The following is a 72,089-nucleotide window of genomic DNA, read 5'->3' as shown; positions in this document are numbered from 1 at the left end:
TTTTATCTTCTTCAGCATCTCCACTGTCCTCAGGGAAGACCCTTTCTTCATCTCTCACTCTCTCTTTACCATCTCTCCTTTTGCTTCTCCCAAGTAATCAGGTTTGGTAAACTCAAAAAAGTTAAAAAAATAAAATAAATTGGTTTGGTTTGTATGAGAGAGATTTCATGTGTAAACCGTGTCTGTGCTGTGTGTGACTAAATGTGTGTAAGAGAGATGATGATAGCTGTTCTAGTTGTCAATATTTGACTATAAAATAAAACAATCTCTAAGACAGCTTTTATACTTTCTTTCTCACAGAACACAGCACAGTGACAGTGAAGGAGGGAAACTGGAAAGAAAAAGACATGGGGACTGGGGAAGGGGGTGGTTTAAAGAACCAAATTACCTTCTTATCCTTTGGGCGGACTGCAGTATTTGTTTGGCTGATCAGACCTAATTCTAGACTAGTTTAGTCCTCAGAGAACACGTCCGACGTTTGGCTGCAAATAGGCTACAGGGGTTGGGTGGGCACTGGCCACTGGGGCCACTGGGCACTCTACTTTGACCATGTGGCCTGCCTGCCTAGGTCCACCATCCACCCATGGTGGTGGCGGTGGTGTGGTGGTGGGCCTGGTGGTCCGGTGGCTGTGGGGGTGGTGGGACACTGGGGCTGCAGCTATCATTCATTCACGAGAGAGAGAGAGAGAGCATGGTAGTTAGGCCAATCCCAACGACCATCATTCTGGCTTCTGGGCGCGTCTCTGCCAAATGCATCGACCTCAGAAAGCAATTCTTTGACAAGTGCAAAGAATTAGGGGCTGAACCGCTGAATTTGGCTAGATTCATGGCAACAGGTAGTAGATGTGCCGAGAATTAAGCTAACCCGGGCCGCAGAAAACGGTTGGTTCTGGTGGGTCAGTCAGTGTGTGAAGTCTGAACCCACAGCTTTTAGAGTTTAGACTAGGGCAAGGATGAAGAAGGACCAAGGAGAGAGGGTACGAGTAGAAGTAGGCCGGGACAGGCTATTCCTCCGACTAGGGCAGGCAAATTTCTGTGGAATGATGAGATTGCGGGATAGTGTGCCCCATCCACGAGACATCCATCGCCTAATCATCATCAAAACAACAAATGATCAGATCCCATCCTCCGCATTGACCGCCCGTGGCCTCGGCCTCCTCCTCATCACCGTATCTCCATGTGGGACAATTTTATACAAAGTTTTTAAAATCGAACCGCACAACAAACCGGTCAGAGGTCCGGTTTTCAAGTCGAATGGTCTGATCATTCGAACCGAATGGACAGTATGTTCTGACAATAAATAAATAATAATAATAATAATAAATGGTCAAAACCGTTAGATGGTTCAAATGGTTTGACCGCTCAGGTTAGTGATTTGTTGACTAAATCAACAATTTTTTATAAAATAACGGTTTTGAGGTAAAACGGAACCGATCACCCAGTTTTCCAGTAGAATCTGATTTTGAAAACCATGCCTTTATATATTGATTAATTAACCCCTCATTCTCTAATTCAAAAAGTCCTCCAAAACCATCTTCTCTTTTATTATTGTTTGGGTTATGGTTTTCAAACTGTCATTGACCTGGATGGTCAGACCGTTCGACCTAAGAACCGTCCAACCAACTGGTTCTGTTTTACCCCAAACCCGATCCCTGGCCAAAAACCGTTGAATCGGTCAACAACTCGTTGACCTGGGTGGTAGAACCGTCAATTCGTTCAATAGTTTTTTATCATTTTTTATTTTTAATTATTTTTTTATTAAAATGGGCTATTTGATCGAACCGGATGGTCGAACCATCGACCAAGAAACCAGTGGCCAGAACGGTTCCATTTTTGAGTCGTTTCTTAAAACCATGACTTTAGGTAAGAGACTTAAAACATACCTTAATTTTTTATAAATTGACTTAAACATATCTTAGATTTAAAAAAAAAATTAAATATATTTTATGACTATTTTATCCTTAATTTTTCTTAAAATTTTAAAATATGCCTTAAATTCTTTCAAACTCGTAGATGGTGGGTATATTGAATTGCCTCCCTCTCTTTCCCCTCTCACTACATGGCCACATCTCAACAACATTTCCAAGAAGATTGTAATATAGAAAATGGATTGATGCCTTGGATGCATAATAAATACCATGAGATAACCAATCTGATTTATCTATATTACTATAAAAAGTACGAATTGGGTTTAAATTAAAATATTCTGTTTTTGAAATAGGGTCCTATTGTATTTGAGGGTAGAGTAATTTGAATATTATTAGTTATTGCATTCAATTCCTTCTCATTAAATTCCATTTAAGCTATTAATTCTCATTCACCCTTATTTAACTATACACTTAAGACCTTTTTGTTTCTTTTAATTACTAAATTTCACTAATTAAATCCATACATAAATAACTCTAATAACATAAAAAATAAACAATTTTGGGTCAAATAGGCCAACCCATGTTGAATTGTTTCCATAATTAAATAATAAAAAATTAAAACTTAAATATACAAAAAATATAAAAACTAAAGAAAAAATTGGAAACATCTTTAATATCATATATTCATCATATTAGACAAGAATAAGTATGATAAATAAGAAATACTTTCATTAATGATGGAAATTGAATACAAAATTTAAAACCACTTGGAAATAAAATTATTTTCTTATTCTCTCTCATTAAGTCTCATATCTAAGGTATATTCTCTCATTAAATCCTATATTTAAGATATATTTTTCTCATCATTAAATTCTATTAATTAAATCCAAAACATTGATTTTAAAAGTATAAAAATAAATATTTCAAAAAATAATTTGAAAAAAAAAACTATTTTCTTCCCTCCGATGGTAGGTAAGCAATTTAACCATTTGGGTAAAATGGGTTAAACAATAATGTCATAATTAAATAATATATAAAATTACAAAAAAAAAAAAGGAATTGAGCATATCTCTAATATTATATATTCATTATTCTAAATAAAATTAAGTATGAAATGTAAGAAATATTTTTATTAACGATGAAAATGGAATTAAAAATCTAAAATAAACCTTAAAATATTGGGTACATATTTGATGTTATATATTTATAAAAGAAATAAAATATTGGGTCCATTTATAATATTATACATTCATTATATTGAACAAAAATAAGTATTATATATATTTTTATCAATGATGAAAAAGCAATAATAAATGGTTTGAGTGGTGGGTTAGTGGTTTGGATCAAATGGATTAAGAAATGATGTTATAGTAAAATAATAATTTTTTAATAAATAAAAAAGGCACAATGAATCAAAAATATAAAAGTTATAAAAAATTGGACACATATCTAATATTATATATTAATTATATCAAATAAAAATAAAATATGACAAACAAACATTATTTATATAATGTAGATGAAATATATAATTTAAAATTGATCCGAAAGCAATGCTATTTTCCTATATCGATGGTGGGTTAATGATCAAACTTTTCGAATAAACTCATGGTGCTGTCATAATTGAATAATAAATATTTAAAAAAGATAGAACACAAAAAGTGAAAACTATATAATTTTGTCAAAAATATTTGGAGACATTTCTAATATTATATATTCATCATATTAAATAAAAATTGTTAAAATAAAAACTATTTTTATTTATAATGAAAATAGAATACAAAATTTAATAATAATATCAGTATCCTCATCTAAAATTTGTTTATACTCATGATGAACAATTTCTTTTTCCCAAAAGACAAACAATTCCATCCTAATAAGCAACAAATCTCAATTATAATAATTCAAAACAATTAGGTGATTGGAAGCCCTCAAAGATTATTAACACTAATGAAAACCAATCCACCGTCAAAAAACAAATAATAAACAATTTGAAACAATTTGAAACAAAATCCAAAAGCAAAAAAGAACAGAAAGAAGAGTAAGAAATAATGTAAAACTGATCAAGCTCCTTATCGTCTTTTACGAGCTGCTGGTCACCATGACTAAGTACTAGTCCTTTTCTCTTCTGTTCCCACATTCCTTCTTCTTCTTCTTCTCACAAGGGCAAAATAGGATTTTTAAAATTTTAAATGATCTTTTTCATTGATGGAGAATATGCTTTAGTCTTTTTGAAAAACTTAGGATTATGTTTTAGTCAATTTATAAAAACTCAAGGTATGTTTAAGTCTTTTACCCTTATCGTTTTGGTAAAATCTTTTCCATTACCAAATTAACCCTATTATTTTCCATTTTTCTTACTCTAACCAACCCTCTGCCTGAACCCTTCTTCCTCCACTCTTTCTCTCTCTCTCTCTCTCTCTCTATCTATCTATCCATCTATCTATCTATCTATATATAACAGATTATGATTTGTTTGAGATTGGTACTAATTGAACCGAATCAATTAAGACCTGAACCAATTAATCTATGGTGCCAGAAAGACAATATATCAAAAAGACTTCGACCAATCAAAAAACCTTGTAAGTTTTGATGAAAGTTCACCGGATTGGCTTTTATAATGCCATTTGATTGATTAGTTTTTCTCTGTCTTTATTGCATTATATGGAAATTTATATGTAATTATGCACAAAGATGTACATAGTAATACACTAATGCTTATTTTTCTCATGATATATTCTCGTGTCAATGGACCATATTTGGGTTGGATGTCATTCCAATTAAAATCAATTTGAGCAGGTTAGATAGAGGAATAAGACATATTGAATTGGACCAGTCTAGACTTAATGGTCCAAAGTATTTATTTGATTGGATTGGACCTGGTCCATCCCTAATGAATTTATATTGGACTAGATTGGATTGAACCAATATCCAGTTCATTAATAGAAAATAAGAGTACGGGTGTCAATGGACCAGGAATGAAGTGAACCCAATCTAAATTAAAACCAATTTGAACAGGTCCAGACATTAAATTAGACCAATCCACAATGGTGCAAAGTAATTATCGAATTGGATTGCACCTAATCCATCTTAATGGAGTCATATTGGGCTGGGTCGGATTGGACCAATATCCACTCCATTGACAGCCCTAGCTTCAATGTTAAATGCCAAAAAGTCGGGTTTTGTATGAGACGACATCAACACAAACATAACCTGGGAATCCCGATTAAGTTTGACCCGACCCTAGATAACCTAACTAATAGAGTTGGATCAATGTGGGTTTACCACTTAACTCAACCCACTGACATGACACCACTGACATGACACCCCTATTCATAAACCCTTGTAGAACATCAGGATGAAGAAAATATGCCTTAACACTAAAAGGATTAGACCGAGCTTGTTTCTCTGAGGGTTAGAGTTAGGGATGGTAATTTCTACCCTACCCGATGGGGCGGGTACAGGTTTTAGGATTCTACAACCCATAAGTTGCAGGTAGAGTACGGTATTATGCTAAATTCAACCCTCTCCAACCCGTATATTATTCGAAAGCATATAAATTTTATGTACCAAGTATCAAATTTAATAATTTTTTAAATTTTACCGTTAATGTGTTTCTCCATGTCTTAGTCAAATATTTGGAAACTTTTTTGTTTAATTGTGTTATTTTACTTATTTATTACTTATATATGAAAAGAAATAATAGAAAAATAGATACAGGATTTAAATCCAATCAACTCTACCCCTGAACACGGGAGGGTTTTGCATTTTGAGTAAGGTTTGAATTCTCAAAATTCAACCTGACCCATTAAGAGGTTTAAGGAGGTAAATAGTCTAGAATTTACAAAACCCTCCCAAACTTACCCTGTTGCCATTCCTAATTAGAGTGTTGAATCAAATGTTCCATGCTATAGCCATACCATACTGGTAATGGCTGGCATAAAAGATTTCAATCTATCATCTTATTTGAAGTCCATCTAGAGAGACTACAGCTAGGCTGTGGACCTTTGTGTTTAATCTTTACAAAAAGGAAGATATAGGCTAAATTACTGATAGCTACCCTATACTTAGAGGGTTCCCAACTTTGTTGCCCTTGACTTGGCGATGGGTTGACTGTAAAAGTAAAATTACTAAATTGTCTATTTGAGATTTTATGGGCTAATGATAACAAATATCAAAATGATGAAAAATAAGCATTTTTAAGTAAAATGAGAGAGTTATGATTTTGAAACAATTAAGTTAAAGGAAATAAGATAAGGGTAGTTTGAGGTTTTAGAAACTTCTAAGGGAATATTAGATAAGTTAACTTAATCTAAAAGTTCAGGGGTTCCACACACCCTCAAGTGTCACTTGTCTGTTTAGTCTTTACAAAAAGGAAGATTTAAGGCAAAATTTTGTAGCCACCCTGTGGTTAGGGGAACGGGATCTGCTCCTCACACATAGGCATCTCATAGACACATTCATCATGCATTGGGAATATTTTCTGTAAATAATAATTTTATAAATATGGAAGATATTTCCAATGCATGGTAGAATGTACGTGTGAGATCGGTATGAGGCGCCTTGTGCGAGGAGCAATCCGGTCTTCAGTCGGTGCATGGTTATAGCCTTAGCCCCTTCCCCAATTGTTGCCCCTTGACCGGGTGACAGGTTGACACTAAAAGTAAAATTACTAAATTGTTCATTTGATATTTTATGTACTAGTAGTAACAAATATCAAAATTTTGAAGTATAAGATGTTCCACGGATTAATGAACCGCTCTCTCACGATGTTCTCAAGATGAAGTTCGTTGAAAAATAGTTGAGAGATGCATGTGAGAGTTAGGGTTTTAGAAAAATTAAGTTAATAGGAGAAAATATATGGTCTCATAAAATAATATAACGGTGTATATTTTGAGGGTTTTGGAAACGTTTAAAACAATACCCAATAACTTAACTTACAAAATACTAAATGTGGGGGCAAAGTTTTGGGATCTAAAATTTCCAATGTGGTGTTTAGTCATAAAACAAAGTTCGGGGGTTAAGTGTCACTATTCAATTAGAATGATGTACATTATGACATTTAATGTAAATGAATAAAATACATATTTGATTTATGTTATTATGATGTGTTTTTGTGTAATACTCTTAAACTAGACACATATGAGACTTTTGTTAGTTTAAAATCTTCACAACCATTGGATAGATCTGGGGAGATTTATCTTGCCAAGGCTGACACTGATGTGCCGCCAAGTTAGTTGGGGTGGTTTGTTTCAGCTGTCAGGGTGAGACCTTAGGTACATGCAGTGTGGGTTTTCTTGAAACCCTGAACCGGACCAGAATTCCAGTATTGCCCTGGACCTTGGAGATAGATGGGCAAAACTGGATTGTTACACCTGACCCCTAGACTCGATTATGATACTGCACTATATGTTGGATTGGGCTGTCTTTGATATGCCAATCAATGAGATCCTTAGAGGGGTCAAAACCTGGATATGTTGGGACAGTCCAAGAATTCATCTAAGTGGGTGATCATAGTGACAGGATCAGCCCCCTTTGTTGGACAAAGTGAATGATCAGGGAGGCACTATCTCTGATGGAAACCAAAACTGCCCACAGCCAATTTCAACCGTTGAAATTTGTTTTGCAAAATATATTTATATAGAGACAAATTGCTCTCTTTACAGCAATGCCTCTATGATATTCGAAAATTACAACAATGCCATATATAATTATTTATGATTATGCCATCCTACAAAATAAAATGCCATCCCTCTTCTCTCTCTCTCTCTCTCCATTCTTTATCTCAACTTTTATTTATTCATTTATTTATTTTTTATTATTATCTAAGCATTTATTTATTTAATAAATTATTTTAAATCAATAAAATAAAAGAGATTTGACACTAAGAGAAAGATTTTAATAGACATTTATTTATTTATTTTATTAAATTATTTATTTAATTTACTCATTTTATTATTATTACCTTAGAATTCATTTAGTTAATAAATTATTCATAAATCAGTAAAATAAAGGAAATTTGACATTGAGAGACAGATTTTAATAGACATTTATTTATTTATTTTACTAAATTATTTATTTTTTATTATTATCTAAGCATTTATTTATTTAATAAAAGTAAATAAACTATTTATAAGTCAATAAAATAAAATATATTTGACAATGAGAGAAGATTTTAATAGACATTTATTTATTTTATTATTAAGTAGGGTTGTCAACAGGTTAGGTCCAACCTGATGGACCCAAACCGATTTGGCCGATTTTAATTCCAAGAATTGGAACCAACGGGTCGATTCTGGGTCCTAATATAGGGTTCCAATTACCATCGATTTAGAATATATATTATTGTTTTATTTTATTAAATTAAATATATTATTATCCATAATTTTTATTCATTTAATTTAACATGCACCCAATATTTAGAGTTGTCAATGGGCCGAGTTTGGTTCTAGATAACTTGGACCTATCATGTCCCAATAATAAATGAATAGTTACTTATTTATTTTATTACAATAAATAATTGATTTATTTATTTTACAAAATTAAGTAAATTATTATCCATATATTTATATTTATTTAATTTACTAAATTGTTAAATTATTTAATAATTTATTTTACTAACAAATTATTTCACTTTTTCCTCGAGACTAATAATTTAGGGCTATCAATAGGTTAGCTTTAAATTGTTAAATTATTTAATAATTTATTTTACATTATGCAAGGGCAGAGCTAGGAATTTTTTTATGGGGTGGGGGGTGCTAAAATTTAAGTGGATTGGGGGGAGGGGGTAATTTAGGGCTATCAATAGGTTAGGTTTGGGTTAGGCAGGAGCAGAGCTAGGAATTATGAGGGGTGCCAAAATCTAAGTGGATTGGGGGGTAGGAGAATCAAGGCTCAAAGTATCAACACAGGGTGTATCGGCCTTATCGATACTTTTTTTAGGTTTTATTTATTTTTTTCAAAATCGATTCAGAGGGGTCGGTTTAAGGCCTAGCTATCCTTTGATCCAATGTCGAACCCGATACAACCCCTGGAGGAGTGTATCGGAAAGCCATCGGCATGATACATATCGATCAATACAGGTCAATATGTATCGATACTTTGAACCTTGGGGGGAATAAATATAGATGGCCATTGGGGGGGGGAGGGGGGGCAACCATTGGGGTGAGGAGTGGGGGAGTGGGAAAATATACATGAAGAGTGGAGATTTCTTGGGCCAGAGGGCCATGGCTCCTTGGGATCTCCTTGTCTTTGCCCTAAGGTTGGGATTAAACCTATATATATCAACAGAACATATTCAAGCCCAAGCTTGAGCATAACTAGAACATCGGGCATAGATCTTGAGTTCAAGCTTAACCCCCCATATAAAGACCAAAGCTCAGCCAAGAAATTGAGAAAAAAAAAAGACTTGTATTCTTTATTTAACAACAAAATTAATTTATTTATATTAAATTGACTTCAAAATTGAAAACTTTATTTATTATTTTATTTTATTAAATTAATTCTATTATTATCTATAAATTTCTACTTATTTAAGTAATTTTTTTCCTAAAAATTATTAATTAAAAATTTTACCTTTTTCAAATTAATTTTTTCCTATACAATAATTTAGCTTTTACAAACAACGCAGGGGCGGAAAAACAAAAAAGCAGCCTCGTTCTCTTCATAGGACCTGTAAAACAATGTAGGATTCATGACTTGCCACATGTCTTCTACCTACTCAAAGATAGGAACCTATCAATTTAATGAGGTTTACTTTCTATTCCATGGCTTTTTTTTTTTTACCCAATTCCACTATTTGTTAAATTGTTTAGATACTCAATTTATAGCCTTTATAGCAATATTCTAACCCTATTAAGTATTACTATTAGAACCACAAAACTTTCAAAGTAACTGCTGTTTACTTACTGGTGCATAGGTAGTCATCTAGTTAGGCACATGCCTTAGCTATTTAATTCTACTCCCTTACTTTAGCTCCAATAGCTCTTAGCTTGAATTCTATATCAGTATTTAATTATTACTAGTGTAGTAGGTGATTTTCTAAGCATATGCCCTAGCTGTTAGTAAGTTTTCAAGGATAGAGCAATTAATCTGTGATTCTGTTTTTACTAGTCTTGCCATTTATTCATGTAAGTGCCTCCCAATAAAGAGATAGAAAATTGTTTGAAAGCTGAACCAACATTGAATTGGATGGCTGATGCTATTTTCCTCATTAAATTATTCTGTTAAATAGTCTTGTCTCTTTTCACCAAATTAAAATATATCAGCCCAACCCAAACTGATTCTTTTATTTGATTTGTTTCTTAGATGTTGCTCCTTTGGTGTTTAAAAAGCCAAACAAAGGCACCTTTTTGATTAATAATAGTAACAACAACAATTTCATTTATCCATTCATCTCACTTGCTACCTTTTCCCTCTCTCTAATAATCTCTACCTCTACTTATTCTTTCTTTTTCTCTTAAGCATTAACTTAATTATTTTGAGAGTGAACAATATAACAAGACTCTAAACCAATATTGCAAACAGATGATAAAACTGGCGAATTTGATTCTTTTACCTTAGTGCATGGATCCCAAAATTGCATAAAGTCCACAATGTCTAAAGTTTTTGATGTTAGGATTTGATCTATTTGATATTAGATCTTAAGACAAAAGATTTCATTCGGTGGTTTTAGAAAAGTAGATAAGTAGCAATTGTTAGTTCCTAGTCTCTCTCCATGTAAAGAAAAAAAAGTTGTACCTTTAAATTAAATACCTTTTTTTTATTAACATTGGACCATTGCTCAATAAGCAAATACAAGGATGAGAAGCAAGCCAGCCCTATTCAGATTGGAATACTAGCTCTAATTGACCTAACTGCTACCCTTTATACAGTAGTGTATATGAATGTAGTTTGGGGTGCCTCAAATTAATGCACAGGTGAGCTACATTTATGATCTCAACTGTGTTGTCCTTATCAAGAAAAGAGTAGTCATACATTTCTCTTAGGTTATACAACCTTGATATTCAAACCAGCAAAATGACTGGTCATCGTTTTTTATCTAAACCATAGATAGTAAAATGGAATTAATTATATAATTAACTTTTGTAAAGCCCACTAAGTCCTGAGAGGAAGGGAAGAAAAAGGCAAACTAAAGGATGGTATAGCTTCTCCTTTTAATAGAACTCATCAATGGACTGAAAGGACACTATAATTAATTAGAACCTAATGTCAGTTACTTTTTTTTTTTTAACAAAAGTTTTTTGAATCCTATGACAATCAGAAAATTAATGATCCATGCATCCTTTTGAGTGAGAGAAGGTAAAGTAGTTAATGATGAATATGGCATACAACAGAAGAGAATGGATATATATATATTAACAGGCAGTCAATTTTGCAGAGGAATCAGCCAGCCAAACAAGTAAGATGTAGAGTTGTATGTAGAGCAGAGAAGAATATTGACGTGAGTCGTGGCTGCTTAGCCATCTCAAAGTTCTATATTTCACCGCCAAGTTAACATTACATACTTTCTTGGTATGGAAGGAAGTTGAGAGTTGAAGAGTTCAGAAGATCCCTGGCGCATAGAAACGTGAAACCAATTTTCTTTTTCTTTTCTTGTGTGCTCGGGAGCAAGCCTTCAAGGCAAGTGGCTCCCGAGTCCCGAGGACCTTTGTTAATTAAGCTGTCTGCATTTTGACAGCTTAAATTTTTAGGGACATGCTCCGAGTCAAGGTTTTTAAAATCGGATAAGACGGAACCACTTTGAGTTTAGTTTCTGGGTCGAATAGTTCAATTTTCAAATGGATGGTCTGTTCTGACAAAAATTTAAAAAAAAAAAAAACCAAAATGGCCAAAAACCGTTCCTGGGTTGAACGATTTGACTATTCAAGTCAGCAATGTATTGATCAAATCAACGGTTTTTAGCTAAATAATAGTTGTGGTAAAACAGAGGTGACCGGTTCCTGGTTTTTCTAATTCAACAGTCTGGTCCGGTTTGGTTTTGAAATCATTGCTCCAAGTAATGGCCCTTTGAAAACTTTGTCCATATCCAAACTTTTTAAAGGTTAGGGGCATGGGCCTGTATAAACTTAAAAAATTAAGATAAAAATAACTAAAATTTATAACCCAGACAGCTATGTCTCCAATGAACCTAGATTATCTCCACTTTATTGTAGCTGTTTTAGGGTTGTACATGTGACCAATAAAAACGGTATTGGAGTGATTGTGGGGCATATACACTTGATTGTTGACATGGGGTTATATTATTATTAGTTACACAACCCCTAACATAGTCACAATACAATACAATCATACATCGGGAACATCTCTCCACGTGTATGTTATAGTTCAATTGATGTCGAGATGTTCCCAATGTGCGACTGTAATGTATTATGGATAGAGTGTGGGTAGCAAATTTAGATCATGGTTTTTAAAACTGGATCGGACTGGACCGGAAAAACCAGGAACCGGTCAGATGATTGGTTTTGGTTTTCCCCATAATTGAAAATTTGTCCAAAACTGTTGATTTTGGTCAGTAAACCGCTGACCCGAGCGGTTAACCATTCAAACTGTTTGAATGATTTTGACCATTTTTATTTTATTTTTTAATTTTTTCAGAACAGGCCAATCATTCGGTTCGAATGATCGAACCATTTGACCCAGTAGCCGGACCCCTGACTGGTTCAGTCTCCGGGTCGTTTTTAAAAACGATGATCCAGATTCATCAAATGCAGTTAATTCGGACTAATTACCAACCATCACCATTACTATTCTCATCTTATTATTATTATTATTATTATTATTATTATTATTATTATTATGGGCAGGGCTGGGGTGGGGGACCAGGGTGGGCAGTTTGGTGAATGTGGGCATCGGTGCAAGTTGCTTTGGTTCAGCTGGAACCCCGCTGAACCAACAATTACTAAAACATTTTACTGTAACATGGGCTTGGAGTGAAATTGGCAATTCCACCACCTAACCAAACCAAAGGATGGTTTGAGAGTGTGGATCAGACTTTTACCCCCATCGATACATGTGACCCTGGAATTTTGGTTTGGGCTTATTGTAGCCCCCCTGTACTGGCGTACGTGCACAATTATAAAATCTTGACTAAAGTCAAGATGAATAACTCCTGTTTCCTTGGTTTCTAATGGACCACATAATTTCTCAACTACACACCAACAGGCTTCATAACTTATTTTTTATTCTCCAGAAAGAATTCTGCCAAAATAAAACACCCCATTTAATTTAATCCCTAAAATAATTCTGTACTTGTGTGTTTTGTTTTTATATCATATTTTATCTGTCAGATTCTGATCAATCTAGTCAAATTCAGACACTCGTATATCTTATTGAATTTGATTCAAATCTAAGCTTTAAAATACTAGAATGAGCTCAAAATCCAATAAATGTTACCAGACTTACTTGAGATATACCGGCACTGATTCCATATCCCACCTGTTGAAGGCCCCAAGTTGGCTGTAGTCCTATTATTAGCTATTACTCCCTTGGATTGAAGAACCCATAATGAAAAAGCTAAATAGCTAACAGATTAGGATTGTTTAAAAAGAAAAGAAAACAAACCACGACCAGTGGGCTGCATGAAAGAGATGAGTCCAACACGGGGCGAGTGATAGTCCGGCAGGATATTCCCTGCAGCACCACAACTTTAATTTTTTCTATATTTGTCCGTCCAATTCCATTAATCCAACGCATTCTTCTGGTCCTGCAACTGAACTCTGAAAGAAGTGAGACCAACCAATGAACCAATGGGTCGCTATGAAGTTCCAGATTGTAATTGTATGGCAATAGTCATCCGGTCTATCACATTCTATGAGATTCTCGATATCAAACGTATCCAATTAAAATTTAACAGTACACCCCCATCGCTTCTTTTAGAATTAAAATTTTGTCATTTTCATGAAGCAACAGGATAAGTTTAGGCTGTAGATTCTGGGTCTATTCTACTGATCCTTGAAACACTAACCAATGGCTGGCCATTAATGCACAGGCCCTAAAGCTATGGGCCCCGGGCCCTTTGTGTCACGGCGTAGAGAAGACAATTGATGTCAGTCCTGCCGTAGGTTATGGGCTTGGTCCCGTCCGTCCATGAGATAACTACCCTGGTGAGTGGTGACTGGTGAGGTTAATTAGAGACCGTTAATCGTTAATTAATGCAGAGATCAAACCTTCACCCAACCCAATGTGCTACACCCCTAGTCTAATTTAACCTAATTGATAATCTCATCACCATGTTATCTTTTTGTAAACCCCATAAATATGTTGATTTTTCTTTTGCAATTATAGGAATTGGCCAAGGAGGTTTCCAACTTACCAAGAAATCTCTCTAACTTGAATACTAGACCAGGTGTCAAATAGGCTCTAATACATATCAAGGAACCCTTGAACCTAAAATCTTAAACTATATATTATATGAGGCTCTAATACACCATGCCCCATCAGAATAATCTCTTCATAATTGAAAACACACACTGGATTTTATTATTTTATGAGTGAAAACACTAGATTTTGGGTCTTCAAAATGGTCAGTTTGTTTGTGGTTCCAGGACCATAAGGTTTGCGGTCCCAAAGCAACCAACTGCGCCCACCAAAGGCCTAAATGATGTTTCATCTTTCACAAATGAAACACACAACATTGTCAATCAAATCTCTGAATCAGACAGCCTGTAAACACACAACATTTTCAGCAGCATAGATTTTTCCAAGAAAACTATAATGAAAATGAATAGAATCAAATTATTTTAGTTCTTGGATCCTACAAATTGGCTGAACGGTTCCTGTCAAAGATTTAGCCCCAATAAGACAACTTTGTTGGGTTAATACCCAAAATTAAAAGACAAACTTAGTTGGGCCCTTATGAACTGGACCAAAGAATAAGGAACACGTGAAGACTTCTCATGAGAAAGGCATTGACTCAGATATTCGTTCAACATCAGAATTAATCCACATTTTGTACACCAGAATCCGTTTTTCCGCTTTCTTTTCTTTTTCTTCTTGTCCATGTTAATCAAAGAAACATACAAGAAGAATATAATCAATCAAAACCATTAAATGCCGCTGAGGTAGAAAATGAGAAAGACCACTAAAAATGATCAGAACATTACTTTAATAAAACGAACTAAAAATAACTCCTTAGATTTGAATGTATGAAACCGACTAATTTCATATTATGATTAAATACTATTGAATGGATTCAATCATATCAGATTGGATTGGATTGAGTGATTCCATATTTAATCCAATTATAAATGGTCAAGTCCATCAACTAGTCTTCAACAAAAATATATAATCGACAAGTGAAATGAATCATTTAACGGATCTTAGAAATATGCAGGAATAGGGCTGCGGATATCTCTCTCTCCACAGACCACCCCACATTGGCGGGAGTGTCATCGTGCATTGGCCTGCTATTAATGGATCTTTTTTATTCTATTTTCTTAATCTTTATTTTTATTAAATGTTTCGTATACCATTGGTCTTTAATATCATCCTCCATCCAGCTCGAATATGGCAATATTGGCTCTTGGTTACCAATCTCATCTCACGCTGGAGTATGATGTGCATTTGAAAACCCAGCAATTTTGTAATAATAGTAATAGAGGTAAAATGGAATTTATCAATAATTGCTTTCCAAACCGATAAATAATAACAGAGCATTGAGCACCTAAGCAATGCCCGAAGTGCTTAGCTGGTTGGCTGATCCAATCTCACAACTCCACAATCCCGGTGAGGTGCAAGCATTGCAACAACAAATAGTCAAATAGTACTAAAATTTCCTTCCACTCAGTTTGAAAAGAGTACGAATACAAATATATACAATGCAAGTTGTGCAAGCGCAAATTTTAGAAATATGACACAAGATTTTGCATTGTACATATTTATATTTGTACTCTTCCCAAATTGGGCCTTGCAAATATGTAAAGTGCAAAATCTTATATTTTATATTATTTTGTATGTATTTTTGCCAACGTTTTCAGCTCAGCCGGTCAAACTGTTTGAACCAACACCCGGCCAGGATTACGGGTCCGGTTCAGTCCTGATCCACTAGATGGTCAAAAACCGTTGACTTAGTCAAGAACCATTTAACCGGTCAGTTCGACTGTTGACCTGTTCAACCCAATGACTGGGTCACAGGTTGCATAATCAATGCTTACAAACTTTCGAAAGCCATAACTTTGCACTCCGATATACTATCGGAGTGACAAACATATAATATATCTAAAACATATTTATACATAATTTATTGCTAAAATATATATTTATATACACATATATATATATATATGTATATAAATATAATATATACATATGCGATGATGTGGCACAGTCTGACCGTTTAACCCAACCAGTTGAATCGGTAATCCGCAACCCAGAGACAAAAATGGTCCGGCCTCTGGGTCAGTTTTTAAAACATTGATTTTCTTTGTACATTTTATATTTATGTTACAGAGCCGTAAGTTCAAATTAGTTATAGTTAATGCTTAAAAAGTGATTGGATTTCTTTCAGACATATTTCAACTATTTCTTCCGCCAAATTTAATTTGTTTACGTCATAGAAAACAAGGTTGCACTATAAAATGAGAGCTAAAAATTTTCCGTCCCTAGTAGATTAAAAAGCTTCATAATTTCATAAGGTCGAAAGAGAAGATTATTTATTCATTTGAGAATGGATGATTAAAAACGTACGTATATTTGAGTCATTTGACTGAGTTGAGTAATCCTGGTAGGGGTGCAAGTCGGGTTGGCCCGAGTTAAAAGTTTACACTGTTATGGGATCGGGCTTTGGGTTGGGCCCATTGAAATTTTGAAAAAATCCCAACCCTAACCTAGAAAAGTTGCACTCTTAAATCCTGGTAATGTAATCCCGTGTAACAAATGACTTTGATTTGTTTTGGTAACTGAGTTTAGAAGCATGGTTTAAATTGTCCCTAAATTTTTTAATATTTTCATGACATATTTCAATTTCCATGGATAGCAACATGAAATTTTACTCAAATAAACATATTCCCCAGTTAACACCATTAGCACTATGTGAAGTACAAGAGAGTTCCCACAACATATTTCCATTTTCAAAAATTTTATTAGAATCAACATATTCCACTGGCGAACACTACCAATACTATGAAAAGTACAAGAGATGGTATTATAACATAAGTCGGTGACAATATTATGTAGAGTAGCAATGTTATTGCCCACTTAACATAATAATTTATTTGAGCCAGCTCGATTTTCATTTCAAACATTAAGTGGAATATTAGTTTTTGTTTGTCTAATCGACTATTTAGTTGATCTATTAAAACCATTTGCATTTTTTTACTTTAACTCATTCTATCATGTAAATTTAAGGGGGGTTCTTTTTTTGGATTTTGAGAGGGGAGAAGTTCCTGGGTATCCCATCCCCTAGGTGGGTAAATAACTTTCCCACCTAGGAGAAAAGTTACTAACACTTGAATGGGACAAAAATGCCCCTTTTAATAATGGATTTTTATGACAAATGGTCAATTCCTTATTTATCTGAGAAATAAAAGAACATGAGTAAATACATTTACCCGGATAAATAACTTACCGAAAAGCGAACAGGGCCTAAATTGGACAACTTTAGAATGTATTCTCTACAACCTTCGTTATTTAGCTTTGTTTAATGATTTGGAATGAGATAATAATTTAAAAATGTATGCCTATGCTTCTTTTATCATCTAATAAAATATCATTCTATAATTTTGCATATTTTACAATGTTCAGCCATGTCTATAATTTTTGCAATATTTCCAATATCTCCGGCATGTTTTCTATATTTGGATGACCAGCATTTCCACTAACACCAATATCCTCCAGGATTATGATTTTACTAAACATAAAACAGTCCAGACATCCTACCAAAAAAAAAAAACAGTCCAAACATAATGGTTCAAAGTATTTATTGTATTGGATTGGACCTGATCCATCAATGATGGGTTTATTTTGTATCGAGTCAGATTGAACCAATATCCGGTCCATTGATAGAAGATAAGAATACAAGTTTCATTAGACCAGGTTTTGATTGGAATAAATCTAAATTAAAAACAAATTGAATAGATTGGATGGTCCAGATAAGTCCAAAATGGTATAAAGCATTCATCAGATTGGATTGGACCTAGTCCATTTATAATGGACTCAAATTGTACCAGATTGGATGGAAAAGTGAGACCCTGGCCAAACAATGGCCCCTTGTAAAAACCCTGGATCATATGCTTATATTTTGTCCTTTGAGTCGTGATAAATTTTACTTGTAAGACTATAAGCTGATGGAAATTTTGGGGCCTGAAAGCAGATCCTAAGAGGGTTATAAAGTCTATTGGAGTCTGGAGACCTCATAAAACATTTGAAAAGGGTTCACTTCACATGGATTAACTATCAAGAAATCACGGGTCGGCTTGGATTGGTTTAATAGATTTTTTTCAACCAATACAACCTGATCAGATTACTTAGAGAGCAAACCGAAACCGACCAGACATTAAACAAAACCGACCCAAACATGAAGGGTCAGTTTGGGTCGGTTTGACATTGTTTGTAAACATCCCTATTTTTGGTATAAAATTTCTTATTCAAAAGTGGAAAACAATCCTAAAGACAAAAGTAATTCCCATTTAATGTTAAAAATAAGTAACTAAAAATAAGAAACTAGGATAGGGATTACCTAGTTAGAGAGACTAGGTAATAAAAAACTAACTCGATTCGGTTCGGTTCAATTTCAGTTTTCACTAATGAAAATCGAAACCGAACCGAATTATCGATTTATCCCTCTTCACAACCCGAAACTAATCAATGGTGAAGAAAAACCAACTAAATCAGATTGGATCGATCCGGTTTAGTCGGTTTGGTACTGTTTGTGAACAACCCTACTAATGCACCTTTAAATCGAATGCTACCAATTGATGTGGTGTAAATTTTTAAAATATAAACTGCTATATTAAGTACTGTTAATTAACATTGCTAACATTTAAAGAATGTATTACACATGGGATGCATGGAATGTTGGGTTTGACTTTTGCTATTTAATCATTTCTAATTAATCATATTTAATTATTCACTATTGAATGGATAGTTAAATAATAAACTGATCGATTATATTTGTTTTACTCCAACAAGCACATGAAACATTATCGTGCACATTTAACATCTGGGAAACGAACATAATAAACACAAGGGTAACCAAGCATTAAATATACGTTCTTAAAAAGGGGTGTTGCAAACCCTAATATATTGTCACATTATGTGCCATTATCAGAGTCAGAGGGAACATAATTATAGCAAAAACAGAAATCCAACAAAAAAATAACAATAACAGAAAAACATTACATGAAAATGTTGCAGATTCAAAACTAAAGAATACATTTTCACAAACTCAATCCTCGAACCAATATTATAAACAATTTAGCTGCTGCTTTCAAAGCAAACAAGAACTTCAGGTTGAAGCAAACAGGAACCTTACTCAAACCATGCAATCCCATAGGACACAAAATGTCCTTGAATAAGCTTAGCTATCACTGGCTTAGACATGATCCTGCACTCAAAACACCCCTTCAATGCCAATAAAACTAATTTCCATCCAGGTCTATACGTCCAGTCAAAACAGAAACATAAAATGTTGCAACACTATTAAAAAGGTTTCCTCACCCTATTGCATTGCTAAATTTACCATTACGTCAAATTTATGACAATAAAATGCTTAAATTAAGATTAAAGTCAAATATGACATGCAAAAAAAACATTAAAAAATATAAAAAAAAAAAAGAAACAGATCACATATTAAAGTATTAGACTAGTTTAGGATAGAGCCAGAGGTGTAGGAATGAACTTGCTTTCTGCCTTAATTGCATAGACAACACATGGCTAAAACAGATCAAAGCAACATCCATAATTAAGACTTCTTACCTTTTGCCCTATCCAAATGCTAGCTGACTTCCATAATGTAGAACAAAGTTTGAAGAACCATCTAAACCAACCCTTGGGGCCATAAATTGAGAATCAACACATTAGCAATGCACTTATATTGTACTTTACCCACATCCATATAAATAAACAAGTGATAAAGCAAGGGGAAAATATGCTTTGATGGTCTCACTGGCTCCTAGCACACTGACTGTCCAAATTCTCTATTATACTAAACCTTCAGCTTAACAAAGATACTTGCCAAGACCCAGAGCAATCAAAGAGTAGGCCCAAATTCCTAACCTATCTTGAGCTTCTAGAATACCCTATAAAGACCTTAATTCAGATGGAAGGAACCTGAACATATCTACTTTCAACCAAAATGCATCCAGTAACAAGTGAATGAAACACCATTCGACATGTTCATGTGCATTCAAATCAATGCCAAATACTATGCTGAATCAATTTACATGCCAATGTCCAACCTCCTCTCCGAGCAATCCACTAAGAAAATTCCCTGCCCCTTCACAGGTTCACTATATTATAATCACAAGGATGACTTCTGATATAAAAAAAAATCACGACCCTAAGTCCTGATCTCACAATTCTGATCTATAGGCTCAGTTTGGGAAGAGTACAAATGCAAATATGTACAGTGCAAATACACAAAATAGTTCAAAATACAAGGTTTTGCACTGTACATATTTGTTTTTGTACTCCTTCCAATCTGAACCATAAGGAAAGGGCAGCCGAGTGCACGAGGACCTGCCAAATATGGGGTTTAGGAGGGATAGATGTATACAGCCTTATTCCTGAACATATACAGAGATACTGTTTCCATGATTTGAACCACGGTCACCCAGGTCGCAATGGAGCAACCCAACCCTTGCACGAAGGCCTACCCTCACAATTCTGGTCTATAATGGTTGAACATCCAAAAGTACCAGTACTTGCACATAAGCCTAAAATAAAACATCTTCAAGTCTCCACTGCCTTAACAATAAAATTTTATCTCATGAACATTTAAAAAGGTGGCATTTTTCTGTGCCTCATAAGTCAATGTTTCAACAATAAACAAACATGAAAAATCCTACAATTTTACCTGAAGTGTAATGTGAGAATTTAACAATTTTTTGAGGAGCAATAAACTTCACAAGCAAATCCACAACATAATGTCAGTTTTAGATATGAAATATTGATGGCTAAAAACAGCCTCAAAGAAATTTTAAATGACATCAAGTTAGTGTTAAATGTAGTAACTGTACAAGACTAATCCTTCAGCCACTGGAAGCTCAAGTTTTTCCATACTTTTCCACATAAGCCTGCAAACAAAAGAGAGAATGTCAATGCAGAACACAGGTTGAATATACACAGGGTGAAAGCATTCTCCAACATCATCTCCAATCTAGATGCTCACCTCAACAAGCTTTGTGATTTTAGGACGGGATGATGACAGATATTGGTTAATTGATTCTGTGGTGTTTGGAATTTGATGTGGCTGTAATGTGCTAAGGACCTTATCAACGGCTTTCTTAACAATAGTTTTGTGTGCATCCTTGCTCAGATGACCTCCTCGCCAGGATGGCTTTACCAATTCCTTCACAAAATCCACAAGATCAGTACGGAAAAGCTTAAGTGCTTTTGACTCCTTGTGTGGTGGTCTAGCCTCATCTACTTGGTGTTTGGAATTACGATGGAGATCCACTTCATTTTTCTGTTCCCCATCTGTTCGGAGTTCCTTTTTAAGTTTACTTCCATCTGATTGATGTGTAAAACCACCATCATGAGACATTTTATCAAGATTTGCAACATCTACAGAATGACCAGAGCCAAAGGGCTTCTCTTCTTTGGGCATGGTACTTCTATTATGCTCGTCAGCAACAGCTCCTACATTTTCTTTTGCGGCTATGTGTAAACCTGTTCCATAATTGTATGAATCCTTTTCCAATACACCATGAGTATTATATTCTGGAATATTGGTCCTAATCAAACTGGGATCTCCATTGGTGAGCTGATTTTCCGAACTCTGGGTAGCACTGCCTCGACCAAAATAAGCTGCCTGAAAGGACCTATTTGCTCCACTAGGTGGTTCAATGCTATCAAGGAGGGGATCATATTGGCTTCCAGGGGACGATATACTTGTTTGAGAAAAGTGAAAAGAAGGTCGAAAAGGAACGGATGGCTCCCAATCGTTTGAACTAAACTGTGATTTATATCCTGAAATAGGTGGATCCATGGGAGCACTATGGAGAGGATTTTCTGCTTCCAATTTCGAGTTGAATGGTGAAGAAGAGCTTCGAGGTAAGGAAGCAGATCTAGAAGGATGATATCCTTTATCACTGTCCAAATGCTTCTGTCCAGCAAGAGGGTCAATGCCAAATGTTGAAGAAACATGAGACGATGAGGCTCCCGACCAAGAAAAGGTATGGGATGACAGTGAGATACCTGTAGACAAAGGTGAAGGGATATCAGAATTTGAATACAAAGAACGGAAAATTGATCAAGTATGATCATGCAGCATATACTGACTCTGTTGTTTTAGACCGGCTGTTTCCTCCATATTTCTGTCATAAGTAAAGGGATAACTACTGCTTCTGTAAATGCTTCCACTCGAGAAATATCTATACTCGGGAACTAAGCTACTCCTGGCTAAGGGAGATCCCCTTGCAAGCTCTTCAGTAACCGATGTTTTACCATCTCTGAGGCCACTAAGTGATTTCTGGTTAAATTCTTCTAGGACAGAGGATGTCTGCTGAGTCTCACAATGATTAGGGGCCCAACTCCTACCAGAAGTACCAAATTTAGGAACATCACCTTGAATGAGAATTGAGGTATGCCTGTTATGGTCATCCAGTAAGTAATTCTGTCTTAAATTCCCTCTGCCTTTGTCCTGAAAAGATGGAACGAACTTGGGATCATCTCTAACTAAAGGAAACCGTTGGAGGTCACGTCTAACTACTGATGTTGACCCACTCTCATTGTGTGTAAGTCCTGATGATAAATCCCCTCTAGGAAGTGAAGACAACCTATGCTCATCATGAAATTGATGCCCTTGGCCTTCTCCATGCTTCCAATGTAGAACTGTTTCTGAAGGGAAGGTTGATTTCAGAGGATTACTTCCAACTGATGAAGCTGATGGATCAGCAAAAGTGGACAATCTTGATTTACCAAAGCTTTGTCCCAAAGCTGCTACAGCAGAAGTTGCTTATTAGAGACCTGAGACAGAGCTAAACCAATGTAGACAAGCATACTAACAAAAGATCCTAAAATACCTGCATCCACCTGGAGTTCACTTTTCCAATTTGATGTTTGCGGGTCTACCTTGGCCCCCTCGCTGGTATTTCCGACACCATCTTTCATATGGAGAAACCTACATGCACTTCCCTTGATGCACCAGCCTCTAGCAAAAAAATCGCATACAATGGCTGGTCGTTTATTTTGCTCCTCTACTTCAACACCGGGTGATAAACTCCTAGGCCTTGTTTGTGCAATGGGCAAGCTGGAAAACTTGGCAATCGTTAGTAGGCATAGTTGTGAAAAGTAAACAGAGATAAAATCCCCAGAGGCGGGAGGTCAACTGAATCAGGAATCACCATCATCCTCCAAGCCTTGTCCCAATCAAATCATTGATTTAAGATTATTGTATTTGTTCAATTAAATATAGAAGAATAAAATAACAATAAAAAACTCTGAAAAAATAGATGATTGATTATACAACAAGGATCATAAATATCCATTATCTAATGTTCAGATAATAAAAACTCCACTCTGCAGACCATGAAACAAGTTTGCTTTTCAATCTTTTATCAATATCAAATTACAAATAATTGATTCATAAATCATAACCCTTAATTTGAAATTTTACATCACTAAATAAAGGAAAACAACCAGACCAGATACAACCAAAACCACACTGGGACTATACAAGAACTGTTACCATTAACATGAAAACAAAAAATCCTACTAAAAATTCCATTATAATCAATGCTCCTGAAATCCTTATGAACTGACAACCAGCAGCATTGTTTCCCTCTGATATGTCCCAGAGTTTCTTGATCCGTGTGCTTGTTTGGGCTTGCCTCGAGGGATATGGCACAAAGGCGGCTCGTAGAATCAGGAATGTGATATGTTTTACATCACATTAACTACTTAAGTAATGCAATTGAGGATAAAAAGAGATTGTGGGTTTTACACGCTTGAAAATGTTTTATATGTTTGATTTTATTTTTAAATTTTCATTTGAATACGCTTTATATGTTATGTTTATGTGTTTTAATTTTAGATAATAGGTTTTTTAAAACATTTATTTTAAATTTTAAGTTTATATTTTTATTAATATTATGTTTAATATTTTTTGCATTTTTTTTATTTTTTTTGGCATTTTTCAAATTTTCTGACAATTTTTATTTATTAGCATTTTTTTTTGTATTTTTGCGCCTTGCTTCAAGAAGGCACTCACCTTGGGCGCAAATTGGCCCCTGCGCCTCTTTTGTGTCTTGCACTTTTAAAACACTGCCCTCCCCCTAGAAGAAACAAAAAACAGTCAAGGGAAGAAGGCCCCACACCACCCTGTCTGTTTTGCTCAAGCCTCCCAACTGCCAGCCATGCAAGAAAATTCACATAAGAAAGCACCCAGCCATCCAAAATTATCCAACAATGTCCCTATGCTTGAAATGAGAGAGGACAATGCAGAAATAGATGATTAGAAGACCCCAACTCTGCAGAACATAAAACACACCATTCTTGGGCCAAAGGAAAGCCACTGGAAAGTAACTTGTCATGGGTCAGGCATTTATCCAATGCTGATGTCCGTACAAATAACTTGATTTTGTCCAATCACCAATGTCTGAAATCAGATTGTCCCCACCTCCAATTATTCACATTAATTCTTCAAGCTGGAATCCAAATGACCTTGCCACTCGAAATGGAGTAGCAACCTTGACTAGGGCTATTCTGTGCAATCATAAATAAAGATATGTATCTTTACGTCAAAATCTGCTGCCCACACAAAGTATCCATCTAGAATTTGGCTCTGCTCCCATCTCCAACCTGGTAACTTACACCTTGGTAAGAGTCAAGAAACACCTCAATGCCTTTCCAAATCGAGGAACCATAAGAAGTAATGTTACCCCAACTTTCCACCCCATCGATCTCACCCCAAATTTGGCTTTGATCACTCTTTTCAATGATCTGACAAACTCCTCATTAAATCTCCAACATCACTTCCTAGGCAGTGCTTTATTAAACTTTATTAAATTTCTAATACACACTAACCCAAACCTCCAGTCTTCTTGGGTCTGTAGACCTCCCATTCCACTAGAGGGAACTTGAAAACCTATTTCCAACCCCACCAGAGAAAATCCAGCATTTTCCTCTCCTACTATCTGATCACACCAAGAGGGATATGAGAATAGAGAAATAAAGTAGGTCGGTAGAGCTACAAGAGCCATTTTAATGAGAACCACTCCCTTTTCATAAATACCTTGCTTTCCACAAGGCCAATTTCCTGTGAATACTTTCAAATCATTGGATCTGACATGCTGCTGAAGTTTATACATCTAGCACGAAGAGGAAGCCCCAGGTAAATAGCAGGCAAATGGCCCACACCACAGCCTAGAATTTCTACAAAGACCTCCTCCATATTCTACCCTTGCCCAATCACAATTTGTAGCTTTACCTTCAATCCGAAAACAGCCATAAACTACCATAAAATGCATCCAAAAGCTTCTAGAGTCTCCTTGGAAACTTCACAAAAGCAATATCCTCAACATCATTACCCACTCTAAAGCACCTCAAGTCACCCCCAAGCACAGCTATTTCATCCATCTTAGTCAAAGCTTCAGCAACACAAACAAATGAAAAGGGGGATAAGGGGTCTCCGTACCAAAGAGCCATTGAAACTACTTAAATAAATCGCAACCTCTTGGGAAAAAAAGGATGAGGAATTCTGCTTGGGTTGTCTCTGCTTGCTAGTCACCACTTTCCGTCCAAGAACCAAGTTCATCAAGGGTTTGGAACTGTGAAGATGGCAGAGAAAGGAAGGTTCATGAGAGTGACTAAGTGGAGGCGAGAAACAGTATATTTAATTTTTAGAGGAATTGTTGCATTAAAGATTGCCTTTATGTACCTTTACTTAGAAGAAATCTGATTTCAGTTTTTAAGTTGTATAAGGATGGTTATTCTATTTTGATTAGTAATAAGATTACAATTAAATTGAATAACAAATTCCTTACTCACGGAGAACTTAAGAATGGTATTTATGTTCTCCATCCTTCTCTAGAAACAAATGTGACCAAAACTATATCGAAACACATCCCCAAAAAAAGAACACGTGATACAATTAATCCCACGTGTCTGTGGCATTACCGACCTGATCATATTAATATAGAACATATCACAAGATTCGTAAAGGGTGGTCCAGATTTTCTCACTGTGAAAGATCTACCAACTTGTGAGCCTTGTCTCCAAGGCAATATGGCAATAAAGCCACTTACAGGCAAGCCTGAAAGAACTATAAGCACACTTGACCTTATACATACTGATGTATGTGATCCCATGAATGTTAATACACGGAGCCAACACTGTTATTTCTTAACTTTTACCAGTGATTATTTTCGGTATGGTTACATGTATCCAATGAGACATAAGTTTGAATCCTTTGAAAAGTTCAAGGAGACTACAATTACCCATATCCTTTTTGGGGCATGCACTGGAGACTGCAATTTACGTATTGAGCCGAGTTCCAACCAAGTCGGTTATGAATCGACAAAAAACCAAGTGTAAGACAATTGAAAACATGGGATTGTCCAACAAACGTCAAAAAGACAATTGCGGAAAAAATTGAACCCAAAACTAGTTGTTGCCTATTCGTATGCTACCCCAAGAACTCTCTAAGGTATCTCTTCTATGACTCACGAGAACAAAAAGTGTTTGTTAGTCGAAATGCCTACTTGGAGGAAGACTACATCCTGAACAATCATCATCAGGAACTTGTTCTTGATGAAGAGAACTTAGTAGTAGTGAGAGATAGCCCACATATTTCAGATAATAATATCCAGCTTAGAAGATCTACCTGGGTTTCTAGACCTCCAGTACGTTACGGCTATGATCAATAAAATTACTTGATGGAAGCTACGAGCAGTGAGGAAGATCCCGTGACTTATACGAAAGTTATGTTGGACATAGACTCGTTGAAGTGGATAGATACCATGAAAGTCAAGATGGACTCAATGAAATCCAACGAAGTATGGACTCTTGTAGACCCACCCCTTGAGGTGAAAGCAACCGGCTGCAAATGGATCTACAAGAGGAAGAAGGGCCACGATGGAAAAGTTGAGACCTATAAAGCTCGGTTTGTAGCGAAAGGGTACACTCAGAAAGGAGTTGATTATGAGGAGACCTTCTCGTCTAGCCAGCTAGAACATCCGATTTGACTCAACAGTCAAACAATTTCATTTTAAACAAATGAACCCTGTGTTTATAGAAAGACAGTGGGAGATAAGATTACATTTATGATTTTGTATGTAGACAACATTCTACTCATTGGGAATGATGTAGGAATGTTGACTACAGTGAAGGTATGGCTTTCGCAACAATTCACCATAAAAGATCTTAGAGAAGTCTCTTATATCTTGGGACTTCGACTCTATAGAGATAAATCGAAGAAGATAATTGGATTATCCCAGTCTACTTACATTGACAAGATCGCCAACAGATACAATATGCAGAACTCCAGGAAGGGATTCGTTCCTTTTAGGCATGGAGTCACTCTCTCCAAAGGAATGTCACCAAAGACTCCTGAGGAGATTGAGGACATGAGAGAGGTTCCCTATGCCTCAGTTGTAGGGAGCATCATGTATGCTATGTTGTGTACTCAACTAGACATTACACAGGTCGTTAGTGTTGTAAGTAGATACCAATCATACCTAGGACAAGAACATTAGACTGTTGTGAAAAACATATTAAATTACCTACAAAGGACTAAAGACTATTGTCTTATCTTTGATGGTAGTTCACTACAGATGGTCGGTAATAATGATGCCGACTTCCAACCTGACCCAGATGATAAAGTCTATATCTAGATACTTTGGGACCCTGTGTAGTAAGAGAAATAGTCCACGACCAAGGCCAATCCCATTGTCGTGAGGCTGCCTAAAAAGTGGTATGAATGAAGAAATTTGTCCTGGATATTGGAATCCTACCATATCATCCATTCCATTGTTGTGTGACAACACTAGATCTATGGGGGATTGTTAATAAAGGGGACATCAAGATTCAGAAGGTAGCATCATCAAAGAATGTTGCAGACCCATTGACTAAGCCACTGACACAAAAAGTTTTTGAGAAACGTCAACAGTATGGGACTGAGGCTTGTACCCGATTGGACCTAAGTGCAAGTGGGAGTTGTTAAATTGCCAAGGCTGACACTGATGTCCTACCAAAGAAGTTGGGATAGCTTGTCTCAGTTGCTAGGGTTAGACCCGAAGCACATGTACTTTGTGTTTGCATGAATAATTGAATACGAACCATTTTCCAATTATGCCCTGGACTTTGGAGATTGATCTGCAAAACTAAAAAGTTACACATAACCCCTAGGCTTGATTATGGTACTACACTAGGTGTTGTATTGGGTTGTCTTTGGTAATGCCAATTGGTGAGATCAGTCAAGAGTCAAAACCTGGGTATATTGGGGCAGTCTGAGAATTCATCTGAGTGGATGATTATAGTGATAGGATCGGCCCCTTTGTCGGACAAAGTGAATGATAGGGCTTACACTCTCTGATGTAAACCTAAACTAGCGTTAGTGGATTTCAACTATGTTTGAAATTTAGCTTCGTAAAATATATTTATATGATATATATTATGTTTTATGAAAAATGTTTGCAAAAGGTTTTAATTCCCAGAATCCATCTGAGCAGAGAGTGTGACATTGTACCTTGCAGCCAGGGGAGAGGTCCTTCCCTGTCGGGTAGTGTTTGATAATTATGGGCCGAGAGGTTAAGCATAAGAGACCATTACATGGCTGATTACCTGATGGGCTTTATCTTACTTAAGTCCACTATCCTTAAATCTTCATAGGATGGCTGAATTCAATGATCATTTAGGTGTAAATGCTGAGCCTATAGTGATGTGCTCAAAGGTTCACTGCGTTTAGTAGTAAATTCGGCTAAGTCTTTTCATAGAGGCTAGCTTGAACCCATGTGGACTTATGTGAGGTCATTGTGGGATCCCATGCCATACAAATCAGGCCTAAGTTGGCCATACAACACCTTGGGTCATGAGCCTCTGAAAGAAATGGGCCCATAATTAATAAGATTAAGTAATTTGTCACATAACAACTTAGGGTCAAATATGGGTTTGGAAATGGGTATGGAGCACCCATCCTCTTAAGAGGATAAGGCTTATCTCTTATAGAGTCCAGATCCAAATTAGATTTGGATAATCTCTTAATTTGATTAGAAGAGTGCTCCATAAGGAGATAAAAGAAGAAGAGGGTGAACCAAACTAGAAGACCACTCTCTTGTTCTCTCTTCTTCTCTTTTGTCTTCCAAGAAACCCTATCACAACCTAGGCTTAGAGGTCAGTTTTCCTCTGATTTTTGCAAGAAAAATTCAAAGGAATTTCAGGCTTACCTTCCCCAGTTCAATACAAGCAGTTGGGTTGCAGCTTTGCTGAAAACTGTTACTGAATCAGCTTCACTTATACACTGTGCCATCTTCATTGGAGACTGGTTTTAGGACTGATTTGGGTGTGAACTTCCACCTTGGGATCTGCATTTGTGGCATCCTTATCAGGTATAAATCTCCCTCTTTGTTTGGTTTCAAATCTGGTCCAGTTCAATGCAAGACCAATCCTGAAAAATGCGGTTTTTCAAAACATAGGGAATTCAATTCGTAGTAGGATTAGGAAATTTTTGAAATTCCGCCTTGCCATTGAGCATGGTTCGGCCATCCATATGATGGACCCTAACCCTTCCAACACTCATTTTGTTTCGCTCCCGTTCTTCATTTCCTTCTTGAATCCAAGAGGTAATCAATAATATTGAGCTACTGGACAATAAAGAGAATGATGGAATCTTTGGAGAAAGAGAGAAGCAAGAGAGAGGGAGACTAAGAAAGGAATTGGAGGATATCTTAATCAAAGAATAGATAAGTTGGAGACAGAAATCTAGGAAAACTTCGATAAAGGAAGGGGGGATAAAAATACAAAATTCTTCCAAGTTTTAGCTAATGACAGAAGAAGAAAAATCACATCTCTAAATTAGAGCTTCAAGGTGAGATTGTTTGATCAACAGAATGAAATTGCTAGAGCCCTTGTTAATCATTTCAAGTCGCTCTTTAGAAAACCTCTAGTTGGAAGGCTTTGTGTAGAAGGGTTGGAGTGGCCAAGAGTGGTGGGAGAGCAAAAGAATTGGCTAGATAGAAGGTTTGATTTGGAAGAAATAAAGGAAGCGGTTTTTTCAATGGATAGGCCTAAAGCACCAGGCCCAGATGAATTTACTATGGCCTTCTACCATGACTGCTGGGACATTTTGAAGGACATCCAAAAGGTGTTTGATAAGTTTTTTAATAAAGGGGTAACAAATCCAAGTTTAAATTCTACATTCATTGCTTTGATTCTGAAAAAAGCTAGGACAATCCAACTGGAGTTCAGGCCCATTTAGACTGGTCTAACCTAGGGTTGGAGCCCTTTTTGGTACTTATCCCTGCACTGGTGTACCCTTTGTAAAGCCAATGGTGAGTCCTACTTTCACTTACTAATATCATACCCCTTTGTTTCTTCTATTTAGGAGTGATTTCTTTCTTTATTTGGTTGTAGGTGGACTCCCCCTTCAAGCAATCAAAGCCTCTTTGTCTATTCTATTGGTAGCTGGATTTGGATAAAGAGGGGAAGAATCCTATGGAGGTGCACTAGGGAAGCGGTTTGTTGGACAATATGAGAGAAAAGGAACCAAAGAATCTTTGTTGAAAAAGAAAGAAGCAGTGAGACTTATAGAGGCGATTATTATGAGGGTGGCCCAGTGGGCAAAAAAGTGAACATATTTGATGACGTTCCCCTAGAGACCATTGTTCATAACTATCATCCAGCCTTCATGGCATCCCCGACGGAAGGCTTTATCAAGCTCAATTTTGACGGGAGCAGTACAGAAAACCCGGGGTCATCAGAGATTGGAACGATTTGTTGTGTCTTCAGATCGGAGGAAAGATCGGTAGTAGCTCTTTATTCAGGACCAATTGGATTTGAGGACTCACACAGAGCAGAAATTCTGACCTTGATAGAGGGGGTTGAAAAGGGCTACGGAATTAAATATAAACAGTTTGTTCATTGACAGAGATTCACAAGTGGTAATTGGATGGATAGAGAAGACAAATGATGGGCTATGAACATACATTAACGAGTGAAGACAATTCAAGTGGTTAACTCATGGAATGGAAATGTGCATACAGTGGGTTAAAAGGTGTGCCAATTCTTTTGGAGATGCATTGGCCAAATAAAGGGTGGGAAGAAGGCAACTGATTTGGGCAACATTGTAATTTTCTCTTTAGGGGGAGATTTAAGAGAGTTTACCTCCCCCCACTTTTGTATTTAAATCTTTTTTATTAATAAAAATTTTTCTGGTAATGATAAAAAAAAAATCAATCAGACAATCGCAAGATAACACACTAACAAGAAAAGAAAATGAGGGGGAGGTCAAACAAACTTTAATCCAATTCCTTCACCTACCCCCAAAATTCATTTGGTTCAAGATGTAATTTAGGAAATTCCAATTAACACTGTTGTAGGCCTTCCGTATGTCCACCATGCACACCAACCCCCTTGCCCTACTCCTCACTTGAGAATCAATTAGCTCATTAGCTACCAACACCCCATCTAAAATCTGCCTGTCTTCCAATACATGCCCCATTCATCTCACCAGCACTTAAGCAATAATCTCAAACACACTGTCAATAGGACTGTTAGCCTACTAAATTTCATACCATCTAGCTGTTAGTTTAGGCCATGCCAGCTGTTACCCTACTAAACTGCACACCATCTAGCTTCAGTCCACATGATGCCACCTTTCCTTATATAACTCATTGAACTTACCTATAGCTCCTAGAATTTTATTTTTCTCATGAAGCATCTGCCCATCCACCTCCAGCTTCAAAATGGCATTCTCCCTTATCCTTGAGACTTGAGTAGACTATTTTGTGGAAATAAGTAGTGTTCTGATGTCCTTCCTTCAGCCATAGGGCTCTCAATCTCTGTCTCCATTTGATCTCTTATCAATAGCCTAGTATGTCATATAAATTTTTAGTAAGTTCCCTTTCTTACCTCTCCTCTACATTTAGGACACCCCGTCCTCCTTCCTATCCAATAACCTAAATTTGCTGAGACACCGTCTTCAAGATTTAAACTAATTTAAATGATCCCTTCTTCCATTCTTTTATTTTTTTTTTCTTCAGCCCTTTCAATTTCATTCTCAATACATAGCTAACCAACCCTTTGAAATGTAGAGGGCACCACCACCTCTCTAACAGTCCAAACCTCCATCCACATGTGCTCAAACCTGACAGAGGTGGTTCTAAGGATCTTCCAACATAATGGTCATGTGATCAGACACAGGTCTAGGGAGAGCTTCTTGCCATGTGTCTGAAACTTCCCATCCCACTGGGTGGAGGCAGGAAACCTGTCCAATCTCCCACAGCCCACAAGTTGAGCAAATTGTCTTACTCCCACTGTCCATACTAGAACCCTTGTTTCTCTCATCAATGAAATGAATTGTATTGAAATCTCCCCCATCACCCATGGCCGACCACACCAACTTCTCACTTCATTTAACCACACCCCCCACCCCCAGTACCACCACCACTCACATATCTTCTCTACGCTCATTCTCCTATAGACCATGCACAGTTGACAGCAGCCATTCAAATCTATCAAAATTACAAAAATGAATACACAGAAGAATTACCCCATGTCTCAACTAACAACAACCACCTACAATGCCAACTGCTGGTATATAGAACCAATCAAAAGGCCTTGATTCCCAATGCTTCTTGCCCTACCTCCTACCCTCTCCATCTATTTTTTTATCATCAACTACCCTCTCCATCTTTGAATTTTTGAAGACAAGTACAACACAGTAGATTCAGTAATGAAAAGATTTTCTGGGTAGAATATACTCTCGGGTAGCACCACATAGTCACATAGACTTTTCGATCAAAGAAAATACCCTTAATCATCATATTTTGAACAATATATCAAACAGCTCTCTTTTTTATATCAGTAATCCTTTTGTATCTAGTTGATTGAAATGCTTTTTTTGGAATGTACAGAGAATATATGTTCCCTACCCAGTGTCTTATTGTGCAGGGATTTGTATTCAATTGCTTTTCTTATTAATGAAATACTTTACCATTTCTCGAAAAAAAAAATATCAGTGCTCTGTTGCTCAAGAAAAACCACAATTACTGCCTTCCTACAACCTGAATTTAGACCTTTAACTTTCCAAGATATCACACTAAAATTGTTAATCCCAATGGACACAAAGAAGAAGAAAAAACCTACCTCCTAGTCTCCCCCCCCCCTACCATTGCCTGAAGAGCTCCTTAATTGGTTATTCAAACCTCATGTAAGCCTAGAGAGCACAGGATTTGTCAACCACCCTTTCCTTCCCTTCTCTTCCAGTACCTTCTGTTCAATCTCTAATAGAAGAGACACGGTCTGAGCTTTGGGCTGTGGACATGTTTCCGGATAACTCTATCACTTGGAGCTACAAGCCAATACTCTGCCTCCCTCAAAGTGGCATCATCATCAACTAAAATTTGATTATGCATATCCCCATACACTGGCAACACAGTAAGTGGAAAAATGTCTGCTACGTCACTTGCCTCCTCCCTCTCACTGTCACCCTCACAACTTCTCTTTTATCCCCCATTCACTTCTTTTGTTATACACATTATTTCTATTTATATAAAATCAACGAATCATGTACTATAATAATATATTTTTATGAATTATCATGCACTATAATAAATGATTAAAGCATCTGATATAAATATAGCATATGTAATATTATTCTGAATAGTTGGAGATAAATACAAGCAAATAAAGCTTTAAAATAGCTTTATATTGACTAGATTGAGTAGTCATTACTTTGAATAGTCAACCTAGATTTTGCTTTAGTCATCCCAATAGTCGCAGTTGGATCCGATTGTATCCAGATGCATCCAAATCCAATCCTATTAGCAAAATCTTAAATCCAAAAGTTAATCATTTTTAAGTTATAAATACAGAATAAAACTACATAAAGCAAAAATAGTGAATTTATTGATTATAAATTTTGTATAATTATATAAACACACACATGTATATATATTATCCAAGTATATGTGTGTATGTGTGTGTGTATAATACTATATGAAATAATAATCAGATTCAGATCTCAATCAGATCGGATACGATCAAATCTCAACCTTTACAATTATATAAACATATCATCCTAATCGAAAATAATCAAATCGGATGTTAGATCAGATGTCAAACTTTCAGACTCCGTTTTCCATTCTAAATCAACATTTACCATGTCAGTAATTTCTACAAAGTTCACAAGTTGTGAACTACAAATAATAGATAGTTTAATCAAGTTAAACTACAAAGTAAATCAACCCATGCATAATGGTTATTTAACCCACATATTGATGTTAGATTGTTAGTAACCTCAAGAAGGTATTTAAATAGGTTTTAAATAGCCCATAAAAACACCTTAAAAATAAAGGAAAAGAAATGGAAAAGCACAATGTAGGCTCCAATCAATTTGATTTGAACCATATGAATTAGGATAAATGTAAGCTTCAGACAATGACCAATAGTTTCAAAAAACTTGTTCAGTGTAATATTTGAACAGGAACCTTGGGATTTGGAATTCGGGTCATGAATCTTATCATAAATCATAAGGTTTTGAGTTTTGAAAACCACATAGGTAGAGACAGACTGACCAAGAACCAGGATAGGGAGAAAAGAGTTCAGAGCACAAAGGAAACTTAAACAACTTATAAATGTTTATGGTGAAAAAATATCACAACACCTTGATGCCTTCAAATTGAGGTCATGCCCTTCTTGTATGTCCATTTGTTCGGAATCTTCCTTGGAATATACAACATCATTCGCCTCTTTAACACCAAAGCCACTTTCCATCAGGGTCTCAGCAGCTATCTCCTTCCCATTAGCAGACAAGGTTCTGGTGGAAGAACCGTTGGAGTCATTGTCATTTAAATCAGCTTCAATAGCCTTATTAGCCTCAGAAAAATCTTTCTGTACATCAGTACCACCTTTCTTTTCTTCCAGAATTCCAACTTCTTTATCAACAGCAGATTCTGAAAATCCATTATCTTCAGAAGAAAAAATATATTTATCAAATATCAGTGGCTTCAATATCCATTATTTAATATAGAGCCCTTATGTATTCAATGATTGTCTCACTAGAACTAAAGAAATCGAATTCACCACTACTACCTTTTATGTCGTGTATATCTGTTGATAGATTCTGCTTTGAATTTCTTGGAGTAGTGGAACCTGATCTCAAGTCATCATCATTCCCATCAAGCTTGACTTCTTCGGTAGAATCTACATGGATGAAGAGGAACATCAGGAAAGGAAGCAAAACGGTCATTTTGTCTGAGACAAATGCCCAAGGACAAATATACCATATAGGATCATTACATTTGGACCAAAAAATCAGTATGGAATGACAATAAAAATAGAATCCTCTAGAACAACAAGAATCAATTAAGTAATATGATGGTTATACTGAGGATATAGAAAACCCCAATCCGTATTGGAAAATACTATTTGCTATTAACCATTCACATCAAGATTCAGAAACCTCTATAACTTCCAAATTTACGTAAAACACTTCCCAATCTAGCTTTAAATGTTATCAGATCTTAAATCACCAACATCCATGCCTTATCCCAACTATATGGAGTTGACTACATGAATCCTGTTTCGCCAATCCGTTATATTTAAAGCCATAACAGATCTTAAATAAAAACCAAAAAAAAGTCCCTTTCTATCCCACCAAACCAGATAAAAGAAATACAAAACAAATGAAGAAGACACCTTAAAATCAACTAGCTTAGATAACAACCTAAAACTAATTCAAATCTCACAAAAAAAATTAAACACAAAGAATGAAACATAATGTTTAAGAGAGGGAGAGAAGAAAGGTAAAACCCAGGAAAGGTGTGAGTTCAGGCCTTCCAACAGTGGGTGGAGAGGAAGGGACACAGCAATTACCAAAGTCAGCAATCCTAGTAACTACATAGTTACCAATGACAAGTGAACCTAAGCCCCATAGTCCACTTCCTACTCCTTGACACCATTTTTTTGCACTTGAGTCTCCAACTCTCAGATATACAAGAAGTAACCAAAGCCCCAGCAAGAAGGATCGTCAGTTCAGCTTCAATCCATATTCTTACCCATAAACAGCCCCTATTTACACAATTTATTGCCTCCACTGACTATTCATCTGCCACTAGCAGTGTCAAAGGACAGCCATTTGTCCACTACCATAATTCATAAACCCTCTAGTGAAGGGTAAAAGCAGCCTCTAAATTTTCAAGTCAGAGTTCAGTGCTTGACACCTAACCCAAGCTTCACCAGCTTGAAGGTATGACTGCAAACTGTATCTGTTTGTCCAATTCAAATTTCTACAGGAAAAATGTCAAAGCTTAGGAACGTATGCAGTTCACCCCTCCCAAGACACCAGATAGCTAGGACCAAGATTGGATAATGGCCTTTTTATGCATATATTAAAAAATGATAAAGACCCCTTAGTAAAGGCTGGAGAGTGGGTAGGGAGGAGGTGATGGTAACACATTAACAGTTCATATATGACCTAATGTTGTTTTTTTCAAGAATAAAAAATAAAAATTTTATTAAATGAAAAGGCTTGGGTACAGACAAACTAACTGGGTATTAAGATTACACCCATCCATCTGCAGCACAAAACAAACAACAAAATAAAACACCAACTTTAGATCACAAAACAGAGGTAAATAGTTGAGAGACACCCCAAGACCAAACAGATTAAAATTCCTCATCATCGAGCATTTCATCTTGTCCATCTCCTTCGACTCCTTCATTCCAAGCCTCCCCTTCTCCCCCAACTGCATTCTTCTTCCCTCTTGCTCTTCTCAAAAACTTCAAAGCTTTCCTAGTGAACTCCTCTCCATCCCAAAAAAACAGCCCTAAACTCTTGCCACGTCAACATCCCTATCAACCAAAACATCAATCTCCACCCTCCCCCTTCTCACCCACCCTGACTGTAGTTGTAATTGACCCCGTTTTGATGACTTGATTACCCCTTTCCTCCTTGTCCCTGTCCTCTGGCCTCAACTCCAAACCTTCTACAGTACTTTCCAGCCATTGCATTGGAATCCCTTGAGACTCTTGACATTGTTTCCCTTAATCTCTACAGTTTTTAAACGCATATCTTTATCTCTTGAGCTTCATTTCTTGTAGACTTTCTTGAACTTGTTGGTAGGACCAGCACCGACCAGACCATTTTTTAAACATGAAAAAACTTTTGACACATGGACAAGAAAGAACTTGCCCAGCTCTGTTGCTTTCTTCAACGGCTCTGGAACAAAAGCATTTTTCTCCCGGACCTCAAAGTTCCTCTTCCAACCTAAGTCAATTCCAAGTCTCCCAACTAGAACATCAAAGAGAACATGCTCTTCTTAAGACTCTGCCCCCACCATAGTTGTCAAGGCGACACCTAGGCAACTAGGTGGTTCTCCATGGTCGCCTCGCCCAAACACCCTGGATTTTGTATACTAGGTGCCCGCCTAGAGACTTAAGCGGGCACCTACATACATCTAAGAAACTATTTTTTTTAATTTATTATTTTGATATTTTATTAGATGTTTTATTCTTTTAAAAGAAAACTGGTTATTAAGACAACAATACAACTAGTGCCTTTTCTTTTGTTTATGCATAAGGGTTTTTTTGGTTCAATTGGAGAGGGAGGAGAACCAAAGACTTAATGCCCCAGCCCAACTCCATCACACTTCAGCTTCTTCTTCTTCTTCTTCTTCTTCTTCTTCTTCTTCTTCTTCCGCCCCTGACTGTTCTCAGTCGCTATTCTCAGTCCTTTTTTTTTTGAAAAAACAGGGAATCCGCCCCTATACTCCTCTCTGCCCCTTCTTCAGCCCCTGACTGTTCTCAGTCGATAATCTCAGTCCCTTTTTCTCAAAAAAATAGGGGCCCATACTCCTCCCTGCCCCTAATCCCCTATACTTCTTCTTCTTCCCCTTTTTTTTTCCGCCCCTATTCTTCTCCTCCATTCCTAGTTCCTTCACTTTCTTTTTTTCAGTTAATAGTTAGTGCACATGCTTGCTAGTTAGTCTATAGTTGGTGTACATGCTTGCTAGTTTTTTTTGATAATTGAAAATGATTTCATTAAACAATAGAAATAAGACTTTACAAGAATCCCTTGGAGAGGCGGTCCCCAGTAGCCACCTGTTTAGCAAGACGATCAGCCAAGGCATTTGCTCCCTACCCACCCACTGATATCTACTTGTTATGTGCCTTTTAAACATTTAACTTTTTTTACGAGATCCCTATAACTCCAAACAACTGAGTGTGGATTTGACAGCCAGCCCACAATCACCTTAGAATCCCCTTCAATCAATAGGTTCTCCACTCCTAGTTGATTAGCAATCTGAATTCCCCATCAAAATTCAGTTTAAAAAAAAACCTTCTGGGGGAATTACCCAAACTATAGTGGCTTTGGTTTTCCTAACCGAAGTGTGTGCAACTGTGGCCCAATTTCTCCAAATGTCATCGAATGAAAAAGAGCTGAAAGAAGCCAAGGATTTCAACCAATGGATAGTCCTGGTTAAGATACATTCCTTCACTTCTGTGAAGGACCTCTCTTTATCTTGGAAAATTCTAGTATTTCTTTCTTCCCAAATTGTCCATAAGGTGGCTGCTCTGAAACATCTCCACATACTCCTTCCTCTTTTTGTTAGGCAAACAAAGGTAGTTGGTGCGAATAATGATTTTACCTCTGCTGGTTGACTCCACCTACATCCAAACAAAACAAACATCCAATCCCAAAGAGTTGCAGCAAAGGAACAAGAAACCAGCAAGTGGTAACAGTCCTCACTATGAGAATTGTGCAGTACACACCGGTTTGGGGACAAGCAAATAAAAGGCTTTTTCTTTTGTAAGTTCTCCAAAGTATTGATCTTACCAAGGTACACTTCCCAGCAGAAAACAGCAATTTTGGGGGCACCGGCTTTCTCCAAACTTATTTCACTAGGAAGGCTCAAAAGAGATGCTCAAACAAAGAGATTTGAAGAATGATGCACAAGTGAAAGAACCTTTTGGGAAAGGAGTCCACACCCTTTTATCAGGAGAGGAGGGATCCAAACAAACACTCTCTAGAATGGATAGAAGTTGAGTAACACAAGCAAGCTCTCCCTCCCTTAAGCCCTACGAAAACCAAAGTCCCAGTTCAAGGATAAAGATAAAGCTGGAGGGGGAAGAAGGACAGAGATAACCTCCCTTTTATACAGGAAAGGACATACAGAGAAGGAAATAGATCTTTTAGAGGTTGATTACCTAACCAAGTGTCTTCCCAAAAAAGAACCAAATTTCCAGAGCAAGTATCATACCTTGCAAATTGAAGGAACTTGGGGAGGACGCCATGTATTGCCTTCCACGGTGTTGTTTGGGTAGCCCAATGAGATACCCCATCATCCCAACCAAAGACAGAACAGCCATGAATACTAAGCACAACCCTATGCCACAAATTTTCTCTTCCCAAAGGCCATCTCCATAGCCATTTTCCAAATTCCCTAATCCCAGACCCCCTACCCCTTTACTCTGACAAACTGTCTCCCAATTAACTAAGTGATCCATTTTCTCCTCCCCCGGTTCCCAAAGACAATCTCTCATCATTTTTTCTAATTTCCTAGCCTCCCTATGGGGAATCCTAAAGACAGAGAGATACTGGTAAATTGGCAAGCGTAGCCTTAATCAAAGTTACCCTTCTTCCTCCCATTGTGATATAATTTTTTTTCCAAGCTGCCAACTTTCTTTCAAATTTCTCAACCACGGGGTACCAAAATCTGCTTTCCCTAGGATTCCCACCCAAAGGTAAACCCAAATAAATCAAGGGCCAAGAGGAAATAGAGTAGTCCTAATAGTTAGCAATAAACTCAACTTCATTGTCATCTAGATTGACCCCTACTACACAACTTTTTTCAAAGTTGATCTTTAGATTGGAAGCTCTCTCAAAGTGTAATATTAAATCCTCAAGATTTCCCACTCTTCTTGGCTCGCTTCCCTCACAAAAATTAATAATATCATCTGCAAACTGGATATGAGTTATAGAGACATTATTCCTTCCGATCTTCCAACCACCTATTACCCCCTCCCTATCTGCTTTTGATATTAATCTACTCAACACGTCTGCCACCAAAGTAAAAAGAAAAGGAGAAAGAGGATCACCCTATCTCAACCCTTTGCAGGATGGAAAGAAATCCTTTACCACTCCATTCACTAGCACAGAGTAATGAACCGAAGTGAGGCAACCAATCATCCATAAGCACCATATCTCCCCAAACCCACAAGTCCTAAGTATCTCCAAGAGAAAACTCCATTCCACCATATCATTTGCCTTCTCAAAATCCAACTTGCAAGCAAAGCCTGAGCCCCCTGATTTCCTCATATCCTCTGCACACTCATTTGCTATTAGGATTTGATCGGTTATCTGCCTACCTTGTATGAAGGCTCCTTGAGCTTGACTAATGATAGATGGTAAGACCACTTTGATCCTTAAGGATAGTTATATGAAATTTAGCACACAAAGGAGAAAGAGGAAACCCTTTGCTTGCTAGTTATATGAAATTTATACTCATTTGAATGATTTATAGTGTTAACAGTTAGTGTACATGCTTGCTGGTTAGCACACAAAACCAATAAAATAGCTTAGAAAAGCATAGATAAAGTAAAAACTCAAGAAAACTAACATTATAAAATTCCAACGCCTAAGCGCCTAGGCGCCAAGTCAAGGCTAGGCGAGCTAGGTGCCCTGTGGTCACCTAGCCTCGACTTGGCGCCTTGAAAACTATATCCCTCCCCCCATTCTCTTCACTTAAGCTCTCTATTTCAGGTTGACTACTTGATTCCAATCTCCAAGCTTCCCCCTCTGCTCTACACCTCTTTTGAGATCCTTCCTCTCCTCTTAATCCCTCATCCTCTTCTTTCTCTGCCCCAACCTCCTTTTCTCCCATGTTTCCCTCCACTAGGGATGTCAACTGTATTTGAAAATCCAATTTTGAATTCGAGATTCGACATGATCGAGTCGAATTCGGATATCTTATTCATACCGAATAGTTAAGCAAATTTGAATTCAGATATGGCCTAATTCGATTCAATAAATATCTGAATTCAATCGATAATTTAATTCATATATATAATATATGAAATATTTAAATCTTTTATATAATTTATATATTTATATGCTTTATATAAATAAAATATTTATTTTATATATTTATAAATTGCCTAAAATAATTAATTGATCGAATTTGAATCGAATATTCGAATATTTAATCGAATTCGAATTTGAATATTAATTTTCATTATATCTCGGATATCAAATCAAATTCAGATATCGAATTTTCTAATCGGATCCGAATTCGGATATTGTCTGATTCAATTCAAATTCAATCAGTTTACGCCCCTACCCTCCACCACATAGAATCCACTGCAGACGACACCACACGATCTTTTAGGGGAGTGTCAGCATTAATTTCCACCACAAAAGAGCCAAAAAGGATAGACCTAAAATCCGATTTGTGGAGGGAAGTTAGAGGAATTCATAAACCTCAAAAATCTGGTTAGTCAGTTTGAAAGGGTATTGAATCTGAAAGTGACCTAGGGAAAGAGTTGTCTAGCAAGGACAAATAGGGTATAGAAAGAAGTGATTAGACTAGTTAACATTTGGGTGTTGGTATCAATGATTGCCCTTCGAGTTATTTGGGTCCAAGGTTCAAAATTTCATTATGTATCAACTTGTATTAGCCAATACGTATTGTATCTATGGGTCATTGGTACACTAAATAAGAATGCTTTGGGGCTTTGACCTATTTCAGGGGATAGATATGCCTAAGACCTATCCCTTGACCTTTTTTTAAATAAAAGTAAAAATATAAACGGTGGGCGCAAGATTCAAAGTACCGATACATCCCTTACGCCTTACCAAGGTGTATCGATAGGCAACCTTGTTTGGGTCTACCATTGGGGGGGACCCAAACTCTAAGAGTTTTCGATATCCGGTCCTAGAAAGGTTCACAAAGAAGCTTTTTTGAAGAATAAAAAAATTATTAAGAAGAAGAGGTACAATTTAAGAGGTGAGAAGTTGGAACCTCAGCAATACAAAACAACTAAGGGGCAAAGAAGACAAACTGCTCACTGTTATAGTTCTAAATTTCAATAACATTCCAAAAATTCTCCCCCAAATCAGATATGCTAATTTGTTCAAATTCAGGGACCACCAAAACCCAATCCGACACATTGCCCAAGGCAACCAAAAGCTCAAAGTTTTTGGACTTGTCTTCGGACAATCTCCTATTCCTTTCATTCAAGATAACCCAGCATAGAGCAAATGGGATGCAACTCCAAACTATCCTTGCTTTCCTGCTTCCATTGAGCCTTGTACATTAAGAGAACAACTCAGCTGATGTCCTTCGCTGGAAAACACTTAACTCCAAATAGGACAGAATAGAACTTCCATAAAAAATTTACAAACCTGCATGAGTAGAACAAATGAAAAACAAACTCTTCTTCTGAACAGAAAAGATAACAGTTGAAGTAATTATATTTCATTTGGGGGACTAAACAATTTTATAAAGTCCACTTTGGAAACCATGCCAGTTTACTTCCTATCAACCTTTTGCGTTACTGTAAGGATTGCCACTAAATTAGAGAAGATTATGAGAGATTTTCTGTGGGAACCTAGTGAAACAAAAAAGGATCAAAGGTGAAGTGTGAAGTGGTTTCTAGGAGTCAGGAGCAAGTAGGGCTAGGGATTGGAAATATTAGATAATGAAATCTAGCACTATTAGGGAAATGGATCTAGTGCTTACCCCTTGAGCAGTATAGGTTGTCGCACAAGGTGATAGTAAGCATCCATGCTATGGCGGCAAATGGCTGCGACACTAGCATCACACTCTTCTCTGTGGAAAGCTATTCATGGCATCCTCCCTTCCTTTCCTCCTTTAATCAGGTATGATGCCTATGCCAGCAATAAAGTGCTCTTCTGGGAATATTTGTGGCATGGGGAAACCCTCTCAACGATAGATTTCCTCCTATATACTCTCGAATAAATCAACATCCATTTCATCAATCCATTGTGAAGGGGACTCTTGGGACCTAAGCCCTTAGGAGAGGGCTCAGGGAAGCTAAAATGGGGGTTGATGATGAACTTCTTTCTGTTTTGAATATTGTCTTCTTGGATCCGTCTTGTCCAGATCTAGCCTTTTCTCATGTGCTACTTTATTCATTGCCCTCCTCTAAGTCCCCAATCAAGCTTTGTCTTTTCCAGCTAAAGAAGTGTTGCATATTCCAGTACCTCCAAAAATCTGAGTTTTTGCTAGGAAACAATTCTTAACGGGATGAACACTTGTGATGTGCTTCAAAGAATAACACTAAATTGGTGCCTCTCCTCGTCTCTATATGCTTCGCCATACTTATGGTGAGACAATATCACATCTACTAATCCCATGTTCATTTGTTTCACATCTCTCTCTCTCAAGTTGCAGGTCGTCACTTCCTCTTTCTGTGGCAGCTTGGTTTGATGCAAGTTTCTTCAGACAACCGAAGAAGAATGCAAGGGTTATGTGCAAAACCACTAGAGCTGCAATAGTATGAAGGATGTGGGAAGAAAGAAACAATTGATCTTCCAAGATTTAACAAAGTCTAAGGACTGAATTGAAAGCATTAACATCAAAGAAGCACACTAGGTAAAAACAAGTGTCTGCCCAAGGAATATCCAGTTCAAGATATAATCAGGAGGTGGAATGAAGTAGCAAATTCATCAACTTTCAAGGATGCTATACAAGAGAATTGGGCCCCATTAATCCTCCAAAGATTAAAGTTAACTCTGATGGGAGTTCATTAGGCAACTCGGGATCATATAGTATTGGAGGAGCTTCTAGAGATGGAGGAATAGTGACTTTATTCTGGTACAATAGGGATGGGAGACTCACTTAGAGACGATGTTTTCGCCCACCTCCAAGGCTTGGAATTGGCTAAATAGTTAGGAATCCAATAGATAAAAGTTGACGGATGCCAACAAGGAACCTTAGATGAGTTAGAAGATTAGCCAATGGGACTACTGACATTTTAACAAAGCAAAGGACAAGTAGGGGGGAAGCTCCAAGGCTTGGAATTGGCTAAATAGTTAGGAATCCAATAGATAAAAGTTGACGGATGCCAACAAAGAACCTTAGATGAGTTAGAAGATTAGCCAATGGGACTACTGACATTTTAACAAAGCAAAGGACAAGTAGGGGGGAAGCTCTTTTGGGATACTTTGTAATTTAGGGAAGAGTACCCTATATTTTGGGTGTTGTTGACTATTGTAACAACTAACAAAATATTAATTGAACGTTTCCAACCAAAAAATATTGGTTTTAACATTGTATATTTACTAAAAGAGTCATATGCTCAAGTCAAATAGAAATTCATTTTAGATCATTTTATTCATGATATAAGTAGAAATCACTAATTGCAGATTTAGTCGAGTTTCTTGTGAAAGGAAAGAGGGGGAAGATGAAGATTTCAGTAGTAGAGAAGAAAGGAAGAGTAGAAAGCCAACCAAGATTGTAAAATTAACCCTAGCCGCCTACCTCTCATTATATTTATACTTAATTTAAAGGATGAAATATTACAAGGATGCCCTTAGTAGGGCGGCTACTAATATAGCTGAACAGTCACAACTTCAAAAAAAAAAAAAAAAACATAAACAAATGGGCCTAAAGCCCAACAACTTCCTAACTAAATAAAAAACAAACCGGACCAACTCAACACTCCCCCTCAAGTTGGGAGTAAATGTCACACATTCCCAACTTGCATAGATCATGCTCCAGCTTGTTCTTTGCAACACCTTTTGTGAGAACATCAGCGAGCTGCAGATCAGAAGCAATATATGGAAGACAAACTTCTCCAGAAGTTACCCTTTCTCTGATAAAATGTCTATCCACTTCAATGTGCTTAGTTCGGTCATGCTGGACTGGGTTATGGGCAATGTTAATTGCTGCCTGGTTATCACAGTATAGCATCATAGGTTCTTCTGCCTGTACACCAATTTCTTCTAACAGGGAACGGATCAAGAGAAGTTCTGAAACTCCATTTGCCATGGCCCTGTATTCGGCTTCAGCACTTATCTTGCCACCATTGTTTGTTTCTTACTCTTCCATGGGACAAGGTTACCCCCAACAAGGGTGCACACTCCTGAAGTTGATCTCCTGTCATCAAGGCATCCTGCCCAATCTGCATCTGTATAAGCCTATTGTCCATGATCAGTAAACAATATGCCTATGCCCGGGTGTCCCGTCAGATAAGCAAAAATCCTGTCATTTGCCTCCCAATGTTGGACTCGTGGAGAATGCATGTATTGACTTACTACACTTACTACATAAGAAATGTTCGGTCTTGTCATACACAAGAATAGCAACCGACCCACAAGTCTCTGATATCTCCCAACGTCCTTTACTGGTTCACCTTCTGATGCATTGATTTTATGGTCCTGATCAATAGGAGTGTTGATTGCCTTTGTTCCAAGCTTCCCTGTCTATTGAAGAAGATCCAAGACATACTTCCTTTGAGAGAGAAAAATTCGATGTTTTGATCTTACAACTTCAATGCCTAAGTATCTCAATTCTCCAAGATCCTTAATTTCAAATTGTTTATGTAGGTTCCTTTTCAGACCATCAATCTCACTCAGATCATTCCCGGTGACAACAAAATCAGCCACATAAGCAATTAGGATTGACACCAAAGATCCCCTTCACTTCACAAACAAGGTTTGAACGGATTGAGTCTGAGTGTATCCAAAAGCAATCAAGGCCTTTCTGAATCTGTCAAACCATGCTCTGGGAGATTGTTTCAAGCCATAAAGTGACTTCTTAAGCCTGCATACCTTTCCCTTTTCAGTATCATTGTAAAAGCCAACAGGAAGATCCATATACACTTCTTGCAGATTCCCATTTAGGAAAGCATTCTTCACAACAAGTTGAAACAAGGGCCAAGAGTATGAGGCAGCAAGAGAAAGAAGTATCCAAACAGATGTCATCTTTGCAACTGGTGCAAAGGTCTCCAATTAATCAATGTCATAGGTCTGTGTGTACCCTTTTGCAACAAGTCTTGCCTTGTATCTTTCTATACATCCATCTGCCTTATATTTTACTATGTAAACCCATCTACATCCAACTGTCTCCTTGCCTTCTGGTAGATCCACAATGTCCCATGTCTGATTCTTAATCAAAGTTGCCATTTCTTCCTGCATAGTTGTCTTCCACTCAGGTTTGGAGAGAGCCTCACTAGCACCCTTGGGTATAGACACTGAATCAAGAGAGGAAAGAAAAGCACGGTAGGAAGGAGAAAGTCCACTATAGGATAAGTACTGTGAAAGAGTAGTACACTTTCTCTTCCCTTTTCTGAGAGCAATAGGGAGATCAAGGTTATCTGTAACAGTGTTAGTAGGGTCAATGGGAACTAAAACAGTAGCGGGATCAAGAGGAATACCTAAATCCATGTCATCCGAATTTGGAGTCTCCAAGGAATCGACAGGAAGTGATGTGAGTTCTGCTGTAGTGGAATCAACCTCCTTGTGAAGTCTCTGTCATAAGTAATGCTGAGAAGCAAAATGCAAAGGAGGTGGCAGGGTAGGTGACAAAGGGTGGTGGTCAAGCACAGGAGTAGACACAGGGACTAAAACTGGGAGAAAAATAGACTGCTGACTCACTTCCCCAAAACACTCCCCCTGAGAAAGATTCTTTGAGAAATACATGGATTCAAAAAAGGTGACATCCATGGTAACATACTGGCTCCCAGAGACTGGATCATAGCAGCAGTACCCTTTCTGATTCTCTGCATATCCAAGGAAGAAACACGTCTTTGCCTTGGGATCAAGCTTCAAGCGGTGAGGGCCAAGGATATGTGCAAAGCGGACACACCCAAACACCCTGAGAGGAGTATGAAACATCTCCCCCGAGGAAAAAGGAGACCGAATGGGGTGCTGAATCCAAGTATACGATAGGGCACCCTATTAATCAGATATACTGTTGTGATAATTGCATCACCCCAAAACCGAATTGGAACTGTAGATGTGATCATCATGCTTCTTGCAATCTCAACAATGCGTCTGTTCTGCCTTTCTGCAACACCATTCTGTTGTGGACTGTAGGGACAACTGCTCTGATGGACAACACCATATTCTAACAGATATGAGGCAAGGTGTCTTTCAAAATATTCCCTGGCATTGTCGGAAGTGAACACCTTTTTTCTTGTTCCAAACTATGTTAGTACCATCTGATGAAATTGCCTCACCAAGGATGGTACTTCATCGCGGGATCTCATCAAGTAAATCCAAGAGTATCGTGAGAAATCATCCACAAATAAGAGAAAATAGCGATAACCTCCCATAGAAGGAACATGGTAAGGGCCCCACACATCCAAATGAATAACATCAAAAGAAGAAGAACATCTTTTATTACTAGGTTTAAATGAATGTCTACAGTGCTTTCCAAGTTGACAACCTTCACACTCCAGACTTAACAAACTAACAGAATCAAAAAGCTTTGGAAACAAAAAACTCAAAGAAGAAAAAGGTAAATGGCCCAAACAATTATGCCAAAGCATAATTTGACCTACAGACCCCGACTCACTATCCCTACTGACATGATGACTATGATGAGGAATTACATCCAGGAGGTAGATTCCATTCACTTCACGACCACTCCCAATCGTCATCTTCTGGATTTCAGCAGTAGAGAAGAAAGGAGAAGAAGAAAAGAGTAGGAAGTCAACCAGGATTGTAAAATTAACCCTAGCCGCCTCCCTCTCATTATATTTATACTTAACTTAAAGGATGAGATATTACAAGGATGCCCTTAGTAAGGCGGCTACTAATATAGCTAAACAATCACAACTTAAAAAAAAAACATAAACTAATGGGCCTAAAGCCCAACAACTTCCTAACTAAATAAAAAACAAACCGGACCAACTCAACAATATATAACATCAAAATTTTTCTACTTCATTTTATTAATAATAATATATAATACTCTAATAAATGTTTAATTTAGTTTATTAAAAATATGCAATATCAACACCATATTCAGGTTCCATCTGAATATGACAAAAAAATCACTTTGAGTTCAAATATCAATGGACAAATTTTAATTCAGGTATATGCAACTAAAGTTTCATTTGTTCACAGTCCAAAATGAGGATTTTAATCCGCAAAGTAAACTCCATTTTTTTGTCAATAGCAAAAAAAGACTCTTGATGTCCTCATTATCCGATTCACAGAAATTTTAGGGACCCTTAGTAGACCATATTATCTTCCTTCTAACAATGGCCATCCTCATCGTCAACACAAGAATCTAGAAGATAATGCAACCAAGTTTACCACACCAAAACCTAAATACCAAATACTGTACCATCTTTTCCCATGATCTAAAACAAACCATACTCTATATAAATCAATATTTTAGAAGCAAGAGACACAAGAAAAGAATAAGGGCACTCCAGTGCCCAAGGCAAAAGCCACATTTTTTTAAGAAATTCAAAATAATGGAATACATTATTTTGGTGTCTTTGGCAAGAGAGGAATGCATGGTTCTTCAAAATTCTGGGGAAGGTATTTTCATGGTTGGATGGTCATATGCTGTTTAAGAATTTAGGTTTTCCTTTTTTTTTTTTGCACAGGACCATCTTTTTGTAAACCAGGGTGGGTGGTCAAGGTCAGAGGGGACAGCTTTTTTTTGGCCCCTGATTACATCATCTTTCTGTACTTTTGTTCATATTAATACATCTATATTTTATCTTCTCTCAAAACAAATAATGAAAAACAATAATACATAAAAATATATATATAAATTTTAATTTTAAAAGAAATTATATGTTTTAAGACAAATTCAAAACAAAATATGGAAAGCTCTTTTTCTGAGAGAAGGTAAAGTAAAGTTGTATTTATTGTGTTTTCTAAAACTCATATTACAATTGTATTGCATATGTGCAAAGGTAAAGCTAGAAACCAATGTTTTAAAACGCGGAGGCATGACGCGAGGCGTTCCACTACCTAGAGGCGTGAGGGGTAGTTCAGAACGTAAGAGGCGTAAGCCTCCCAGACACAAGGAGGCATAAGCCTCCTCAAGAGGAGGGGGGATGAGGAGGAAGAAGAGGAAGAAGAGGAATAAAAGTCTCATTTTTTTATTTTTTATAAAAATCTTTTATATTAAGAAAACACCTACAAACTGTATTATAGTCATATATATAAAGGGGTTGGTTTTGCAATTTTTTGTCACAATTCATTCTATTTAGGGTTAGAGATAAGAGAATATTTGTATTTTTGTAGCTTTTTAGTGGAAATTTTTGTATCTAAAATCATATCCACAACATCTAGGGTTTCAAGAATTCAAAAGGTCATTGTTTTTTATTTCCCTTAAAAATTTAAACACCATTATTGGTGAATAAACACCAATAAATGGAAACTTAGTAGATCATAGACCATTACAAGGGCCTGGAACACATAAAGAATGCATAAACAGGAAATTGTAGAGGCACAAGGTGTAATAGCATCACGTAGGTTCAAATGAATTGCCTTCATGTGCCTCAGCTATGACCTAATGTGTGCCTATTAAAACACTAAAATAAACCAAAACAAGTAGTTCAAATTTCTTAAATCATACACATACTTCTCAACTTCTGATTGAGATATGGCAATGATACAAAGTTGACTTCTTTAGATCAATTTGTAAGGGAGAAGTGAAGTGCAATAGAGAAACAATGGAGAGAAAGAAAGAGATTTTGAGGGAAATTTTGGGAATGGGTCATACACCTGTTCCACTTCCTTTTCTTCATAACTTATGTGGACATTACAATAATGGCCCTGATATTGTATATCAACTTTTTTATAGCAACAGAAAAGGAAATTATATTAAAAGAGAAAAACAGCATACAACTGACAAAGGTATTAAGGCAACACCTAAGAATACAACCACTCAAATAAACTCAAATTTGCCCAAAGAGAGAGAATACATCTAAACCCCAAATAGAGCTACACTCCCCCTCAAGTAAATATATGTTAGGCCTCCTCATGACCCATTAATGAGCAGACCCATAGCCAGGGTCACCCAAAGGAAATATAGGCCCACTACAGATGCTACCCATGGTGAGGCCCAAATCAAGCATTCACTCTCTCTCTCTCTCTCTTATAGTCTTGGCAAGCTCCCCTTGAAGGAGCTCCAACGATAGGTAGATTCTAGATTGGTATCAGAACCCTGTCTTCACTAATGACGCTCACTAGATCAACAATGATGGAAGACCAAAGTGACCAAATCAAAGTAGATATGCATAAGATGGTTAGAGAACTCCAAGAAACTAAGAAATTGTGTTGATGATTGTCACCAGGTATGAGCAACTGGCTCAAAATAGCGATGGGATAGTGATCGAAGGCTACAGCCAGGGAACCAACAAGAACAGTTCATCTACATGGAGGCAAGCGAAGTTGGAATTCCCTTCATATTCTGGTGAAGATCCCATTCTTTAGATCTTTAAAGCAGAAATATGTTAAAAAGTGTATGCCCTCAACTCCAATCGGATTGATGTGCAGATGCATTTATTGTAAATGAATAAAAGTACATTATTGTTCCATATTGATATAAGCATGTTTCTGTGAAATTACCCCTTAAACTGGACACTTATGAGACTCGTGTTAGTTTTGAATGTTCTCAGCCATTGGATAGACTTGGAAAGTTTATCCTAACAAGGTTGATACTGATGTGCTACCAAAGTTCGTGCAGCTTGTCTCAACTGCTAGGGTTAGACCCAAAGCACATGCAATGTGTGTTTGGTTGAAACACTAAACCCAGACTATTTTCCAGTTATGCCCAGGATCTTGGAGATTGATGGGCAAAACTAAAAAGTTACACATAACCCCCCAGACTTGATTATGGTATTGCACTAGGTGTCGGATTGGGTTGTCTTTGATATGTCAATCAGTGAGATCCACTATGGGTCAAAACCAGGGTATGTTGGGGCAGTCTGAGAATTCACTGAAGTAGGTGATCATAGTGATAGGATTGGCCCCTTTGTCAGATAAAGTGAATGATAGGGTTTACACTCTCTCTAATGGAAACCTAAACTGTCGGCAATGAATTTCAACTATGTTTGAGATTTAGTTTTGCAAAATATATTTATATGATATATGTATATATTATGTTTTATGAAAAATGTTTGCAAAAGGTTTTAATTCCCAAGATCCATCCGAGCAAAGAGTGTGACATTGCACCTTGCAGCCAGGGGAGAGGTCCTTCCCTGTCGGGAAATGTTTAATCATTATGGACCAAGAGGTTAAGTGTAAGAGACCATTACAGGGCTGATTACCTGATGGGCTTTATCTTACTTAAGTCCATTATCCTTGGGTCTTCATAGGATGGCTGAATTCAATGATCATTTTAATAGTCTAGATCTAAATTAAATTTGGATAATCTCCTAATTTGATTAGGAGAAGTGCTCCATAAAGAGATAAAAGAAGAAGAGGGCGAACTGATCAAGAACTCTCTCTCTATTCTGCTCTCTCTTCTTCTTTTGTCTCCAAAGAAACCCTAGTTTGACCACAGCTATTTTGGGACCGATATAAATCAGTTTTCTTTTGATTTTTGCAAGAAAATTTCAAGGAAATTCGTGCTCACCTCCCCAATTCAATCCAAGTAGTTGGATTGCAGTGTTAAAGAAAACTGCGTTGTTGAATCAACTTCAGGGGTACACTACGCCATTTTCAGAGGAAGCTGGTTTTAGGACTAATTTGGGCGTGAACTTCCACCTTGGGATCCATGTTTGTGGTATCCATATCAGGTATACATCTCCCTCTTTGGTTGGTTTCAAATCTAGTCCGGTTTAGTGCAAGACCGATCCTGAAAAATGCAGTTTTTCAAAACAAAGGGAATTCGATTCCAAGAGGAGAAATTGAACCAATTAAAATGAGTTGGGAGTAGGCTTGTCACTGATACCTGAAACTCCATGGCCTGATCCAACATACGATCTGATTATCCCAGATTCAGATTATGTGTTTATGTAATCGGATAGGGCTACAAACGGATCGGATTGGATTTGGCAAGGGGTATATCCAATCCGATCCGATAAGAAATCCGAATGATCCAAACCTGATAAGAATTCATCATATTTTCAATAGTATGATTCGAATTCAAATTCAAATATCTTATCGGATATCCAATTCGATTAGAATTGTAATAAAGAATTTTATGAGATAATATAATTAATGCATTATATTATTTATATAATATAATAATATATTATAATATATACTATATAATTATATAAATAATAAATAGAATATACATATAAAATATATAGCATTTCATAACTAACAGACCAAATCGGGTCATGGTAGATCGGATAGGGGTATATCTGAATTCGATTCGTTGGCTGAACGATCAACTTTTCCGATCCAATCTTATTTATTAGGATCAAGGGAGGCATCTGAATCTGGCTCTTATCAGATCGAATCGGATTAGGTCCAACTTATTTGCAGCCCTATAATCGGATCGATTTTAGATTTGACTCTACCTTATCCGATTAATATTTTAATCGAATGATATGATAATATTCATTGATATTAATATATAAAATCTATATAATTGTATTTAAATTTATAAAAAAAATTATTTTTATATACTATATTATATATGAATTTATATAAAATAAATTCAACATGTTATATTTAAATTAATTTACTATATATAAAAATTGAAAAGTAATTAACTTTTTAATTTTTTTATATTTTAAAAATAAAAGAAGGGTTGGATTAAATCCAATCAGAGTCCGTTAGGATTCATATTCGAATATGAGGTCTTCAAATCCAATTGGATTTCCTCTACTGGTTCAGGTTGTGAAGGACAAAGTAGTAGCAATCAAAACCCTATCAGTTGTTTCATCCCAATCGTGTACAGCCATGTCTAGAAGGAAGGTTAGTGAACCCAAGGAGGAGAATGTGACACTTGGACCAACTGTCCGAGAGGGGGAGAACGTTTTTGGGGCTGCTCACATTGTTGCATCATTTAATGACACATTCATTCATGTAAATAATTTGTTAGGAAGAGAAACCATTGCCCAAACTACTGGAGGCATGAAAGTCAAAGCTGATAGGAATGAGTCTTCATCATATGCAGCCATGCTTGCAGCACAAGATGTTGCACAGTGGTGCAAGGAGCTTGGTATCACCGCTTTGCATATCAATCTTCATGCTACTAGTGGGAACAAGACAAAGACACCTGGTCCTAGTGCCCAATCTGCACTTAGAGCCCTTGCTCGGTCTGGGATGAAAATTGGCCGTAGGAGCTTGGTCCTAGTGCCCAATCTGCACTTAGAGCCCAACCTGCACTGTACTCGCAGAAAGGGTGGCAGAAGAGCAAGGAGGCAGTGAGTTCGCTTTTCACAATACCAAATCAATTGTGGGTGGTGGGTTATTTCAAGAGGATTTTTTTCTAGTTGAACCATTTTTGTAGTTTTTAACATAAAGATAATTTTTGTTATTTACTTTTTGGAGATTGTTAGTTTTTGATTAAAAAAAAATTCCAATCAGATTCAGATCCGATCCGTTTACAACCCTAGTTGGGAGAGCCATGGGCCTGATACTCAAAACTGCTTCCACTAACAAGATTGTTGAGATATTTGGCCGGGCCAATAATACCAGAAGCCAGGCCAGCATACCTTTCAAACTGTTATCAAGGACCAAGATGCAAGCCCATGGAGAAAAGGGCTTGTGTTACAATTGTGAGAAGTTTTGGCCTGGCCCTAAAAGTAAATCCCAACAGGCTTCTCTGCTACAAACAGATAGGCCCTTATTGATCAAAAAAAAAAAAAAAAAAAGATAACCTAAAGTTAAAGAGGCCTTAGATCTGAGAATAAATGAATCAACAAAAGGCCAATCTTTGGCCAATACATTCGCCCACCTGAAGTTTCCTTGCAATCATTAACTGGGCTTGTGTCCCCTCAGACCATAAGAATCATGGACCAGCTAAAGAATCAGGTTTTTCCATTCCAATTGATAGTAGTGGAAGCACACTTAACTTCATAACTAGTGTGCTACTCCACAAGCTTGGCCTGACCACACAACCCACACCTCCCTTCACTGTGCATAAGAATCATGGACCAGCTAAAGGATCAGGTTGTTTCCATTCCAATTGATAGTGGAAGCACACCTAACTTCATAACTAGTGCGCTAGTTCACAAGCTTGGCCTGACCACGCAGCCCACACCTCCCTTCACTGTGCATATAGCTGACAGAAACCAGTTGTCTTGTGACAGCATCCGCAAGGACTTGCTTCTCAAGGTGACACCTCATCAATTCAAAGTACAGTTGTACCCACTTGAATTATATGGGGCTGATTTTGCAATAAGGAGTTCAATGGCTGAGGCAACTAGGGCCAGTAGTATGTGATTAGGCCTGCCTCCCCATGGACTTAATGCTGATATACAAGTTCAAATTTCTAATTGAGAGATGGCACTCATTCAAGAGAAATTTTGAAGCAAAGGAGAGAAAGGAGGGGGGGATTTGGGGAATGGGTTATACAGCTATCCCTCTTTCTTTTATTCATAACTTATGCAGATATTACAATAGTGAAATGGCCTTCAAGATTGCAAAGTCCATGCATCTAAAGAAGGTTGTACACCAAGAGATGAAGGTTTCAAAGACTTTGGGGCTTTTCTTCTTGGATAGAGAAGAGTTTGATGAAGCCAATTTTAGAAGATTGTCATCTGGGATTGCTCCACCCAGTTGTTGATTCTATTTTTCTTTTTTTTTATCAATAGCAGAAAAGCTTTCATTAATTAAGAAAAGAATTACAATTAAACACAACAGAGAGAGATAAACTCTCATAACTCTCTCCGAGGAGACAAGGCATCAGCAAAAGAATTAACAAAACTTTTAGCCCACTGAAGCTTAACTTCTATGCCTTGACTTACCCATTTGAACTTTCTTCTTTCATTAATGTAATTCCACCAACCCAACTCCTCCTTTTGCGGCCAACTAATTGCCAGCTTAGACCCCGTTTGGCAACGTTTCCCGCATTCCCGGTGTTCTCACGGAGCAGAAACGCATTTGGTTCAAGAAAAACAAAAAAAAAAAAAGAAAAAACAAGGTATTCTCGCATGAGAACAGCACCCAAAGAACGTGTTCTTTGGGATTGAAAAATCGACACTCCCAAAGAAAACACAACTCCCACGACGTTAACCCCTATTAGCGAACACGTGTTATCGACTCCCACATGAGAGGAGGGGTATTTTGGGTATTTTTCACTAAGTAATAGAAAGAAGCCCTACCAAACCAAACATTTTCGTTTGATATTGAACTCCTCCAACTTACCACTGCAAATCTCAAAGGGAGGGATTCCCTTGGCTCCAACTAGACGGCAAGCGAACGATAGAAAGCACCGGCGACATTTCCAGCCAGGAATGCGTCAACAGGTATGTTGTCTCATCACCGTACCTGGTTTTGTGTCGTGTGTTCTATTTTAAACTCACCTTTTCTCCGGCCAGATTCACCTGAATTCGTTTTTGCTCCCACCGCAAAGATGAGTTTTAAACAATCTAAAACTGATGCGATCTGAAATCATTTTTCTTATATTATTTTGTTAGCATTTGTTATGTTTTATGCCAAATGGGTGTGGTTTCTTCTTTAATCCCATCGATGGTTATATGTTATGCCGAATGAGTGGGGTTTCTTCTCTAATCCCATCATTGTGTTTTGTTATGTCTTTCGTTATATGTTGAATATCACAAAAATTGTCCTTTGTTATGTGTTATGAACCTTTGCAAACCTAATGTTAAGAAATAGTTTCATTATCCAAATGCTATTTCTGTTCCTATCGAACAAAAATCCGTTCTCGAAGAACAATTTGCCAAACGTATCTATTACTCCTGAAGAGCAAGAAATAAAATTCTTGTTCTAGAACAGGAATTTCTAGAAGAACAGGAACAGGTGAGAACATTGCCAAACAAGGCATTAGAGTCCCCTTCAATGATCAGTTTTCTGATGTTTAGCTCTTCTGCTTTCCGAACTCCCTACATCACAGCCATGATCATAGCCCTCAAGGTCCCTTGAACCAATGGGGCCTCTCCCCTCCTCATTCCAAAAGACACCCCCTATATGCTTGACGGGCCCAGGTTTCTGTCACTACTTCCATCAAAGTTCAGCTTAATAAACCCGGAAGTAGAAGGGGACCAAAACAGCTTGATAACAGTCTTGGATAAAGATGAGTTAGCCACTTCCTTCCATTTCCTAAGTAGATCATCGATGGGTAAGCCTTCAAACCGGCTCAAAGATTTCACCCAATGAACCACTCTCATGGTAATGGTTTCAATGAGAACCTCTTTACTTCTCTCCTTGTCTGAAAAAACTCTTTGGTTCCTTTCCTCCCAAACCGACCAGTCTGAGATCACAAGTATTGATTTTTTCGAGGAAAGCTTCCCAACCAAAACCACTAACCCTAGGAGGAATAGGTTTGTTCAAAACCTCTTTAACAAGAAAAGGCACCAAAGAATTGTATGTAGGTTGGGTCAAGGCCAAGAAAAAGGAAGCACAAGAGAAGACACTAGAAGAAGCAGGGGACCAAAACCGACCATCAGACACTGAGGGATTCAATAATACCCCATACAAACTATGAAGTTGGAGACACAATTTAATTCAACATCTCTAAGTCCCCACCTAAGCCCCAAATTCCAAGCAAAGCCAGAACTAGAAAGGAGTGTATGTTTCTCAATTTAGAGGAGTTCAATCATCATTGGAATATCTCAATCATTTAGGTTCCTCCTAAATAAAGGCAACCAAACAACTCTACCATTGACAATTTCACAATTTCCCTTCACTAAACTGTTTATGTTCTGGAATAACATATAGAGTTGAAGAAAGCACAACTTCAAAGGTCTATCATCAGATTATGCATCGGTCAAGATCCTAACCTTGCTACCTTCACTGACATTGTAATTTATGCCTTTCAAAAATTCTGAATAGATTTTTTTGAACAAAAAAGAAAAAAAAAAATAAGAGGAGAATACGAGAAAGGTGATAAGAAATCACTCTAGAGAAGGGCAAAAATATGAAAAGATCGCCCCCTACAACCACAACCAAGGGAAAACCACCACTACTAGAAATACACAATAACAAACACCAAACAACCACCTCAACTCAAAGCCTTCCATTGAAAAAACAAACAAAAACCCAACACAAAACCAGAGTTACTTCTTAGCTTCAAAAGAACAGCACAATTACGGTTTTCCTTCTTGTCACATTCTTAGGTATCTTCACTACTTTAATAGGCCCCATACAAAAAAGACCCCCTTTCAGCCTAGCAAAGGCTTTTGAGACCTGAATAGGCCGTTGGTTTTTTGGACATCTAAAGTGTTTCACAGCATTCAAAACCAGCTTTGTATCCTTCAAACGCTAGCTGCTTCCTCCCTAGGTGTGCAAGTCGGGTACCAGATTTGAAGAGTTTACATTGCTCCAATTTTCTACTATCTCCCCGACTGGAAACTCACCCCCTCTTCATACCCTCTTTAAAAGCAACCCCTTCAATTTCGAAAAACATCACCCCCTCATGTTGTCCTTATCGCCAAACCTGAAACAACCAATCCCCTTACATACTTTCTCTCTTCCCCTACTTTCTTCTTCCATCTTTCTGAAAGCTTTCCAAGATGTTTGTTTGTGGAAGTTCTCGAATGAAAAAAAAAAAAGAAAATTAACCAGCTCACTCAAAACATGCAAATTCAGTTTCAGTGGTCCAAGAGGAGTGCCAATTCTTTCACATACTCTTTGGCTAAACAAGGGATGGGAAGAGCTAGTTTCTTTTGGGCTTTGTGTAATTTGATGTTTACTTTTGGGTGGGGCAAGAGATTTTACCCCCCCCTCCTGTTGTATCCTCTACCATCTCCTTTTATTAATAAAAGTTTCTGTTATTGATCAAAAACAAAATTACTCTCCACCCCCCAAGTACAAAAACAAAATTTTACTCATCTCAACCTCCATTTCAACAACTGTCTTGATGTTAATTAATTTTTCCACTTAGTGGGTTTCATCTAGAAACACCTATTCTGAGTGATCATCCTCGATCCTATCCTCTTCAATCTCTTCACCACCAACTCCTAACGGCTTAGTTCCATATTTTTTCCTATTGTAAACTTTGATCTTAGTCCCTTTTCCACTATGAACTACTTCAAAAACACCTCCCATTTCCTTGTCCTACCCCTCTCTTCTCTTTTCCTACAAATAGCACCCCCACTATCCTTCAAGCAACTCGAAAATGCAGCTACTCCCCTATCAACCTCAATCTCCGCTAACACACCCAGATAAATCTTGCGATTGCTCTCCACTTCTAACCTCCCTCCTAAATCTTGCAGCTTGCCCTCCTTAACCTTAGCACCCTCATCCAAACCAACCACAATTACTTCCCGAATAGAAACCTCCCTCTACTATCCACATTGGCACAAACCTTCACTAGGGGAAGAACCGCACAGCCATCACATTCAGCTTCAAAACTCTTAACAAAAGAACCAATACCTTGACTCTCATTAGCAGAACCCACCTTCCTAGTGAACCCTTGAATCTCACCCAACCATCTACCCAGCTCACAAGCATATTCAAATGAACAGCTGCCCCTAACTTCCCCAACAAAGAAAGAAGAGCATCCACCCCCAACTCTTGGCCACCCCTCAACAAAAGTAGAGGTTTGAATAGCGATACCATCTTTAACAAACAGATAAACTTGGGAATGAAAACCATCTTTAATTGTGTAATGAACAACCCCTTCATCTCCTTTGACTCGTCCAAAATCAACTAAAGAATAGCCCCCAAGACTCACTCCCGACCAAGATACATTTGACTAACGAATCACTAACACATAGCCCTTTGTATCTCGTGACCATCCAAACTCAATCTAGCCACTCTATAATCTTACCGCCATCTCCAAGCTTACCAATGTGCTTGTTTGCCTCCTTCCCATCACCATAGCCATACTCTGCCTTAACCCCAAGCCTCAAAGATTCCTCATCCAACCCCGCCCTTTCCTCCTTAAAAATATTCACACAATTCAACCAAAGACCTGGACCATTCCACACACCATTCCGAAAATTGGCCAAACCAAAGAAATTAAGAGTTTTAACATTATCAAACCGCTTCGCCAACTTAAAGCTTTTTGCCTTCTTATTACTTACTTCCCTCTCCACATGGCCCTCAATAAAATTATCCGTTTCAAATACCAACCCAAATTTTATTCCCAAAAATGCCCTTGTCTTCAACCTCTTGTTTCTAACCTTTCGACTTCCTACTCCCCTCCACACCAAACCTCAAATTTGTCTTCTCCAGCCTGACTTTGAATCAACAACTCTCAAGAGATCAAGCCAACTTAGTGGAATGGTGACATCAACAACCAATCTTAAATTAAACCATTCCCCAGCAAAACACAGTGCTAACGATGAAGGGATTAAATGGGTTTCCTCAACTTCAACTAAAATCCTTGCAACAACCAAATTCTTCCAGGACCAAGTATTAGTATTTTTTTGGTAATAAAAAAGAAAAACAAATATTAAAATAAAGAGAGATAAGACACACATATGACAATTGACAAGAAATCACCCCCCAGAAAGATAAACACCCAAGGCCCGATAGAAACAAAGCCCTTTGACCCTAAATTGAATTGTTGAAACAACAGAAATCTCCAAAAACAAAAAAAAAACAAAAAAAAAACAACCAATGTAACACCCTGATCCCCAACAAGACCCTATCCCTTTAAAAGACCCCACCCCAATAAGGTCCTTGCAATAGCAAGCCCCTCAAGACTCCTCTTCAGACTAGTTTTCAAACAATGGAAAACTCTCCTTGAGGTCCTTAAACAGCTTCCTTGTCATTTCTTCCCCTCCTAACACATAGAGCCCTAAAACCTTGTTTACTTGAACTGCATTTTCCATTACCTTATCCACGTCCAACTTCTCTTCTACCTTTCTAACTCCAATACTCCATCCATCTCCTCTCCCCACTCTTCTTACTCCTCATCAGAATTATTTTCCTCTAAGCTCCCCTCCTTTTCCTCTGTTTTTTTCTCTTCATTTATGTAGTCTTCCCCTAAACCATCTTCTTGTTTCCTTCCCTCAACCTCTCTTTGCACATGTCTTTCTATTGGCCTGAATGAAAACGTACGACAACCTCTTTTTCAAGCTCAAACTTAGGGACACTACTTCCAACAGCTCTCTTTTCTTTACATTTGATCTTTGAAACTTTTCTCTTATAAGCCCTCTTGAATTTGCTGCAAGGCCCATCCCCAAAAACGCCTGCCTTCAAACAATGAAAGACTTTTGTAACATAAACTAATTGTTTATTGTTTGGCATCTTGGCATTTCTCGAGCCAGCCTCATGCCTTAAAGATTTAACGTTCACTTCTACCCTATTCTTCTCTCTTTTCCTTCCTAAATCCACTCCTAATTTTCCAATAACAATATGTGTAATAGTGGGGCAATTTGGCAACAACCCTTGTCCCAATAGAACTTTTCCTTCTTTCTCCGTCTTTTGGTCATTCACAATAGAGAACATAACTAAGTCTTCATTGTTCGGAACCGAAGTTGTTCTTGTCCCAACAATTGAATTGTTGGTTTCCTAGATTTCCTCCCTAATCTCCCATCATCTTCCAGCCAAAGTTGCTCATTTGGCTATGTCCTAATGCTTTAAGCTTCCTTCTGAAACTCCCTTAGAGTAACTCTAGTTGATGCGCCCCAATTTATCTCGGAAGAAATGCCAAAAGATGAATCTTTGATCATGGGCTCAAGGGAGACTAACCCAAGACACTTTGCTTGTTCCTAGTTCTCCTTCGAGAGACTCCTTCACCGCAATACCCACAATGCCCGAAATACCACCCTCTTTGGGAGCAGAACTATCTCCTCCTTTAAGCCTAGAGTTTTAGAACACAAGGCGCAAAAAAAGCGCAAGGGCCAATTTGCACTTGAGGCGTAAGGTGAGGCGAGGCAAATGCCTTTTTAAAGCAAGGTGCAAAATACAAAAAAAATTCAAAAAATTCAAAAAAAAATCAAAAATATAATAAACATAATGTTAATAAAAAATATAAACTTAAATTTTAAATAAATGTTTTAAAAAACCTATTATCTAAAATGAAAAAACATAAACATGACATGTAAAGCTTGTTCAAATGAAAATTTAAAAATAAAAGCAAACATATAAAACATTTTCAGGCATGTAAAACTCACAATCTCTTTTTTTCCTCAATTGCATTACTTCAAGTAGCTACAGTGATGTAAAACATATTGCATTCTTGATTCTATGAGTCGCCTTTGTACCACACCCCTCAAAGCAATCCCGAACAAGTCCATGTTAGGGTCTTAAATTCTTATTTCTCATATAAAAATAATAATGATTTTATAACTTTAATTGCCTTTTAAGAAGATATTTTATTGGAATGAATGAATTAACAACATTAGCAAAAAGCACACACCTGGGCCCAGCCGTTAGGCTCAAAAAAAAAACAAAAAGCGCAGAATTTTAAAAAGGCACATGCATGGGCTAAGGCGCAAGCCGCACCAGGCGTGCACCTCTTGAAAGGGGTGCACCTAGGACCTAGGCGAGGCACATACCTTAAAATGTGCCTCGCCTGTGCACCTAGACGGGCTTGAGGCATGCCTTTTAAATCACTGTTTAAGCATCGCTGACAAAAGCTTTTTGATTTCTATAGGCCTTCTTCTCAACATCAGAATGTTTCTTTTTTTCTTTGCTTTTTATAAGATATAGAAGTAGAGGCCCCTTGAAGAGAAGGCTTTATCAAATTGAACTTTGACGGATGTAGCTCAGCCAATCTAGGTCCCCTAGTATTGGGGGTGTTTAGAAATGCAAATGGTCACCTTTTTGCTTTATTCTTGAATCCCATTGGAGTAGGTGATGTGGATGTAGAAGTCCTTGTAGTCTTACAAGAAGTGGAGCTTGCTAGAGAATTGGGCTTTGGCAAATTGCTAGTTGAAGGTGACTTTAAACTAGTAATCGAGTGGCTAAAGGAACGAGAGAAAGTGCCTTCGTCCTTTAGGGGGCTTTGCGAAGATTTAAATGGCAAACCACAAGCATTGAAGTAAGGTATCATTGGGAAAGATCAGCCAATGGGGTGGCAAACTGGTGAGCTAAGCAGGGGCAAGGGGTACACAAGAATCAATTATTTTGGGCATAGTTGTAATTTTCTTTTTACTCCTTGAGGCTACACCTTGTGCCTCTTTGGCAGAAGTTTCCACCTTATATCATTCTCCTTTTATTCTTTAATTTCTTTTTTTCCTTCCAGCCAAGTTCCTATTCAAGGGACTTCTACGTTATGGACTCACTCCTGTAATAGGAATAGAAAAAGATGATGATAGACCTAAAGTATGATCCATCAATTCACTATTCATCCTCTCTCTGTCGGGCTTACTTAGAATATCACGTAACCTTGTCACAAGAATGGAACTATCAAGCCCCAAAACAGAATACCCAACACTTGCCACACCCAGCCCATTCTCAAGGCCCAGACTAGGTAAACCTTGTTTCGAAGCTACCGATTCAAACCCAACCGACCCAATGGTTTTCACCCAAGATAAAATATCCCTCACTGGTTCAAGCAACCCTAGCTCGACAGAACTAGATAGGGTCAGCTCCACTTCCAACCTTGGAGCTAAAGAAACCTCCCCCACATCTCCTCGCATCTTTGAAAGAGACTTTTCACATTCCTTGTAGCTTATAGCCTACGGCCAAAGACCGTTGCACGCAACCTCTACAACTCTTCCTATGTAAGGCTCTTGTTCTCCCTCTTTTGCGGCTACTTGCCTAGGTTTCTCCTTTAGAGGAAACTCCTTAGAAAATTTGAATTGGTCCAATCATGTTCTGCCATGCAACCAGTTGTCTTCAACCTCTAGGTCTTCTACTCTTCTGGCTTCCGTCCAAAGATTACTTCAATGGAGGTAGCAAGCCATATTGAGTAAAAGAGGTTATCAGTTTGGACTTTCACCATCCTACATATATCCTTCAGCTTCACACCATTAAGGAGAATAGCTACAAAATGCAAATCGAGCATAAAAACTCCCAAGTAATAGTATCAACTTTTCTAAACCTACCACAAGCATTCCACACTGCTCTAAATGAATGGATAACCAAGTGTGAAGAGGTATTTAAAAAACCAATAGCCACACAAGGTATTTAAAAAACCACTTATCAAAAAAAGTGGTATCTAAAAAACCAATAGCCACACAAGACTTCTCACAACCACATTCCTAATGGCTTCAACCAACCAAAAAATGCAATAGTTTTGAGCCTGTTGAAGCACCTCCTCTGCCTCCTTGCTTTTAAAAGTAAAAAAGGAAAGAAAAAAAAAAACAGTGTTTAACCTTCTCACCTAACAAAAAGACTTATGCCACCATTTTTTAATAGCTTTCACCACTCCCTTCCAAATAACACATCTATAAAATGTATTCACCATCCTTGATTCCCAACAAAACTGATTCTACCATATGTGGCTTCAATAATCTCCTGAAACAAATAATCCTCCTAGCTGCCAAACTTCCATAACCACTTGGCAAATAAAGACTTATTAACATCCTTTATTCTCTTAATCCCCAAACCTCCACTTTCTTTAGGTGTGCAAACCTTGTTCCATTAACAAGGTGACTCTTCATTTCTTCCTTCCATCCACTCCACAAAAAGTCCCTCATCTTCTTCACAATCAGCCCAGCCACATTATCAAGGATAGAGAACATAGAGAGATAGTAGGTAGAAAGGGAAGACAGCACACTTTGATTAGGATAATTTTTCTTCCTTTAGACAAATATTGGGCTCTCCAAGGGTGGCAAGGGATCACCTTGTAATAAATTCCCTTTGCATGTTTTCAACCTTAAAACCATGTAAGCAATTCCCTTCTTTTGGATAATTCTTCTAAAGCTCTATTTTCAATCAAACAAAGAGCCACCGTAGCGCATCTAAATACAAAGGGTGGCAAGGGATCAGGATGCTTGTTGCCTCAACCATCTGAACCTAAAGAAATATCCATTGGTACTCCCATTTATCAAAACAGAAAATAAAGAGGCCAAATGCAGATTTTCATCCAACTATTCCATTTAGAGATAAAATCCATCTTCCACAACACATGGTCCAAGAAAATCCAATTCACATGGTCATACACTTTTTCCATGTCTACTTTGCAAAGAATTCCAGCTTTACCACTCGTTATTCTAGAGTCTATGCATTCATTAGAAATTAAGACTCCAAAAATTTGCCATTTGGAGTCACTTCTTGGAAGCTCTGAATCTAAGTTGGTGCATGCCAATCTCCACTAAAGCTCTGTTGGAGGAGGGGCATCTACCTGGGTTATCCAAGAAAGGGAAACTATAGTGGTCTTCCATTCCTTAGGCAGTTCTATAGGTTGTGTGGTCAGAAAGGAACAAAAGAATTTTTGAAAACAAAACTACTATTGTACACAGGACCATTTATACTTTTTTGAGGATGCCCTTTTTTTATGTCCTTCTTTGTACAGCTACTTATTGTACACAAGACCATTTATTAATACAAATATACTTTACCTTTTCTCAAAAAAGGACTCCAAAATTTTCCAACTGCCCACAAAAGCACCTTGGTGTTAGAGATAATGAACTCCATCATTTTCTTCATCCTTTTAGCCAAGACCCTAGAGAGAATTTTGTAAACATACAAGTAAGGCTGATTGGTCTAAAATCCTTCAATTCCAATAGCTCCATTTTCAGAAACCGAGGATATGAAGGTGGCAATGAGACTGTGGGTTGGAGACCCTTTAACATGAAACTCATAAACTAAGACCGAGTCATTCTTGATAAAATGCCAGCATTTCTTAAAGAAGGTCATAGTAAACCCATCTAGATCAGGCGCCTTATCATCCTCCATAACAAGAATAGCATGGTGAATTTCATCCTCCCTGAAGAACCTTTCCAGCTCTACAACCTGCTCAAAATATGAACATTTAAACTGCAACCCTTTACGTTTAGGTCATGTAGCCCATTTCTCCTTCAATAAGCCTGAATAGTATTGAATTATGGCCTCCTTAATGTCTTTCTCTTCCTCCACCACCCTACCATCCTCCTTATAGTGTTTTCTCTTCTTCTAAGCATCAGCCATCTCGTGAAAATATTTTGTATTATTATTTCCATCCCTCCACCAAGTTACTTTTGTCTGTTGTCTCCATTTCATTTCTTTTTTTTAACATTAAAAGAGAATTCCATTAAAATGAGAAAAGATTATGATTACAGATTATGAGTAGCCTCGGCTACCCCACTAAAAATTAAGAATCCACCTATCACTTCTGGTATTTCATCCTTACAACTGAAACTGAGATCAAAAACAATTATCCCTGTTTGCCCCTTGTTTTGCTAGCTGGTCTGCAAATCCATTTGCTGCTCTTGGAGTCCACTGAAGTAATATCTGCATGTCCTTGGAAAGACTTTTAACCTTCTTGATATCATTTCTAAACAGCCAGGGTGTCTTTTCAGTTTGCTTTAGCCAACTTATCACTACTTTGGAGTCACCTTCCACAACAAGCTTTCTCACCCCCACTACAATCCCCATGTCATTTCTATATAGTCCTCCAATTCCAGATCTTCCTGGGTTGCCAAGGCTGCTTCCATCAAAGTTTAGTTTGAGGAAACCTGATTCAGGGGGCTCCCACTCCTTTAAGGCCTTCTTCTTAACAGCTGAAGAGGAAGCAACTTCTCTCCAGTTCCTGATTAGATCATCCATTGTAAAGCCTGAAAATAACTTCAGAGATATTACACATGATATTACCTTTATCATAATCCTTTCTATTAATTCTTCCTTGCATCTTTTCTTTTCTTCAAAAATTCTCAAGTTTTTTCCTCCCACAGCACCCAGATTACTGCTGCCCTTGTGCATCCCCAAAGTGCTCTCCCTCTTCTTTTTGGCTATCTGAATGTTTAAGAGTCAAACAGCCTCTCCAAGTTCATCGGAACACCCCACCTACAACCAAAAAGATCAAAGAACCAATCCCAAATACTGCTAGCAAAAGGACAGGAAACAAGGATATGAAAAGCAGTCTCACCAATCATCTCACACAAACAGCACCAATTCAATGAAAGGCACCAGCCAGGCCGCCTCCTCTGTATCAGATCACATGTGTTGATTGCACCATAATAAACATCCCAACAAAAAAGCACCCACTTTGTGGGGGATAGAGCAACACCATACTTATTTTACAGGGAATGGTACCCCAGGTTGAACAGGATAAGGCAAAGACTTGAAAAGGGAAGTGCAGCTAAAGACACCAGATGGATAGGACGGGGGGTCGAAATCCTACTATCAAGTTTAGAGTTGTAGAAACACCCCTTCATGCAGCTGAAGTAAAGAAGACAAAGGAGTCCTTGGTTCCACCATATAGTTTTGAAAAGTCCAAAGCAAAATCCCCATATGAATTTCAAAACGGGACAGCCAAAATGTGTAATACATTCTTTTCAGCAGCTTCACAAAAGTAACTGTAGCCAAACTGGATACCCCTACTTTGAATGTGATCCAACATATACTTTCCAAAGCTACAAACCATGCAAATGCTTCCACCCAAGGTGGAATCGGATTTCCCCGTACTCCTTTCACCTCTGATCTCTCTACTTGATTCCTTAATAGGGCCAAATAGAAAGATTTAATAGAGAATCTACCATTATTGGATTCCTTCCACCACCTCAAATCCCTCCTATCCACCTGCATCTCAATCGATTGTAATTTTGAAGGCAGTTCGACACACTCCCCAAACTCCCAATCCAAAGGGATCTTCTGAACTTTGGATACTACACCACCCTTCCTTGAATCACTTCAAAATTCTCTGCAATAGAGGTGTTTTTTCTTGCTTAACCTATACAAACGTGGGCAAAGATCACAGAATTTTCCAACCCCGCCCAATCAACTTCCCAGAATTGTATGGCCTAATCATTCCCAACCTTGGAGGAAACAAAATCAAGAAAGTCTGACTGGAAATTCATTATTCCTTATCAAACGAATACTCCATAAGAAAACTTCAACTCCAAAGCATCCCAACCAAAGTAACAAACACCACCACCACATATTTACAAGCCACTAACTCTCCAAAAAGCATCCCTTTCCACCAATGCATATTTACAGGCTCTCCAACAGAGCTTTCACTAAGTTGGTGCATGCCTGTCTCAGTGAAAGCTCTGTTGGAGGAATGGCACATACCTGGGTTGACCAAGAAAGGGAAAGTTTGCTGGTCCTCCATTCCTTTGGAAATTCTGTGGGCTGTCTGGCTAGAAAGGAACAACAGGATTTTTAAACACAAAACTTCCTCCGAAGCCAAGGTCATCAATATGGATATAGGCCTATAGGGGTTATTAGGAGTTGGTTGTATATACATACTATTTTTAAAGAGGATACTTCTGACTGTGCCTTTTTGAGGATGGCCTTTTTGAGAGGTCCTTCTTGGCAGATTTTTGTACAGCTTCTCATTGTATAAAGGACCTTTTTGCTTTAATACAATTATACTTTACCTTTTCTCAGAAAAACTATTAAGATATATGTTCATATAGAATTTGAATAAATTTGGCAAGACATAAGTCTTCAGAAATGAAGCTTAGCTTCAAAAACTAGATATAATGATATAAGCAAATTATATGGGATGCTCATACCTGTATCTATATCCAGGATTTTAGGAAATGACGGCATACCCCCATTTCCCATATTTGTGTACATGCCCCCATCCAATCTGGGTATCGTAGATGTGTTGATGCCATAGTTATCAAGGTGACGCCTAGGCGGTTTTACAGTGTCGCCTCGCCCAAACACCTATTAGGTGACTGCCCAGAGACTTAGGCAGGCACCTAGGCAACCAGGCGGGCACCTAAAAACAAGGTGGGCACCTAAATAAATTTAAGAAATTGTTTTTTTCATATTTATTATTCTGATATTTTTATTGGCTATTATGTTGTTATAAAATAGAACTGGTTACATGTTAACATTTTATTATTAAGCCAATACTAATAAAATACACTGTTCATTTAATTTTTTGTCTTGCAAGGGTTTTTGCTCAATTGAAGAGGGAAGAAAACCGAAGGCTTCCAGCTCCATCTCCATCCCAACTTCCAGCTTCAGTTCGTAACCCAACTTCAGTTATTTTTTGCTTTTTTTTCGAAAAAACAGAGGCTCCGCCCCTATACTCCTCCCTTCGTCTACATCTCCACTCATTCCACCCCTGACTGTTCTCAATCGCTAGTCTCAGTCCCTTTTTTTGAAAAAAAAAAACAGGGGCTCCACCCCTATACTCCTCCCTGCCCCTAATCCCCTCTTCTTCTTCTGTTCTCAGTCGATAGTCTCAGTCCCTTTTTTTTTCGAAAAAATAGGGGCCTATACCCTGCCCCTAATCCCCTATACTTCTTCTTCTTCCTCTTCTTCTTCCGCCCCTATACTCCTCTCCTCCCTTCCTAGTTCCAGCACTTTTTTTTTTCAGTTTTAAAATAGAAACAGCCGAACCACACTCATCTCTTCTTCAATGCCTAGAATAGATAAATTTCAATCAAGGTATGTGTTTGATTTGATTCCTAGTTTTCTACATAATTCCTTTTATTCTTTGTTCATTTATTGTAAATTTAAAATGCTTTTTGTTTAATTTATTATTGATCTTTTTTAGTGTCTGTTAAAGGAAAAGTGAGAAAAGAGATAGCACTCAAGAAGGATAATGCTCAAGCTCAACATTCACTTCAAACTCAAATGTATGTCTTTGACTCTTTGTGAATTTAAAAAATATTTTTAGTATTTATTAGTTTAGCTTTTTAGTGTAGTTGCCTAGTTGGTTTAGACTCCTTTTTATTGAAATTAATATATTTAATGTTGAACATGAAGTCATGAATACATGCTAATTGCTAAATTGATAATATTTTATGTTTTTAGCTTTTTATATGAAATTTATGCACATTTGAATGATTTATAGTGTTAATAGTTAGTGTACATGCTTGCTAGTTAGCACACAAAACCAATAAAATAGCTTAGAAAAGTATGGATAAAGTAAAAACTCAAGAAAACTAACACTTTAAAATTCCAACGCCTAGGCGCCTGGGCACCCTCTGATCGCCTAGCCTCGCTTTGGCGCCTTGAAAACTATGGTTGATATATACAAGATTACATGTCAATTTAAAACACAGTCTATTTACAGTTATTATGTACTTATGATCCCCTTGAGTTAGACTTCAATTGTTTTAATTGTCCATAAGTATGAAATCCATACTACTGTAAACTTAGATTATTTACAGCTCTTCCACACATGTCTATTCAGATAGATTGAATCCTAGGGAAATGAATACCATACAATGCTCTTCAAATTTTAGTATCTTTTTTTATCAATAACTTTGAAAGAATTTCATTAATTAAAATGCTTTAGGATACAACAAGATGTTGCAAAAGAAATCAGCTTAGTAAGCTGACCCAGGACAGAATTACAAATGTGCCCAAAACATATATGTTCTTTGAACCCCTTGCTTTGCTAAGCTATCTGCCAAACTGTTGGCAGATCTCCTAACCCATCCCACCTGAATTGACATGTTCCTTGACATCCATTTAAATCTTCCAAAACCATTCTTCAACTGCCATGTCACCCCTTCCCCTTTCTGCAACCATTTTATCATAGTTTTTGAGTCTCCCTCGATGATCAGTCTATTAATCCCCAACTCTTTAGCCTTCTCAACCCCATATGCTGCAGCTAGAAACTCTGCCCTTACCACATCACCCTCCTCCACAGGACCAGAGTACAAAGCAATAATGAATCCATTTTCATCTCTGATGCCCCCCCCAATACCTAAAAGGCCTGGTTACCCAGACAACTCCCATCAAAGTTCAGCTTCTTTCAACCATCTGTTGGAGGGGGCCAAGTCTCAAAAAACTATCGTCTCGTAGATGATGAAGCAGGAATAAGTCCCCAAACCCTGAAAAAGTCTTCAACCTTAAAAGCTGAAAACAGCTTCAAGCTTTTTACCCAATGTGCCACGCTCAATGTTATTGTTTCAACTAAAGCTTCCTTGCATTTTTCTTTACTTGCAAATATTCTATCATTTTTTTCCTCCCAAATGGTCCAAACTATTGCTGCTCTAGTACACCTCCAAAGAATCCTTCCCCTCCTTGTCTTACCACTGATACCATTAGGGTTGAATAAACCTTCCACCCTGTCAGGTGAAAAGCAGTCTCACCACTCAATTTAAACAGGACACACCAGTTAGGGGACAAACACTAATTTGGTCTTTTCCTTTGAAGTACATCAAAGGTATTAATACAACCATGAAAAACTTCCCAACAAAAAGCACTGATTTTAGGGGGAATAGGAAGGCACCAAATTTCTTTGACTGGAAAATGAAGAGAAGATTGTGTGGCAAACATGGAATGTAGAAAGGATTTACAAGAAAAAAACCCGTCAGAATTAGTAATAGCTCCATTACAATCATACTATGTAGGCCTTTCTCTTCTTTTGTGCTGTCGGAAGCTGCTTCATTATATTTGTGCACCAGAGTAGATCCTCTATGTGCTCTCCCGCTTTTTGATATTCAATATTCACTTTAATCTGTCACTTGATACATTGTTAATATACGATATTTTGAGCAATAAAGCACATCCCACGAGAACCCCGGTAATACGAAAGTGCCCCTTCCTCTAGAACAATCTCATCCACATAGATTGAAATAATCCACCAACACCGGTGGTTCCGTAGTGCTTCACCCCCCCCCCTTTTCTCTTCTTGTCTTCTTCTTCTTCTTCTTTTTTCAGCGTCCCAAAAACAAAGTTTTTGTAAATAATATCCAAGTAAAGTTTCATCCTATTGAAATATCCAGCATCCAGGTAAGGATTTATAACTAATACAAGAAATGCAACAAGACTGAAGCTAGTAGGAATATTAAATTATAAATAGTGGAGTCGAGGTAATGAAACAAAGGAAAAATTCAAGAACGGTAAAAGATGGTTAAGAGGCCCAAAATTAATAAGACATTAAGCAATAACTAACCGTTCTTGCCCTGATCAGCTGATATTGGCGAATCTGAGGAATCATCTGCTTTTTCTATTTCATCACCACCACCATCATCATCAGCATCATCCTCAACGACTTCTTCAACTTCTTCTCCGTCGACATCTTCTTCCTCTTCCTCGTCTACTTCTGCAACATCGCTGTCGTCGTCGTTGTTTCCAGCATCGGAACCCGAATCCTTGCCGGACGATTCAGCGGTGACAGGCACGTCCTCCTCTTCAGAGGATGAGGCGGCGGGTGAGGCCATTACGGGTGAGTTGTATACCCTGGCTAGCTATTCGCTCTGGCCCTCTTTTTTTCTGTAGAACTGAGCCTTCTCTCGCCCTTCGGGAGGCAGATTCGGAGTAACGGAACGAGAAATTGAGAATTAATGAGACTGCGCCAGTACCACTACCCTGTGGAGCTTGCCCCGCCTACTAGGGTGCAAGTCGGGCCTGGTTGAGGTCAACCCTGACTCAACCCGTATTGTTGAACCCCAGCCCTAAAGCTTCGGGTTGGGTTGAAGTTTGGGCTTAGGTTCAAACTTCGAGTTGGGTTCAAGTAGGGCTTAGTTCCCGATTAGGGGTGAGTATCGGTCAGGTCGATTCGCTTATATGGTAAAATTTGGAATCTACGTTATAGGGGTCGGTTTGAACCTACCCTATGAAAGTTGATCCTGGTTCGGTGGTTTCAGGGTCGGTTTTAAGGTCTACTGTTGGAATCTGTTTTTTCATTATTTCTTCCCAGTTCAAAAAAAAAAATGTATTCTTTAAAAACTTGGTTGTCAATAAATATAATATATAGTTTAAAACTTATATTGTGAATAAATTGAGTATAACTTAGTATATAGATTATCATTATATGGTTCAAAATTTATAATTTAAAGTTACACTTTATAAATATTATCTTTTATACATTGAAATATTAAAATAAAAACAAATGATCAAATAACTTAAGTAATTCAATGGTC

General features: G+C 37.4%; 1 protein-coding gene and 1 pseudogene across 3 annotated transcripts in view; both read right to left on the bottom strand.

Annotated features, from left to right (window-relative positions):
* LOC148877706 (protein RICE SALT SENSITIVE 3-like) overlaps positions 1-313 on the bottom strand; it is a 2,788-nt pseudogene extending 2,475 nt beyond the window's left edge. The window contains exon 1 of the transcript XR_016098688.1: positions 1-313. This exon is cut by the window's left edge and continues 252 nt beyond it. The product of XR_016098688.1 is annotated as a protein RICE SALT SENSITIVE 3-like (transcript).
* Positions 314-20,741: 20,428 nt separating this feature from the next.
* Positions 20,742-71,597, bottom strand: LOC148877705 (protein FRIGIDA-ESSENTIAL 1-like). Of its 2 annotated transcripts, none has more exons than XM_088942554.1 (7): positions 71,120-71,597; positions 35,277-35,387; positions 34,849-35,152; positions 23,051-23,277; positions 22,308-22,967; positions 21,196-22,223; positions 20,742-21,100 (listed from the first exon to the last, which is right to left on the bottom strand). In XM_088942554.1, exons 1-7 carry the CDS (start codon positions 71,385-71,387, stop codon positions 21,071-21,073), a joined length of 2,628 nt encoding a protein of 875 aa, XP_088798680.1. In that variant the 5' UTR covers positions 71,388-71,597; the 3' UTR covers positions 20,742-21,070. The 2 variants fall into 2 exon arrangements, with proteins under 2 accessions (XP_088798680.1, XP_088798688.1); XM_088942562.1 differs by having other exon boundaries at positions 22,308-22,964.
* Between the last annotated feature and the right edge of the window lie 492 nt (positions 71,598-72,089).

This window comes from Nelumbo lutea, chromosome 1 (genome assembly GCF_056320005.1).
Source record: "Nelumbo lutea isolate HS-2025 chromosome 1, American lotus-T2T, whole genome shotgun sequence".
Taxonomy (NCBI): domain Eukaryota; kingdom Viridiplantae; phylum Streptophyta; class Magnoliopsida; order Proteales; family Nelumbonaceae; genus Nelumbo; species Nelumbo lutea.
This window is presented reverse-complemented; position numbering and strand designations above follow the sequence as displayed.

Coding starts and splice junctions, on each gene's coding strand:
- LOC148877705 (XM_088942554.1), bottom strand. CDS start 71,387: ATGGCCTCACCCGCCGCCTCATCCTCTGAAGAGGAGGACGTGCCTGTC. Junction 35,388..71,119: donor AGCTGATCAGGGCAAGAACG/GTTAGTTATTGC, acceptor TCATCCATGTAG/ATTCTACCGAAGAAGTCAAG. Junction 22,968..23,050: donor TGAACTCCAGGTGGATGCAG/GTATTTTAGGAT, acceptor CTTCTGCTGTAG/CAGCTTTGGGACAAAGCTTT.